The sequence below is a fragment of the Dipodomys merriami genome, unplaced genomic scaffold (assembly GCF_024711535.1).
Source record: "Dipodomys merriami isolate MVZ:Mamm:240054 unplaced genomic scaffold, mDipMer1.0.p SCAF_6, whole genome shotgun sequence".
Lineage (NCBI taxonomy): Eukaryota > Metazoa > Chordata > Mammalia > Rodentia > Heteromyidae > Dipodomys > Dipodomys merriami.
In genome coordinates this window covers 8541176-8600104 of record NW_027206179.1, presented here as the reverse complement: position 1 = coordinate 8600104, position 58929 = coordinate 8541176, and the positions used below count along the sequence as shown (strand labels likewise).

Here is a 58929-nt window from a genome sequence, read left to right as displayed (position 1 = left end):
GCCCATCACATCCTTCAATTGTTTAAAGGGAAATTGTCTGGGAGCTTCTGCTGACTGTATCTATCTGGGCACACATGGGAATTGGGGTACCCCCAACCTTTTTCTTTGAGAGATTTCTCTGTTTTATTCCTTGGATGTGTTCTGGGAAGAGTATGAGCAATTTGGTGATTTTTTTTTTTTTATTCAGCTCTGCGGAGATCAACTTCCATCTTTCTTACTAAGCTCAGTTAAGATTTAGGTCACCACCAACACTTGAAAATCAAGGAAATTGTTAACAATCCGAAGACTTCACTTACCAGTTCAAGCCCCAGAAACTCACAAAAAAAAAGAAAAAGAAAAAAGAAAAAAATCTCCTAAGCCAGTTAATCTTGAAACATTAACTTTGAATTCTGGCTTTATGGATTAATAAACAAATGTTTTCTCATAGGAGTTGTTTCACCAAAACAGTATTGACTTTATTTTGATCCCTGACCAATATTTTTCTTTTATATTTGCATATATTAGTTTAGTGACTCTTTAGCATTTCATTCTAGTAGGTTTTAGAATTCAATGTACTTTTCTCTTTAAATAATTATTCTTGAGGGTAGATTTTTGTGGCCTGGTAATAGTTTTAAAATATTTACAATCGGCCTACACAGAACTGTTTTTTTTTTTCCTTCAGATTCAAGTAGAACCAAGGAATAGAAAATAGGATTTCGGTATAAGTTCAGAGTCCCCGGAGTTAACCTATCATCCAGCATTAAAGGCTATTTGTCAGTGATGGCTGACTGATTGTAAACTACTTAGAGTGGAAGAACGCCCCACCTAAGGATGAACAAAGACAGTAATTGCCTCAGACTGGACTATTTTACTAAATACCTGTTACTGGCTGGGGGTGGGGGGTGGGGAGAATCTCAAAGGATATGTGGGTGGAGGACTGTAATTCTTGGAAGTCTTTACCTATGCAAAACTGCTGGGCCCCAGGAGCTTGGGGTGCAGCCCAGATAGCCAGACAAAAAATGACTGGAGCCTGGAGGTAGAGGCTAGTAGTTGTAACTCATTGTCTGTAATCTTAGCTATTCAGGCTGCTCGAGGATTAAAGTTCAAAGCCAGCCAGGACAGAAAAGTTTGTGAGACTCTTATCTCTAATGACCAAAATAAAACAACAGAAAACAGTAGTGGAGTTGTTGCTCAAGAGGTAAAATACGCTAGCTTTGAGTAAAAAGCAAAAAGCCAAAGCCGATGTTTCAGAAAGATGAAAGCTAATTTCAGCAGAAATGGCCAAAAATCACCAAATTGTCCATACTGTTCACAAAACACATCCAAGGGGAAAAAAAAGAGTTGGGGTACCCAATCCTTTATCAGGATTGTCTGCACCCAGATACCCACAGTCAGCAAAAAGCTCCCAGACAAAAATTAATATTCTCATTAAATAAATGAAGGATAACATGGGCCCAGTGGCTCACTCTTGCCTGTAATCAAGGCTACTCAGGAGGCTGAGATCTGAGGAGCAAGTTCAAAGCCATCCTAAGCACCAAAAAGAAAAAGAAAAAAGAAAAAAAAAGCTGGAAGTGGAACTGTGACTCATGCACAGCACCCAGGCCCAGAGTTCAAGTCTCAGGACTGGCACAAATGAAAGGAAGGATTTGAATAGAGTGGGAAAAGGGTATAGGGATAAAAGGGGTGTAAGGAGGTGGGACTTCAGTGTTAAGGACCTGCTACCAAGTGTGAGACTTTAAGTTCAAACCTCAGCTCCCTCAAAAGGAAAGAAAATCAGTAATTTTCCAGGGCATAGAATGGGGGAAGGGGTCATCCACATGCCTATGTGCCCCTTTTGGCCTTCCCACCTCCAGCAAATTTTTGGGATACCAGACTTACATGGAAGAGTCCCCCAAAACCCTTCCATACCACTCCCACCCTGGTTGGTGTCGCTTCACTATCCCTGGTCCCTCCTTCAGTCTGCCCATAGCCCTACCACAGAAGCAGCAAGTACTAGGGTGTCGGGACACCGGGGAGAAGGGAGGGGAATGGCGCACCCCACCAAAACCTTCCCATCACCACACCTCCTGTCCCTGACTCACCCAGATTGCAAGAGAGGTCACAGAAGGTGTATCACAGGCCTGACTCCTAGGGCAGGCGCAGATCGTGGACTCAGGCTTCGATCACGAACTGAGTTTTTAATTTACAAGTCTGAAAAGAGCCAAGGCCAGGCCCAGGTCTCCACGGGATTTGCATAAGATCCCCATGGCAGCTCTACCTGAGCTGGGGACGGGGACTGGACTGGCCAGTGGCTGGGGGAGCAGAGGGAGAGAATCCAGAGGTCCAAAGACCTGAAGAGGAAAAAGACAAGAAGGAAGGGAGTGGAGGAAGGGAAGGAGGAGGGGAGGACGAAGGAGCAGGGGGAAGAGGCAGAGGAGGGAATGAGGAAGGTAGGGCAAAAAAGGAATTAGAAAAGTGAAGGAATGGCAGGGCCAGGAGGGAGGGCGAGGCCATGAAAATAGGAGGGAAGAGCCTGGAGGGGGCATGGCCAAGCAAGGGCTCAGAGCTATGGAATGCGAATGGGAAGTGGCCCAAGGAGTGAAGGTGTGGGGCCAGGGGGTGGGGCCAGGGGCGGGGCCAAGTAAGGGGCCAAGACAGAGAAGTCAAATGGGAAGGGCCAAAGGAGTGGGGGTGGGGGGCGGGCGAGGGACTAGTTAGCTCAGTTGTAGACCACAAAGCTGAGCATACAAGAGGTCCTGCCTCCCATCAACACACATTTATTTAAAAAAAAATTAAAAATAGGTCGGGTGATGGTGGCTCATAACTGTCATACTAGCTACTGAGGAGGCTGAGATCTGAGGATTGTAGAAAGAAAAGAGAGGAGGGGGGAAAGGAAGGGAGGGAGGGAGGGAAGGAGGAAAGAGAAGGGAAGGAAGGAGGGAAAAACAATGTTTAAATAAAATCCACTCTTTTACTAATTGATAAATCTAAAATATCTTACAGGCTAGACAAGTGCTTGGCTATTGGGCCATATCCGCAGCCTGTGTGAGCAATTTTGAAAGTATAAAACACATCAGTATTCATTGTTACCACACATCAGTAAAACTAATTTTTCGAGTTTTACCATATGCAGTTTTGTGGGGGTTTTGTTTGTTTATTTGTTTGTTGTTGTTGTGTGTGTATACATGCACACATGTACACCAACACTGGGGCTTCAGCTCCCAGCCTGGACACTGTCCCTGAGCCTCTTTGCTCAAGGCTAGTGCTCTACCAGTTTAAGCCACAGCTCCACCTCCAGCTTTTTGCTGGTTAATTGAAAACAAGAGTCTCATGGACTTTGGGCTGGCTTTAAATTACAATCCTCAGATCTCAGCCTCCTGAGTATCTGGGATTACAGGTGTGAGTTACCATCATCTAACTCATATATTTTCTTATAAGACACATAGAATGATAGTTTTATACCTTTGTAACCTTACACATTCTATCCATACAGTCATTGTTTGATTTCCAGTGTCTGATCTTTTGTTTGCCCTAGGATTAATGTCATTCTTATAGGATTTTAATGGCCTTTTTATCACCTTTATCAAAATCAGTTTTGTTTTTCACTTTTATGAAGATAAAACTTTGAGAATTCTGTTTTATTCTGAGAATCATCTTTGGGCTTCAGAACTGATCAGTGAGCTGTATCAGGAGTGATGCATTGGTTGTCCAAGAGCTATCTTTTTTTTTTTGGGGGGGGGGGGTCTGATCGTGGGGCCTGAACTCTGGGCCTCAGCACTGTCCCTCAGCTCTTCAGCTCAAGGCTAGCACTCTACCACTTGAGCCACAGCGCCACTTCCGGCTTTTTTCTTTTTGCTAATGTGGTGCTGAGGAATTGAACCCAGGGCCTCAGGCATGCAAGGCAAGTGCTCTACCTCTGAGCCACCTTCCCAGCTCCAAGAGCTATCATTTTTAAGTTATATTTTATGCAATTAAAAATAAAGATGATTTCTGATATTGATGAAGCATTATTTATTTTTCTGCTATTGGGGATAAATTTGTATGAGTTTGTTCTTCATGCCCTCTGAAGAAAGTAAAAAAATAGCTGTGTACGCTAGGGAGGAACTGTTAACTATAGCAAACTAGATTTTCACATTGGCTCACTTACAAAGAGATTTCCTAAAGGGATATACCATTTACCAGATAGAGTTTTTTGTCATTTTATTTAATTTATTTTTATTAAAAGCTTTCCTACATTAGGCCAAAAATATGCAAAATTATTTTGCCTCTGAAGTCAGAAGACATTCATATATATTTTTATTATTTATTTATCATCATTTTACTAATTAGCCTATACTTTCACTGTAAGGCCAGTTCACTTGTGAGTTGTTTTTGGACTCTTTTGTTTAAACAAAAGGATTTTGCCAAGCACAGCCTACTTTGCCTGTAATCCTAGCCCCTCAGGAGGCTGAGATCTGAGGATCATAGTTCATAACCAGCCCAGGAACGAAAGTCTATCAGACTCCTACTTCCAAATAACCACCAAAATGCCAGGAGTAGAGTTGTGTGGCTCAGGTGGTAGATCTCCAGACTGGCCTTGAGCTCAAGCTCCACAGCTTCCCCCCAACTCCCCCCCCCCAAAAAAAAGAAAGGAAAATATAGCCCTTTCCCCAGCAAAAAAGAAAAAGACAGAAAAGAATATGTAGGATTGCATTTAGGTCAGATCAGTTCATCTAAAACAAATCTCTCCTTAGAAAACCCTCTATTCTCAAACAAATAACCTTTTCTCATTTTTTTAAATAAATTAAGTACAAATGAATGAGATGTGATTTAGATATATTTGGAAGATGACTGTGAAACCCACAGTAGGAGAAGCACTCCCATACATCTCTACATGGTTGAGCCATGTAAAGATTATTAATGCATCCACCCAAGGCAGTGAACTAAAGTTTCAGTCTCTGATAGCAGGTCTAGGTAAAAACATGAAAACTCGCATCCACTTTTCCAGTGATCTGGATAGAACCAGTTCTAGAAAGAAAGTCCTTTGCATGGAGGACAGTGGGCCAACCAGTTCCCTGATCTCAGAAGTCATTGTAGTGAAAGTCAGACATGGTGGCATACACTCAAAAATCTTGGACGCTGTGGAGAATCATAATGTCAAGGTTTATATTAGATTTTCACTTTCTTCTTCCTTGTTTTTTTTTTAGTGTGTGCACATTTGTGCATGCAAGCAGATTTCCTGGGTGAGTTGGTCACTGGAGAGCTGATGTACACCCAGAAAGCTATCCCATAAAACAGGCAAACCACTCACGGTTGAGAGCCACAAGTGGAGAAGGCTTTATGCTTATTTCCCTGCTGATGAGGGAGTTCTTAAGACAGAGGACATGATACAAGCTTAAGAAAAGATCATTACAGAGACAGCAGGAGTACTAAATGGGAATACTGCATTAAAGATCAGGAGGCTATTGACAAAGGTGTTGGCACAAGCCAGCTTGATGACTTGGGTGACCTCACAGAAGATGTAAGGGATTCCTACATCTCCTCAGAAGGACAAAGGCAACATCATGAGAATCTGGAACAGGGCATCTACAAAGCTAATGGAAAGGGACTCCAGAACCAGCAGGACACAGAAGCCAGGGTACATGATGGCCATGTACCTCAGAGGGTAACAGCTGGCCACGTAGCAGCCATAGGCCATTATTGCAAGAAGACAATTTTCTAAGCTACAAAAAACCAGTCAGGCAGATTTGGGCCAGGCAGCCTACGTAAGTGATTCTCCAGACTCATTTGTGGAAGCTCACCAGCATCTTGGGGATGGTGGTTGTGCTTAATCAGATGTCATTGAAGGACAGGGTAGAGAGGAAGAAGTACATGGGGGTGTGGAGGTGGGGGGGGGGGGTCAGAGCTGATAGCCAGGATGATGAGCAGGTTGCCCACGATGGTGACCAGGTACATGGACAGGAAGAGGCTGAAGATAAGAGGCTGGAGTTCTGGGTCATCTTTCAGTCCCAGAAGAAGAAATTCTGACATTGCTGTTTGTTTACTGGGACCCATGGTTTGATGAATCTATCAGAACATATGCAATGTAAATATTATTAAATTCATGCAGAGCCAGGCACTGATGGTTCATTCCTGTAAGCCTAGCAACTCAGGAGGATGAGATCTGAGGATCGCAGTCCAAAGCCAGCCTGGGCTGGAAAGTCAGTGAGACTCATCTCCAATTACTCACCAGAAAGCCAGGAGTATGGCTCCAAGTAGCAGAACATTAGCCTTGAGCAAAAGGAGCTCAGGTGGAACACCTGGCCCTGAGTTCAAGCCATACCACAGACCAAAAATACAAATTCATGAAGGGGCGAAAAAAAGCATCAGAGCCTAGAAAAGTTTTGGGAATGTAAACTTCATATTCCCACTTGACAAGATTTAGGGGTAATTTACTGTTCAGTAGAGAACCAATAATTGAAGATTCTACCTACCCTCACTGGGCCCCTGAGAACGGAAATTTTCTCCACTATTAGTGGGCAGTCAAGGAAACATTCTGATGTATTCCTTTGCAAAGTTCTCCATTATCTCTTTTCACTCCTTTCTCCTCCTTCTCCTTCTCCTCCTCATTTAGTGAAATAGTATTTTCATTGTACACTAATTTGGCTTCCATCCATTATGTTCATTGCTGAAAGTAAAATAAAAGTTATGGCAGGCTGGGTGATGGTGGCTCATGCCTCTAATCCTAGCTACTCAGGAGACTGAGATCTGAGGATGGAGGTTCCAAGCCAGCCCGGCAAGAAAAGGAGCTGTGCCTCAAAGTGGTAGAGTGCTAGCGTTGAGAAAAAAAAAAAAAAAAGAGCTCAGGAACCATGCCCAAGCCTTGAGTTCAAGCCCCACTGCACACACACACACACACACACACACACACACACACACACACACACACACACACACACACACACACACACACACACACACACACACACAGAGAGGACATGGCATAGCTTGAAAAGAAATGCTAATAATAGCAATCTTGGTTTGTCCTTGGGTAGGGGAGAAAAGGATATAGAAATTTAAATGAAGTGAGTAATACATTGTCACATACACAAGTCATACTTGATATTACTTCTGAACCATTCACACAAGGCTTCAGTGACCTTGCTGGCTTGAAATGAGGGTTCTCAGTAGGTGCAGACAGACTTTGGCCTCAACACCTAGACCAGGAAAAACCATCTCTGGGAGGAGGCTCAGGGTGTGGCTTCCTGACTCTGTCAGGCCTGCTTCTAAGCTGGTCACAGGCTGATTAGAGCCCCAGGGGCTCAATATCCAGAGTGTCTCATTAAGGAAACTACTATGTCATCCTAACTCCAGGAGTATACCTCCCGAAGGACTCATGCCATGGAGGTGAGCACTCGAGCAAGGTTCGTTTCCAGTGCATGTCACGTACTCTTCTCCTTTCTTTCTGCACCAACTTCATTTCACAGAACTTGCTGATAAATCCCAGTGCCATTTTTGTAGCAGGAAGCTAGGGCACTGGTGACTCACATCTATAATCTTAGGTCTTCAGGAGGTTGAGGACTGAGGATTGATGTTCAAAGCCAGCCCAGGATGACAAATGTGCTAATCTCTTATCTCCCATTTAACAACAACAACAAAAAAGCAGAACTGAAGTCCTGACTCAAGTGGGGAGCGCTTGATTTGTGAACAAATAAATGCCAAAGGAGAGTTTGAATCCCTGAGTTCACGTCCCAGAACAGGCACAAATAAATTCTGAATGATTATATATAATAATTGATAACATGAAGTCTGATTCCTTTTTATAATTTATATGTATATCTATATATTCTCTATAAGCATATATTTCCATATACATATATACAAATACATATACATGTATATACAAATATGTACATATATGTACATATGTATATATATATATACATACCTAGTTATATTTTTTTACCCTTAAACAAACTTTTTATTAATTTTTTGTTTATGTGATACCATGGAACTGAACCCAGGGCCTCATGCACGTGAGGCAAGCACTCTACTTCTAAGCCACATTCCCAGTCTGATTTCTTATCCTTCTATTGGGCTGTGAAAAACAGCTTCCTTGAACCTAGTAATTTCACCCAGCCCATACAACTATGCAATTCAGTAGGATACATGAGAGGAGGTATTCATATTTTTCACTCATACTGGGAGAAAAATAACTATTGAAATTTCATCAATATCTGAAAGACCAGCTTTTTTTTTTTTTACTGTTGTCATAGGTTGTGTAAAAATAGACAACTCTGTCCATATCTGGCTAGGTGATAAACCCCCAAAATGTAATGGAATCTCAGAAATGCAATAATAAAATTTCAAAGTAGATAACAATTCATTCCCTTTCCACTTTGTCATGGTCAGAAGTAATTTGGTGATGGTTTGGTTTTATAGGCATGCATAAAAAATAATGATGCACTAGGTTTCTATGAAATTATTTTTACACAAATATGTAGAACACTAACATTAATTATTGGCTACATTTACCCAATCTCTCTCTCTCTCCTTTACGACAATACATGATATTGCATTTGGTGTGCACCCAAATAATTTGTGATAAATTGTTCCCCTACCAGCATTGCTTTTGGATATTGCTTTTGGATTCACCCTCTGGTTATGGAAGGTCATAAATCACTAGGGAAAGGAATTTGGATGTATAAGTATTGATTTGCTAGCCACAAGTCACAAATCACAATACAGATGCCTTTTGCATAGCCACAGGGATGTAATGTAGGTTCCTGTGTTTAGCATCATGTCAAGGTACCATGCTAAAATCTGTTGCAGCCTACCGGATGCTCAGAGAAGGCACATTCTCTGTATTAACCAGCTTACATGGAACTTGCTGAAGCTCTAATCTCTGAAACTAGAGACTCCCAAATTCTGAAGTCCTCATAATCCTAGCTATTCAGGAAGCTGAGATCTGAGAAACGTAGTTGGAAGTCAACTTGGGCAGCAGAGTCTGTGAGAGTCTTCTCTCTGATTATCCAGAAAGAACCAAAAGTTGGAGTTTGGCTCAAGTAGTAGAGCACAAGCATTGCCCTAAAACACTCAGGGACAAGGCCCAGGCCCTGAATTTAAGCCCCACTACCAGTACATACACTATACTAAAAATAAATATTATTTCTCTGGTATTGTCAATGGGTTTATTTTCACTGAAACATGGATGGCATCTTTACTAATAAAGTAACAGTACTATAAAAAGCCATCTCAAATCACTGAGATGTCCAATAGTGTGGATTTTACAAGTAATGAAACCAAGCAGTGTGGAACATCTCAGTAACTTTAACAGAGCTTTAAATTTCAGTTTATTTGCCTCACATACACCATGCAAGCCCCTTGCCCCTTGCCATGGTATCCAGCTTAATCGGGTCTCTCTATAAGATGTATCTTAAAAACCTTTCCTGCCCAATTCAGCATCTGAAATTTTTTTTCCCCTTCTGAGACAGGTCCCTAAAAGAGACTCCATGATCTCCCAGGCTGCTCCCCAGAAACTCAAGAAAGCTCAGGGATCAAAATCGCTGGACCAAAAAAGTATGATTGAGTTAAGACATCACCTTGACTGGTGACTTTTGGAAGAACTTCAGGAGAAAGTCATCAGTTGCTCTGTCATCCTCACCCACTCAGAACACCCCAAGTCCTAAACACATTGGCAGAGTTACAGAACAGAAGGTTTGCTGAACCTGAGTTAGACTCACAGTGGTGAGGGCGTGGCACAAGACACAGAGGGTGTGGCTTAAGCTAAAGGGGTTGTGGCTACAGTTGTATAGGCGTGGCTCAAATAGTATGAATTTGGCTCATGTGGAAGATCACCTGCTCAGGAAGTTATAGGTACTAAGATTGGGATTTCCCAATCTTTCCCCTTCTCCCCCACAAAGAGAAGATAGAACCATGATGAGATGTCTCAAGGCTCCCTTCATTTCTTTGTTCCTCATACTGTAGATAAAGGGGTTCAGCATCTGTGGGATCACAATGTACATCATGGAAGCCACTATATTTTTAAAGGAAGACTCTGTAACTGCCGAACTCATGTAGACACTGAAACCTGTCCCATAGAACAAGGACACGACCAACAGGTGAGAGCCACAGGTGGAGAAAGCTTTAGACTTTCCTCCCGCTGATGGGAGCCTCAAAACGGAGGAGAGAATCTGAGCATAAGAGAAAATAATACCCACGAGTGGCACACCAAAAAATAGGCTAGACACTATATACATGAGGAGGTTATTGATCAATGTGTCTGAACAGGCCAAACGGATGACCTGAGTGAGCTCACAGAAGAAGTGAGGAATCTCCACATCTTGACAGAAGGATAGATGTGATGCCATCAGACTGTGGAGCAGGGCATGCACTGCACTAATGAAGAGAGAATAGAAGACCAGCAGGACACAGAGGCCAGGGTGCATGATGACCGTGTACCTCAGTGGGTGACAGATGGCCACATAGCGGTCATAGGCCATCACCACAAGGAGACAGTTTTCTAAACCACCAAATGTCACAACAGAGCCAATCTGTACTAGGCACCCTGTGTAAGTGATGCTCTGGTCCTCGGCTTTGATGTTCACTAGCACCTTTGGGATGGTGGTGGTGCTGATGCAGATATCAGTGAAGGAGAGGTTGGAGAGGAAGAAGTACATGGGGGTGTGGAGGTGGGGGTCAGCACTGACAGCCAGAATGATGAGCAGATTGCCCAGGATGGTGAACAGGTAGGTGGACAGGAAGAGGCTGAAGATGAAAGGCTGGAGTTCTGGATCATCTGTCAGTCCCAGGAGAAAGAATTCAATAGATGCTGTTTCATTTGTGGGTTCCATATTTTGTTGAACATTAGTTTTATAAAAAAAAATACTGTGAAAATAAAATAAAGAGAACATGATTTCTATACACTTTGAACTTGTGATGGCTATGAAAAAATTCTTCTTACCACTTTGGGCTTCACTTTGGATAAGTTCTGACGATGGTGATTGACTTTGTATGTTTTAACAGATATTCTCTTTTTTTTTGGGGGGGGGGTCCGGTTGTGGGGCCTGAACTCTGGCCCTGGGCACTGTCCCTCAGCTCTTCAGCTCAAGGCTAGCACTCTACCACTTGAGCCACAGCGCCACTTCTGGCTTTTTTCTTTTTTGCTTATGTGGTGCTGAGGAATCGAACCCAGGGCCTCATGCATGCAAGGCAAGTGCTCTACCACTGAGCTACCTTCCCAGCCCTTAAAGATATTCTCAAGTAATTTCCTATTCTATTTTCTTTCTGTCTTTCTATTTTGCTGTTTTGTTTTGTTTCACTATGCTATTGTGCCTTGGGCTTGAACTCAGGGCCTGGGCACTATGTTAAGCTTTTGTGCTCTGTTTCACTTTGGGTTTTTGGTGGTTATTTGGAGATAAGAGTCTCACAGGCTTTCCTAACCAGGCTGATTTCAATCTACCATCCTCAGATCTCAGCCTCCTGAGTAGCTAAGATTACAGGTATGAGCCATCAAGCAGCACACAGCCTCCAGTGAATTTTCTTAATCTAAAGTTTGAGGGCTTCTAATTTTTAAAAAAGTGAAGCTCTTCTTATTGTGGAACCGCACAAATATTCTAATGTTATGCTTACACACCCTCTCCTTTCCTGTTGTCTGCCTCATCTAACTTCTATTCCCTTTTAGGAACATTCACATTTTTTCAGACATTTTCCCAAATACTGAGATCATCACAAAGCCTATGTCATAGAGGCATGTTCCAAATTAGTCCATACCTACAAATGAAAAGAAAGATGAAAAGGAAATGTTCAAATCTATCTTGTAGGGCAATGGTGCCCCCAACTTTGCTCTGTCTCATGGTCACCTGAAGAACACACCAAATTTCAGAGGGTACATTGAATTTCAGATGAATTGTCAGCAAAGATTGACTCAGTGTTTTCAGGGTCTCCCAGCCAGTTTAATTAACTCTATAGGCAAGTATCTGCTAATGCTTTCAGACACCACGGAGCATCTAGAAGACATCAGAATGTGTAATCATAATAGTGCTTTCCTGAACATAAACCCAAGCTGTCCCTTGTATTTTAGTTCTGCCTTTTCCTACCCATTAAGTTCATTGCAGCAAGCAGAGAAAATTCATACAAGTGAATTTGAGCAAAGATTACGAAGTGAAATATAAAGCCTTTAAGACTGCGGAAATCTGGGGCTGGTGGATCACACCTGTAATCTTAGCTATTCAGGAGGCTGAGATATGACGAATACTGTTCAAAGCCAGTCCAGATAGGAAAGTTTGTGAGACTCTTATCTCCAATTTTCCTCCCAAAATCCAGAAGTAGAGCGGGAGATCAAGAGGTAGAATGCTAGCCTTGAGCAAAAAAGATCAGGGACAGTGCCCTAGCCCTTAAGTTCAAGCCCTAGAACTGTCTCACTAAATAAATAAACATAAATAAATAAATAAATAAACAAACTTGAATGGAAATGTAACCAATCTGTCAATTCTAAGAGAAGCTAGGTAACAATGGTGAGGAGATTCAAAGTTCATACTAAGGAAATTGCTTCCATAAAGAGGTAGGTACCATATGATTAAATAAACTATTTACCATAGCCAAGTTATAGAAACAGCCCAGATATCCTACAGGGGGTGAGTACATCAACAAAATGTAATTTATTCAGTGGAATATTATTCATTTATAAGAAGTAATAATATATAATTATTACATGCCTTTATTTTATTATTATATTGCAGAGCAGTGGAGGTAGTTGGAGAAAATTATATTCTATGAAGAAAACCAGGCTCAGAGAGGCAATGGAAACATTTCCTCTCATACGTTTATATAAACATATAAATATATAATAGCACATACAAGGTCACTTGCATATTTAAATGTTCAAAGTGACTAAAGTATGGCATATGCAAGGATGGCTTTCCATAATATAGTCCCATTGAACAAGTAACAGTTTAACTAAATGGATATCAAGAAACTAAACATGTTAATAAGTTAATGAGAGGTTAATGAGAGGGAGATGGATGAACAAAGAGAAAAAGCATGAGCAAAGAGTTATAAGACTCAGTGTAGATATATGTGAATGGAACTAGGAAACTTGGTGAGTCAGATGGAGGAAGATATAGATGGAAGGGTGACTTTGGCCAAGATGCACTGGACAATAAACCCCTTTTGTACAACCTTTGGAAGACAGTGTTATAAATACATTCTCCAAGAACCACGGGAGTCACAACGACAGACATGAAAACAAAGAATTATCTTAGCAAGGCAAAATTTAGTTCTGTGCAGAAGGACCCCACCCCACCCCACCCACACCCAGGCCATCACCCAAAAATCTGGCAAGCAAGCACACACAGGACAGGCAGCCTGCCTTTCTATCTATTCCTAATGCAGCAGGCTCTTCCCCTCTGCTCAGGTAGGTTGAGCTCAGGTTCACAATCTGCTTGCCACTGGATAGTTTGAAGGAGGTAATATGTTTGTAAGTACATAAAATGGCCATTAAAAGACTTCAAAATAAGATTACCAGCCCAGAAGCAATCTCCAAACATACCCACGCCCTCAATTATTTCTTGAACAATACAAGGTGTGTCATCTGAAGAGTGTCTTAATTCCATCTTGGAGCAACCAGTTAAGACAGAAACCTTACAATTCAAACATCCTTCCTTTTCTTGATAATGGATCTTCTAACTTGGGAGAGGTGGAATCTCAAGATCATTTTGATTTGCATTTGTTTTACAGCTAGAGATGCTGAACATCTTTTCATATGTTTATTCTCTGCTTGCATCAGAAAGAATGACACTGTCCCATTCATAAAGAAATGGAAAGACTTGGAAAAAATTAAATTAAGCAAAGTAAGCCAGACCCAAAAAAATATAGGCTGCATAGTTTTCCTCATTTGGGATAAATAGAATGTTCCTATAAATCTATAAGTAATCCCAATGGATAGTAAAAGACAAAAAATTATATCTGGACATGATTAATTAAAGAGCAGTCTAAACATTCACACACTGAGACCAAAGGAGGATATTCTTAGGACAGGTTCACAAGGGCTCACTAGCTATGTGCATACAATCACATAAAATGAAGCTTATCAAAATGAACTGCAAGAAATGGAAGCAAGTTTTTTTTTAATTGTACTGTGTCATTCTTTTATTTTCTTTTCTCTTTGGTTTATTCCATTCTGTTGCTGATTTTTATTTTGATACCCTTTGTTATCAACTTGGGGAGGGGAAGGAGGAAGCACAGAAATGGTGAGACAAGAGTGAACCAATTCAACATTGAAACTCACTGGACACTATGTTGGAAATAATCTGTACCAATTGGTGGGGAGGGAAGTCAGGAGGGAAAAAAACCTGGAAGAAAATGAGGAAGAGGGTGAAACTGTTCCAAAGGAAATATACTGATTGTTAGGTTCTTAAAAAGAGGTGATCGAGTAAGAACAGCACCACACACGTGGTATTCAGGTAAGGGGTAGGTTTATTCATCGTTCTGGTTGGCATCAGGACATGTTGGCCCTCCACATGGCTGGGAAAGGCCTGGGAATGAGAGCTGGGAAAGAGAAGAGAGCTGGGAAAGAGAAGAGAAGGAAAGAGCTGAGAAAGAGCTTAGAAAAGAGCAGAGAGAGAGCATCAGGGCCTGGGCTAGGCCTTATCTAGGGTATGGGCGGAGAAAGGTGTGGCCACATCAAATTCAGATGTGACCTCAGCGGATGCAGATATGACCTCTTCCAGCTGTCCCAGTTGCCTAGGTAACGCAGGTACTGGGTGGAGACTTTGCTGCAAGGAAGGTGGAGTCTACTTGCCATCCAGGAGCAGACCTTACACTGATTACCTAACTTATGTATGTGTACGCCCTCAGTACATCACCTTTACAATAAAATTTTAAAGTGGAAAAAGATCCTTCATTATCCCAAATCTGATACTCTTTTTTTTCTTTACTTGCTGATAATGTCTTTACAGAATAATCAACGTGAGCCAACCCACCAGGAACTTTTAAGCAACATACTTTGATAGAAAAGACAGACAATAATAAAAAAAAAATCAATGCATAAATAAACATCAAACCAAAAGCCAAATAAGAGGGGGGAAATAGCCAGTAAGGTTTTATGTAATTAGGTAGAAATTTAAAAAAAAACACATTTCTGCCAGGTACTGATGACTAACACCTAGAATCCTAACTACTCAGGAGACTGAGAGCTGAGGATCATGGTTCAAAGTCAGTCTGGGCAGGAAAGCCATCAGACGTTTTATCTCCAATGAACTATTTAGAAAAAGCCAAAAGTGGCTCTGTGGCTCAAGTGATAGAGCACAAAGAGGTTCAGTGACAGCTCATAGCAAATGAGTTCAAATCCCAGGACCAGCAAAAAATAAAAATGAAACAATTTCTGTCTCTTCAGAAGATGGACACTTTCAAGATAACCCAGAATTAAATCACCAAGCTGGCTGGCAGCCATAGCTTTGGATGGCAGTGGTCATCCTGTGTCAGATGGGTAGCAATGAGCGAGCCTTTGCTGAATAATTAAGAGTCTCCACACTGAATTCAATCCAGACTTATGGGCTATCTTTATGGCAGGAACAATCTTTAGGGGAGTGAGAGGCTAGAGGAAGGGGAGTGTCCTCAATAGGAAGAGCCTGTGTTGATTAGCTATAATTTGCTGCCCATTTTACAACCTACTTCAACAAAATGATCATATATCCTTATCTCTCTCTCTCTCTCTCTCTCTCTCTCTCTCTCTCTCTCTCTCTCTCTTGATAGATAGATAGATATAGATATAGATATAGGTATAGATCAAATGCTTTAAGCCCCTAAATTCTGAGTGTTGTACTCATTAACACAAGGGCAGATATCCCAACAATAATAAATATACAGCTTCTCTCAGAAGCAGCTCCTATCTTCATCCTAGCATCTAGGGCTGTCACCTGCCCTATCACTCTCCATAGCCACAGATGTGATTTTTTTTCTTGGAAAGTTGAGGAGTATATTGGAGTTTAGGATGCAAATAACAAGGTAGAGCACTCAGAATCTAGGGGTTTGTTTTAAGGTCCCCAAATTCCAGTGCTCTACTCATTCACAAAAGGATAGACATCCCAACAAAGATAAATATACAGCTTCTTTCTTTCAGAATCAGCTCCTGTGTTCATCCTAGCATCTAGGGTTGTCCCCTCCCCTCTCTCTATCCACAGCCACAGATCTGATTCCCCCAACCCCTCCTGGCTTCCTGCCCAACTTCTTGGAAAGCTAACGAGTTATCTTGGAGTTCAGGATGGAAATCACAAAGTAGAACAGAACACTGACCCAAAATTCTGAAAGCTCTACTCATTAACACAAGGACAGACATCCCAACAAAGATGAATATAAATATACAGCTTCATTCTGTCAGAAGCAGCTCCTGTATTCATACTAGCATCTAGGGCTGTCCCCTGCCCTCTCACTATCCACAGCCACAGAACTGATTTTTTCTCCCTGCTTCTTGGAAAGCTGACGAGTGTATTGGGACTCAGGATGCAAATGACAAAGTAGAACACTCAGAGTTTGGGGGCCTTACTCATTAACACAAGGACAGCCATCTCAACAAAGATGGATATGTAGCTTCTGTCAGAAGCAGCTTGTTTTCATCCTAGCATCTTAGGCTGTCCCCTCCCCTCTTGCTGTCCACAGCCACAGAACCAATTCCCCCTATCCACCCCCCTCCACACCTGACTTCTTGGAAAGCCGAAGAATGTCTTGGAGTTCAGGATGTAAATGACAAAGTAGAACATTCAGCATTTGGGGGCCTTAAAATTGTTTTCAGGCCCACAAATGTTGAGTGCTCCACTCATTAACAAAAGGACAGACATCTCAACAAACATAAATATAGAGCTTCTATCAGAAGCAACTCCTCTGTTCATTCTAGTATCTAGTGGTGTCTCCTTCATGAAGGGGGGAAAAGCATCAGAGCCGAGGAAAGTGTTGGGAATGTAAATTTCTTATTCCCACATGACCATATGAGATTTAGTGGTGATTTACTGTTCAGGAGAGAACAAATACTTGAAGATTCCACCCACTCTCATCAGGGTCCTGAGAACAGAAATTTTCTCCACTACTAGTTGGCAGTCAAGGAAACCTTCTGATGTATTCCTTTGCTAAGTTCTCCCTCTCTTTTCACTCCTTTCTCCTCCTTCTCTTCCTCATTTAGTAAAATAGTAGTTTCATTGTACACTAATTTGGTTTTCATTCATTGTGTTAATTACTGAAAATAAAATAAAAAACATGGCAGGCTGGGTGCTGGTGGCTCACGTCTGTAATCCTAGATACTCAAGAGGCTGAGATCTGAGGATGGACGCTTCAAGCCAGCCCAGGCAAGAAAAGTCCATCAAAAAAAAAAAAAAAAAAAACAGAAGAAGTGTGGCTCAAAGTGGTAGAATACTAGCCTTGAGCTAAAATGAAGAGCCCAGGAACCATGCCCAAGCCCTGAGTTCAAGGCCCACTACACACACACACACACACACACACACACACACACACACACACACACACACACACCATATACGTAAGATATGAATAACAGGAAAAGAAATGCTAGTAATAGCAATCTTGGTTTGTCCTGGACAAAAGGATATAAAAATTTAAATGAGGTGAATAATACATTGTCACATACACAAGTCATACCTTATCTTACTTCTGAACCATTCACACAAGGCTTCAGTGACCTCACTAGCTTGAAATAGCAAGTCTGTTCCACACCTCACCTGGATGCTGAAGATAGAATGAGGGTCCTCAGCAGGTGCAGACAGACTTAGTCCTCAGTACCTGGACCAGGAAGAACCATTTCTGAGAGGAGGCTCAGGGTGTGGCTTCCTGACTGCCAGGCCTGCTACTAAGGTGGGCACAGGCTCACTAGAGCCCCCAGGGCTCAATATCCAGAGTGTCTCATTAAGGAAACTACTATGCCATCCTAACCCCAGGAGTATACCTCCCAAAGGACCCATGCAATGGAGGTGAGCACTCGAGCAAGGTTCATTTCCAGTCCTAAACACATAGACAGAGCTACAGAACAGAACGTATTCTGAGCCTGGGTTGGGCTCCATGGTGGGGAGAGCATGTGGCACAAGATGCAGAGGGAATGGCTCAAGCCAAAGGGGAAGTGGCTAGAGTTATAAGGGTGTGGCTCAAGCAGAGTGGGTGTGGTTCAAATAGTAAGGGTTTGGCTCAAATGGCAGAACATCTGCCTGGGAAGACGGAGGAACTAAATTCAAACCCCAATTTATCCTCCTCCCCCCCACAAAGACAAGGTAGAATAATGATGAGATGTTTAAAGGCTTTCATCATTTCTTTGTTCCTCATACTGTAGATAAGAGGGTTCAGTATCTGTGGAATCACATTGTACATCATGAAAACCACTACATTTATTTTGGTCAGTCATGGGGCTTGAACATCACCTTTAGAATAAAATTTAAAAATTGAAAAAATTCTTTCTTATCCCAAATCTAATCCTCTTTTTTTTTCTTTACTTGCTGATAATGTCTTCACAGAATGATCAACACAAGCTAAGCCACCAGGAACTTTTAAGCAACACACTTCAATAGAAAAGATAGACAATAATAAACAAAAAATCAATACATAAATAAACATCAAACCAAAAGCCAAATTAGGAGGGGAAATTGCCTGTACGGTTGCCATGCAATTAAGTAGAAAAAAATTTGTCAGGCACTGGTGGCCAACACCTGTAATCCTAAAAACTCAAGAGACTGAGATCTGAGGATCATGGTTCAATCCAGTTTGGGCAGGAAATTCTATGAGACTTTTGTCTCACATAGAAAAAGCCAAAAGTGGCTCTGTTGCTCAAGTGTTAGAGTACAAAGAGGCTCAGGGACCACACATAGGCACTGAGTTTGAGCCCCCAGGACTGCAAAAACAGAAACAGAAAAAAAAGTTTTGTCTCTTCTGAAGATGGACACTTTCAAGATATCTCAGAAATAAATCACCAAGCTGGCTAGCAGCTATGGCTCTGGGTGACGGTAGTCATCTTATGTCAGAATAGAGTGAGAGTCAGGATAGCAATGAGCCTTTGCTGAATTATTAGACTCATATGATCTGAATTTGATCCAGACTTGTGGGCTATCTTTATGGTAGGAATAATCTTCAGTGGAGTTAGAGGCTGGACATGGGGTGTGTCCTCAATGCGAAGAGCATGTATTGATTAATTGTGATTTGTTACCCATTTTACAACCTACTCCAACAATATAATTATATAAAACATTTGCTTTAAGCTCTCAAATTCTGAGGGCTCTACTCATTCACATGAGGACAGACATCCCAACAAAGATAAATAAACAGCTTCTGTCAGAAGCAGTTCCTGTGTTCATCCTAGTGTCTAGGACTATCCTCTTACCTTTTACTGTCCATAGCCACAAAACTGATTCCCACCCCCCAGCCATGACTTGTTGCAAAACTGAGAAGTGTATTGGAGTTCAGGATGCAAATGACAAAGTAGAGCACTCAGAATTTAGGGGCCTTAATTAACAAAAGGACAGGCATCCCAACAAAGATAAATAAACAGCTTTTGCAGAAGCACCTCCTGGGTTCATCCTAGTATCCAAGGCTGTCTCTTCTCTTGCTGTCTCAGCCACAGAACTGATTTTTCCCTCGGACTTCTTGGTAAGCTGAGTAGTATACTGGAGCTCAGCATGCAAATGACAAAATAGAACACTCAAAAGTTTTGGGCCTTAAAACAAATGTTTTTAATATAGAGTGCTAGCCTTGGAGTTGTGGAGAATGTCTTTATTTTCCAAAATCATCTATAGATTCAAAGCAACCACCATTAAAACATAATGTCAGTCTTAACAGAAATAGGAAATTCAACCCTAAAACCATGCAGAAGCACAAAAGACCCCCAAAGAGCCAAAGAAATCTTAAGCAAAAGGAGCAATGCAGAAATTATTATAACACAGACTTCAAATTATACTACAAAGTCTTAATAATGAAAGTAACATTTAAGTGGCCCAAACTCCGACATGAATACCAACAAAATAGATAACATGACCCAAAAAAGTATCCACAGAACTACAGACATCTGATCTGACAAATATACAGACACAAACACAGTAACACATTTGCACTTCAAAAATGGTGCTGAGAAAACTAGAAATCTAGATATAAAAGATGGACATTAGATATACTAATGTCACTACAAAGTGTAGCAGAGTGTAAAATTTAAAAGATTAATTTTATATGAAGTACAAGGTTTCAATTTAATGTTTATATACACACAAACACATAAATCCCTCTTGATCATGTCACCCCTTATTCTTAGCCATAGGAAGAAAGCAATTATGCCATATGAAAAAAAAAATGAATCTGGAAGCCTCATTTTCAGTGAAGGCAGGCTCAGGAGAGCAAAGGGCACAAGTATTCTGAATATGTGGAAGGAAGGTATACCTAAACATACGCATAATCACATACTGTGTACACACACACTCCCATACACACAACTTTCTTGTGTATGAAGATGGTATAACTAAATGATGAAATCTGTTGAATAGTCGAGGGTAAGGAGACAAGGAAAGAGTAATGTATGGTGTAATGAAGGTATATACATGAATGATAGTCACAGCAAGATCTCTTTGTGATGGGAGTTTACCTGTGAGGCTGTCAACTTGGATACTTAGCTGGTGGGGAGAGGGTGAATGTGGAGCGTGAAGGTGGCTGACATAGGTAAAAGTATTTAACACACATATAGAGAAATGAAGCCAAGAAAATTATTCTGAAATTATTTTCATATTAGGAGAAGTAGATGAGTGTTATGGAGAGTATTAGTCTGATTAATAGCAAATTCAAGCATGTTTGGAAATGTTTAAAGGGAATCTTCTTGTACAACTAATTCATGCTATTAAAATTGCTGAAATTACTGGATAAAATTCTATGTAATAAATATTAAAAATAAGCCGGGCACTCGTGGCTCACGCCTGTAATCCTAGCTACTCAGGAGGCTGAGATCTGAGGATCGCGGTTCAAAGCCAGCCCGGGCAGGAGAGACCGTGAGACTCCTATCTCCAATAAAACCACCAGAAAACCAGAAGTGGCACTGTAGCTCAAGTGGTAGAGCGCTTGCCTAGAGCTGAAGAGCTGAGGGACAGCGCCCAGGCCCAGAGTTCAAGCCCCACGGCCGACCAAAAATATATATATATTAAAAATAATAGGAATCAAGTGGAAAGCTCATTTGGAAGTGTGTTTTTCTTACAACTACTCCAGTTTTCAGAGCCAAATTGAGTTTTAAAGTCTGGTGTTGTAATAACTCCTGTACTCTCTTTGCTTAAGATCACTTTGGCATTTGGGGGATCTTCTCCATGAGTTTTAGGATTGCATTTTTTTATTTCTGTTAAGAGCAACTTTAGGATTTTTTTCAAGGGTTGCTTGGAATCTATGTATCACTTTGAGTGATACAGACATTTTCTTTCTTTCTTTCTTCCTTCCTTCCTTTCTTTCTTTCTTTCTTTCATTCTTTCTTTCTTTCTTCCTTCCTTCCTTTCTTTCTTTCTTTCTTTCTTTCTTTCTTTCTTTCATTCTTTCTTTCTTTCTTTCTTTCTTTCTCTCTTTCTTTTGCCAGTCGTGGGGCCTGAACTCTGGGCTTGGGCACTGTCCCTCAGCTCTTCAGCTCAAGGCTAACTCTCTACCACTTGAGCCACAGTGCCACTTCTGGCTTTTTCAGCTTATGTGGTGCTGAGGAATCGAACCCAGGGCCTCATGCATGCAAGGCAAGCACTCTACCACTGAGCTACCTTCCCAGCCCAATACAGACATTTTCACAACATACCTTTTCCCAATCCATGACCAGTGGAATTTATTTTTTATTCTTGCGTTTTCTACTTTCTTCAATAATTAATGATTCTTTTGGAAGAACTTTTTCATTTCCTTGGTCACATTTATGCCTAGGTAGTTAAGATACTTTATGTTAGGTATATACTATTAGGAATTTTAGGGTTTCCCTGACATCTTCCATAGTCCCTAGGCCCTCTTTCCTGTGTGTGTGGGTGGGGGGGTGCTGGTATTCTTTCCCAGATGCCTCCCTGGTTGTATGCCTCTCCAAGGAGTTTCGCTGTCCTGCTAGCAGGAGTGTGGAGGGCAGTTGGGAGTTGTAATTTGCTGGCTCAGGAGTGGGGCTGTGTTCCAAGAATCTTTCCCAGGTAGCGCAAAAGGCATTAGTAAAAGAGTTTGGTTCTTTGCCCCCTTCAAATATGTTCCCTCCATCTCAGGCAGGTGACCCCATCAGGGAACTTTAGGTCACCATGGGAGCTGGTCCCTTAAGGGAGAGTTCTCTATTGCGGGTACTCACAAATCCTGGAGCCAGTATTGAGCTGCCCAGCAGATTCCTGGTGTGTGTGTGGGTGTCTCTGTGTTTGGATGTGGCAGTCTGAGTCTCCTCTTCCTGGTGTTTCCCCCCACCGCTGGTGTGTGGCACATCATGCGTATCATTCTCCTCCAAGTACCTGGCTTGGCATGGCTGCTGCCGCACAGCTGATCAGCAGGAATCTGCATGCTGCTGCAATGTCTCGCGTTGTGTAGTTTTGTGGTAAGTTTGCACTGCTTAGTGAGGTAGGTTAGTCCGTAAGCCTGAAGCATGACAGAAGTAACACCATTTATCCCCCAAGAGAAGAGGCTCCTAATCCCAGTGCAGTAGTGTGCTTAGAAGGTGCTTCAGGAAACCACAAGCTATTTTGCTCAGTGAGTGCTGCCAAAACAAAAACAAAAAGGTTCCATCCGCCTAGTCTTCTGGGAAATAAGTCTAGACCAGCAAACAATGTTCATTTTTGTTCTATACATTCTATGCAAGAAAAAAAATCATTTCACACATTACTTGCCAAAAAGGATGTGGCTTTTATCTTTAAAATATTAGCTCTGAGCTGTCTCATGGCTGCATGCTTTGGGAAGCTGATTCCCCTGTGCAGTCACTGGCCTTTGAAATAAAGACTCCTATGATTTGCAGTATTAATTGTAGCCTCCTTTGTTTTCTCAATGATTGGGTTACAACACTAGCTGGGCAAACAAATGGACTTCAATCATGTTTTACATTTTCGTCATAGCTGTATTTATAGGGATTCATCACTTTTTAGACTAATATCTACACAGGACTAGGGTGGGACTCTGATTCCCTCCATTTCTACATCTTACAAAGTTGAGATGACAGACGTATGCCACATGCCACTCCACGTAGGTAAAAGATTCGCATAAACTTTTTTGCCCAGACTGGATTCAGACAATAATCTTATTTTTTTAATTTAATTTTATTATAAAGGTTATGTGCAGAGGGATTAGTTACATACATAAGGTATTAGTACATTTCTTTTCAGTATTCTGTTTTCTCCCATTTTCCCTCATTATTTCCCACTTTCCCACCCCCTTCCCCCCCTCAAATTTTAAAGTTCATTCCCAACATAGTGTCCCAACTGTTGCACTAGTTTACCCTTTGTCCCACCATTTCTGTGATTCCTTTTCCCCAAATCAGATAAACATATACAAGACAAAAGGTACCCAAATCAGATCTTACTCTCAACTAGGATTATAGGTATTGGGTTTTTGGCTTATGATTAATTTTTTTTATTCCTGCAAAAAGTGCACTAGAATTTTCAGGGGAATAGCATTGAGTCTATCGTGTACTTTTGGGAATATAGTCACTTTCACAATTTTAATTCTGCCAACGTGTGAACACAGGAAGTCTTTTCATTTTCTGGTTCTTACCTAATTTCTTACTTCAATGCTTTACTTTTCATCATAGAGGTCTTTTACAGACCTTAACTAAGATTTTAAGTCCTAGGTAATTTTTATTTTGTAAAGCCAATATTTATATTTTTATTTAACTTTTTTTTTTTTTTTTTTTTTTTTGTCGGTCGTAGGGCTTGAACTCTGGGCCTGGGCGCTGTCCTTCAGCTCTTCAGCTCAAGGCGAGCGCTCTACCACTTGAGCTACAGCGCCACTTCCGGTTTTCTGGTGGTTTATTGGAGATAGGAGTCTCACAGTCTCTCCTGCCCGGGCTGGCTTTGAACCGCGATCCTCAGATCTCAGCCTCCTGAGTAGCTAGGATTACAGGCGTGAGCCACCGGCGCCCGGCTCTTTTATTTAACTTTTTAAACAATTTATTTGTATTAATGAAGTAATGTACACAGGGGTTACATTTGTTTGAATCAGGTAATGAGAATATTTACTTTCATACATTGTCATCTATTCCCTCATGCTCTCCCAGTCCCTCCCTCCCATCTCTACCCAGGACTTGTAGAGTTCATTTTCATCAACATCCAGTAAGTTCCATTTCTGCACTTTCACCATTTTTCACTTGAGTTCTATACCATTCCCCCATTTGCCAAAGATATACATGAGAATTCAACACATATAGCGTGAAAATGACAGTCATCAAAAATAAACACTGAAAAAAAGTATTATGTAGCCATATCTTGGAGTTTGTTTCAGTGTGTGTATTACTTTATATAAATATGAAGAAACACTCAGGCATCTAACCTTTATAATTCTCTCCTAGGAGTATCTTCTTTTGGTCTCACTGAATGTGAATCCTATATGATTTGTCATAGCCCAACACATTTTAGATCTAACTTCCCCCTATAAGAGAGAGGTAGATTTACCTCTTAACATGATTTGTTCTAGTTCCACTGATTTTCCTGAAAATGACATTATTTAATTCTTTCTAATAGTTATGTAATTGAAGGTATATATCAAATCAACTGTAGGTTCATCTTTAGTTTCTGTTATATTAACTTTTTATAGTTTCTATTATCTTAATGGATTAAAAAATTAGGTTTGGGCCAAATAGACAAAATAGAAATTATTTTTAAAACTCTAAGTAGAGGGGCTGGGAAGGTGTCTCAGTGGTAGAGTGCTTGCCTTGCATGCATGCGGCCCTTGGTTCAATTCCTCAGCACCACAGAAGCAGAAAAAGCCGGAAGTGGCACTGTGGCACAAGTGGTAGAGTGGTAGCCTTGAGCTGAAGAGCTGAAGGACAGCACCCAGGCCTAGAGTTCAGGCCCCACAACCGACAAAAAAAAAAAAAAAATCTTAGTAGATTGACTTTTTTTATTTTTATATTTTTGGGTTTTATTTATTATTATTATTTATTTGTAATGTTATTGTGAGAATACTGTAGAGAGGAGGGGTTACAGTTACATGAGGAAGGTAATGAGTATATATATATATATATATATATATATATATATATATATATATATATCTTTTTTTTTTTTTTTTGGCGGGGGGAGTCCAGTCGTGGAGCCTGAACTCTGGGCCTGGGCGCTGTCCCTTAGCTCTTCAGCTCAAGGCTAGTGCTCTACCACTTGAGCCACAGAGCCACTTCTGGCTTTTTTCTTTTTGCTTATGTGGTGCTGAGGAATCAAACCCAGGGCCTCATGCATGCAAGGCAAGCGCTCTACCACTGAGCCACCTTCTCAGCCCCAGTAATGAGTACATTTCTTATCAAGCATTGTTGTCTCCTCCTTTGTTTTCCTCCTACCATCCCTTGCCTCCCATCTCCACAACTGCAGTCCCCCTCCCCCGCATAAATTGTAAAGTTCGTATTTCAACTTAGCGTCTTGTACATTTTTATATTGCTTTCAATTTTCAATTTTTAATGCAGTATATGTTAAAAATGGATTTCATTATATAGATTTATATGAGCACATAGTCTTTTGATGACATATACCTTTATCTATTTTTTTAAAAATTTCTTCTAAAAAGTTTAAACTCTTTTAATGGCCTCCAATATTTTTTGTCCATATAAAATCCTTAATATTTGGATAGAATGTATCTAAACCTCTAAATCTTTTAAAAACAACAAAAAATCAGATAAACATTTTAATATGACAATATTAAATAAATATCCCAATACTCCCCACCTCTGTCACATACACACATAAAAAAACACAGGCAAATTATGATACATGGCCAAATCCAGTTTGTTTTATGAGTAATATTTTTATTGTAACACAAAAGAAAAAATTCATATGGCTACCGTAGTTCTGCACAGCGACACCTCCCTCCCTTTTGGCTAAGTTTCTACCCAGTATCTGTTACCTAGGCAACTGGCACACCTGGAAGAGGTCACATCTGCTGAGGTCACATCTGAAGTTGATGTGGCCACACCTTTCTCCACCCATACCCTAGATAAGGCCTAACCCAGGCCCAGATGCCCTCTTTTCCCAGGTCTTTCCCAGGCTTTTCCCAGTCTTGTGGAGGGCCAAGATGGCCTGGTGCCAGCCAGAATGATGAATAAACCTACCCCTTACCTGAATACCACATGTGTGGTGTGGTTTTTAACTTGGCTACCTCTTTTTCTTTTCTTTTTTTTTTTTTTTTGGGTCCGGTCATGGGGCCTGAACTCTGGGCCTGGGTGCTGTTCCTCAGCTCTTCAGCTCAAGGCTAGTGCTCTACCACTTGAGCCACAGCACCACTTCCAGCTTTTTTCTTTTTGCTTATGTGGTGCTGAGGAATCGAACACAGGGCCTCTTGCATGCAAGGCAAGCACTCTACCACTGAGCCACCTTCCCAGCCCCGGCTACCTCTTTTTAAAAACCTAATATAAATGGTGCTGTTCTTACTCGGCTATCTCTTTAAAAAAAAAACAAAACAACAACAAAAAAAAACCCTCCTAACATTAAATGGTGCCGAAACCCAGGAAGAGCTTAAAGTCAGGATAGATGAGATTCCCCTCCATTTTTTTCTTTTTTTTCCCCCTTTTTTGCTCTGAGGAATACCCACAGTTCTGACGGCCTTTTGGGAACCCATCTGTCTGCTGCGGACACAGCGCATCAATAGCATTGCTGGTCTTCACATCCATATCCATACCACTTCTCTACTCTGGGGAGTGAAATTCTAAGGTTCTCTGTTGCTCAGTCTCTGTCCAAATGTGTTGCCATGCCAGAGAGCTCCTATGTCCTTTAGCTGAAAGGCCGGTCACCTCTGAAGTCGAGGACACTTGGTTTTGGAGGCTTGGCCATTTCTCTCTAGAGGGCTCTGGGGGAAGTTGGGACGCCACTTCTGCCTGGGCAGTTCTCGTTCACTCACCAGACTGACTCTCTTACACATTTAATGGGGTGCTGCAAATCACGCTTGAGCAGTGAAACCCCTTTGAAATGCCTCTTGCACTACCTGGAAAGCCAGAGCGTCCAATTTTTATGCCATTTTCAGATGTAGACAGTTTTTGCCACTACAATGGTAAATGGCTCTCTTTGCCAGTCATGTCCAACTTTCCCTATCTCTCCCTTTCTCTTTTCTACATTTTGGCTTGTGCCCTGAAGAGTGCAACGCAGGCTGGGTCCCAGGAACCCCTCTCTAGGTTCCCTCTCAAAGGCAAGCCATTCTAGGTTTGAAAAGTGTCAGTTTCCATTTGTTTAGGTTTTCTTTGTGTTTTTCAGAAATTCACCATCTTGAGTTTGCCATCTTGGCCACATGGTGGGTTAAGGGTCTCATCTGACTCTTAACCTTCCACCAAGCTTACTACTCCACCTATTTCTGTGGCCTCCCCTATGCAGTGCCCCCTCTTTTGCAGCCTCCCCCACAAGGTACCCCTTACACTGTGGCCTCCCATGCAATGCCCCCCTCTGCAGCCTTTCCTGCAAGGCCCCTCCTCTGCAGGACCTCTCATCTAGCTTTGTAGTGGGGGTAGAACCTGAAGCTCCATGTGTGATAAAAACAATGCACCCTCACTGTCAAAATCTTTAGCTCTCTCTAGCATTGACCATGTGGCAGATGCACCATCTTGGCATTGTGGGAGCTCAGCTGCTATTTCACATCAACTGGATCACTCTGACCTCAACTTGATTCTGTGAGTGTATGCCTATGTGTGTATGTCTGTGTCTGTGTAAACTTGTCATCTGGCATTGTAATCAAGTTATTTGGCTTAAATTGTCTGAGATTCCTGAAGTTTGTTCAGTTTGGATTTGTAGTTCAGTACTAGTCAGTCTACACTCAGTCCAGATACAGTCCATCTCTTCCAACCTGGAAGACAGGCCTCACTCCTGCCTAGACCATCCTGACTATCTCCACCATGGTAAAAGTAGAGTGGAGTCTCACTTGGCTCCATCACATGCAGCTGATTTCCTGGTGAAAGATTGCTTTGGATTTGCAAAAGCTAATACTCTTTCTGTATCTTTGGTTAACTTAAGCACTGTTAGTGTTACCAGAAAGAAATCAATACTATATCTGTGCTAAAATTCTTATCACATCTAACAAGTTTTGTCATTATAGAATATTTGTTGGTCAATTCCTGATAAGAACCAGGTAAACTCTACTTATTCTACTTGATCTCCTTGTGGCTTTAATTGGAAATAATAAAGGGCTTTTGTGGCAAAGATTGCAGTTCAAAGCCAGCCCAGGCAGAAAAATCCCTAAGACTCCATCTCCCAACTAACCTGCAAAGAGCCAGGGTGGAAGCATGGCTCAAGACTCTTATCTTGAACCAGCAAACACTGCAAGTGGTATTATAACTCAAAGTGATAGAGTGCTAGCCTTGACCAGAAGTGCTCAGGGACAGTACCCAGGCCTTGAATTCAAACCTCCTTGAATACCAACTGGGACAAGCTATTCCAGTAATGAGCACCTAGACTCAGCCAGTCTGGGGAACAAGGGGAGGAGTAAAAGGAGATGATGTCATATCAGCCACTTTGTGCCTGCCCTTTCAAAATTAACCAGAACTGGGAGGTCAATAGAAGTCAGAAGCCTGCCTCTCTACTGTCCATACCTGTCTACCTATTAACTAGACAGGAATTTACATTCTTGCCTTTGTTACCTAACTTCTCCTCTACCTAGTAGCCAGATGTCAGAAGTAGCTAGGGACATTTCTGCCAACATTTTCAGCCCCAAGTCCTTCCTCTTGCCATTTATTTGCTCTCTAGAATTTTTTTTCAGTCCATCAATGCCTCATGAGACTTCTCCAGACTTCATGCAAGAGACTTGCCTCCTCCCGACTTCATCTAAGGATTCACACCTACCAAATGACTGCTGCTGCCTGCTGCCTTCTTCCAGAGGGGACCATATCTTAGCCTTTTATCCCTACTGTCGACGCCCCTTGCCAGCAGGAAGTAGCCAGAGAGAATCTTCACCCTTTTTCATAATTATCAAAAGGCTGGAATGTAAGGTCTGCACAGGGACACCTCCCTCCCTTTTGGCTAAGTTTCTGCCTAGTATCCGTTACCTAGGCAACTGGCACACCTGGAAGAGGTCACATCTGCTGAGGTCACATCTGAATTTGATGTGGCCACATCTTTCTCCGCCCATACCCTAGAAAAGGCCTAACCCAGGCTCAGACGCCCTCTTTTCCCAGGTCTTTCCCAAGCCTTTCCCAGCCATGTAGAGGGCCAAGATGGCCTAGTGCTAGCCAGAATGATGAATAAACCTACCCCTTACCTGAATACCATGTGCGTGGTGTGGTTCTTACTCGGCTACCTCTTTTTGAAAAAACCTAACAGCTACATTTGTTTTTTTCCTTTCTTCTTGCCTCTGTCCTTCAATCTATTTATCCATGAACTTCTGTTTTATGTGCCATTAATTTTCTCCATGCCTGACATCCATCCACTCTTGCTTCAACATATTCTCTTCATTCCTCATTTAATAAAAAAAAGTGTGAAAGTGTGGTGTAAATTCACTGAAATCCCAACTAAGAAGAAATATTATACAAAAGCACAAAAATAATTTCTCCCAACAACTTCACATCACAAAATGAGGATCCAGCATTTTACCCAATAATATACACTCAACCCTATTAACAAAATTTTTTAAATAAATAAGGAAGCTAGACAAAACTCAATAGAAACTGATGAATATTGTGATTTATCATTATTAACATACTGAGGAAGTTGGAAATCCAATTATATTTTCATTTGTTTAATAGCATGCCCTCAAAAGAACATGCACAGCATGATGTCGGTGGCTCACACCTGTAATCCTCTCTACTCAGGAGGCTGAGATCTGAGGATTGCAGTTCAAAACCAGCCTGGGCAGGAAAGTTGGTGAGACTCCTCTCCAATAAACCACTCTGAAAACCAGAAGTGGCGCAGTGGCTCAAGTGGTAGAGCCTTCACCTTGAGCTGAAGAGCTGAGGGGCAGCACCCATGCCAAGAGTTCAAGTCCTACAACTGACAAAAATACAAAGAATATGCACACAATTTTTTTTGATTTTAAGACTTTATCTTTATTCACATATCTTTTTAAAATTTTTATTTATTTTTTATTGTGAAAATATTGTACAGAGGGGTTACAATTACATGGGCAAGATAATGAGTAAATTTCTTGTCAAGCATTGTAGCCTCCTCCTTTGTTTACCCTTCCCATCCCTTCCCAGCCTCCACACTCCCCTCCACCCAATCCTCTCCCCCCACCAAAGTTGTAAAGTTCATTTTCAACCTGACAACTTGTACTTCTCATTGTTGCAATGGGTCCACCTGTATTCTTATTTAAATGACTTGTTTTTCCCCTTCCCCTCCACAAATTATACTGACATCAAATACAGTGAAAGCAGGGGTTATACTGTGGGGGAGGGACACACAAAGCAACAAAGAAATAATCTGATAAATGCATTAGAAACAAATGCATGAAAGAAAACATTTGAATACATATCTTAAGGTTCATTTTCCTAACATCACCTTATCTGACCTGTTCTGCTTGACTCATACATATATTAGATATTGCAAATAAAGGAAACCATGGGACCTATGTTTCTTTGGGCTTGGCTTACTTCATGTAATATAATTTTTTCCAAGTCTTTCCATTTCCTAACAAATGGGGCAATGTCATTTTTTCTGATGGAGGCATAGAATTCCATTGTGTATATATACCACATTTTCTTGATCCATTCATCTACTGAGGGGCATCTGAGTTGGTTCCATATCTTAGCTATGATAAATAATGCTGCAATAAGCATAGTCATGCTGATAGCTTTAGTGTGGTCTTGTTTGTAAACATTTGGGTAAATGCCCAAAAGTGGGATTGCTGGGTCATAGGGGAGCTCTATGTGGAGTCTTTTGAGGAACCTCCATACTACTTTCCAAAGTGGTTGAACAAGTTTACACTCCCACCAACAATGAAGTAAGGTTCCCTTCTGTCCACATCGCTTCCAGCATCTGTTGCACACAATTTTTTGTAAGTTTTTTATTGTGAAAAATACTGTACAGAGGGTTTACAGTTACATGAACAAGGTAATGAGTACATTTCTTATCAAGCATTGTTGCCTCCTTTGTTTTTCTCCCACCATCTCTTCCCTCCCACTTCCTCAACTACAATCACCCACCCACTCCCACCCCGCCGCCTAAATTGTAATATTAATTTTTTTCAACATAGTGGCTTCTACATCTCATTGTTGCAATGGGTCAACATGTATCCCTATTTAAACATTTTGTTCTTTCCCTTCCCCTCCCAAAATTATACCAACATAAAATACAGTGAAAACAGGGGTTATACTGTGGGGGAGGGACATAAAAAGCAACAAAAAATCCCATGGTGCCTTATAAATATGTTAGAAACCATAGCAAGATAGAAAAAAATGACTTGTGTCCCTATCTTGGGGTTCATTTCACTTAACATCATCTTATCTGACCTTTTCTGCTTGTCCCAGACATATATTAGTTGTTGAAAATAAGGGAAATCATGGGACCTATGTTTCTTTGGTTTCCCATATTTGCAATAAGCATTTCACTTATTATTTTTTCCAAGTCTTTCCATTTCCTAACAAATGGGGCAATGTCATTCTTTCTGATGGAGGCATAGAATTCCATTGTGTATATATACCACATTTCCTTGATCCATTCTTCTACTGAGGGGCATCTGGGTTGTTTTGCATTTCTTATATGGCTAGAAAGGTTGAGAATTTCTTCATGGGTCTATTGGCCATCCTCCTTTCCTCTTCAGAGAAGTTTCTCTTTAAGTCTTTAGCCCACTTATTTATTGGGCAGTTGTTTCTTTGTTGTTGGGGGATTTAATTTTTTGAGTTCCAGGTATATTTTAGATATGAGACCCTTGTCTGTTGTATGGCTAGTGAAGATCTCCCAATTCTATTGATCTTGATCTTGCTAGCTATGTCCTTTGCCATGCAGAAGCTCTGCAACTTCATGCACTCCCATTTGTCCAACATTTCTTTGATTTGTTGTTTTTTTTTTTATCCTTATTAAGAAAATTTCAGCCTGAGCCAAGGAGACCTAGGGTTCCTCCTATTCTTTCCTATAATGTTTTCAGGGTGTCTGCTTTGACGCCGAGGTCTTTGATCCATTTGGAATTGATTCTGGTGCAGGGTGATATATAAGGATCTAGTTTTCTACAAGTGATTAACCAATTTTGTCAGCACCATTTACTGAATAGGCTGTCTTTCTTCCATTCTATTTGTTTAGCTCCTTTATCAAAGATTAGATGGCTATATGTCTGTGGGTTCATTTCTGAGCTTTCAAATCTATTCCATTGGTCCTGAGGTCTGTTCTTGTGCCAGTACCAAGCTGTTTTAAGTACTATGGTTTTGTAGAAGATTTTGAAATTTGGTATTGATATTCCTCCAACATTGCTCTTTCTGTTAAGGATCGTTTTTGATGGGTCTTTTATTGTTCCATATGATTTTTTGGATTGCCTCTTCTATTTCCTTGAAGAATGAGGTTGGAATTTGAATAGGTATTGCATTGAATTTGTAGATAGCCTTGGGAAGTATTGCCATTTTCACGATGTGGAACTTTCCAATCCAGGAACATGGGAGTTTTTGCCATTTTCTAAGTTCTGTTTTGATTTACTTTTTCAGTTTTTTAAAGTTTCATCATAGAGGTCTTTCAACTTTTTAGTTAATTCCTAGGTATTTATTTTTTGGGGGCCATTACAAAAAGTGTTGCTTTCCTGATTTTAGCCACACTCTTCTCATAGTTGACATACAGAAAAGCCATTGATTTTTTTTTTGCTGGTCATGGGGCCTGAATCTGGGCCTGAGGGCTGTTCCTCAGATCTTCAACTCAAGGCTAGCACTCTACCACTTGAGCCACAGCACCACTTCTTGCTTTTTTGCTTATGTGGTGCTGAGGAATTGAACGCAGGTCCTTATGCATGCATGGCAGGCTCTCTACCATTGAGCCACCTTCCCAGCCAAAGCCATTGATTTTTGAGGGTTAATTTTAAGCCCTGATACTTTGCCAATTTTTCGAATCAGCTTGAGTAATTTGGGAGTGGAGTTCATGAGATTTTTTAAAATACAAGATCATGTCATCTGTAAAGTTGGAAAGTTTTACTTGTTCAACCACTTTGGAAAGCAGTATGGAGGTTCCTCAAAAATCTGCACATAGAGCTCCCCTGTAACCCAGCAATCCCATTTTTGGGCATTTACCCAAATGATCACAAACAAGACCATACTAAAGATACCAGCACAACCATGTTTATTGAAGCATTATTTAAATAGCTAAGATATGAAACAACCCAGATGTCCCTCAGTAGATTAATGGATCAAAAAACATGAAAATGGAATTCTATGCTTCCATCAGAAAGAATGACATTGCCCCATTTTGTTAAGAAATGGAAAGACTTGGAAAAAATAATAAGTGAAATGCTTATTTCAAATATGGGAAACCAAAGAAACATAGGTCCCATGGTTTCCCATATGTGCAATAACTACTATAAGTCTAGGACAAGCAGAAGAGGTCAAAAGCTATCCATGTACACATGACCATATAAGATGATGTTAAATAAAATGAACCACAAGGTAGGGACACACTGTTTATTTTTTCTTGCTTGCTATTTTTTTAACATTTAAAATGTAGTATGTGATTTTTTTTTGCTTCTTTTGTATGTGCTTCCCCCACAGCATAACCCATTTTCAGTGTATTTGTTGTCAGTGCCCTGCATCTTGCATATACATTTTTCTAATTTGGGGAGGGGAAGGGAAGTAACAAAATGCTGAAATAAGGATACAGGTTTACCCATTGTAACAATGAGATGTACAAGACACTATGTTGAAAATGAACTATAGGGCTGGGAAAGTGGCTCAGTGGTAGAGTGCTTGCCTTGCATGCCTGAGGCCCTGGGTTCAATTCCTCAGCACCACATAAGCAAAAAGAAAAAAGCCGGAAGTGGCGCTGTGGCTCAAGTGGTAAAGTGCTAGCCTTGAGCTGAAGAGCTGAGGGACAGCGCCCAGACCCAGAGTTCAGGCCCCACGACCGGTAATAAAAAAAAAAAAGAAAAAAGAAAATGAACTATAAAGCTTTTGTGGGGAGAAGTTGGGGAGGTTGGAAGGTAGGGATGGTAGGAGATAAAGGAAGAGGTAACAGTGCTCAATAGAAAATGTACTTATTACTTTACTCATGAAACTGTAACCCCTCTGTACACTATTTGTACAATAAAAAGTCACCTCCATGTTTTTTACTTGTCAGCATATGTTAGACTCAAATTGCATGCAGTGACTGAGTCCATGTCACACAAGCTGATGATGTGGCCATGTTCAGATTGTGCATCGTGTCAATGAAGGGAGGAGAGGTTCCCAGTCAGATTCTACAGAGAATCGATTAGATGAGGGTGCAGACAGGAATGATGAATTTAGGAACTTCTGATACCAGCAGCCACCTCATCCTTCCTCCTGGCACAGGAGCCTTAAAGGCCACAACCACAGTCATAGTTTTGGCCAAGACAGTGGGAAGATTGCAGTGAAGATAACTCCAATTATGGCCCATTATAAGATGCAGGTGATGGCACTGGATGGCCGATGAAGATCAAGGAACAAAGAAAACAGAAAATTAGAGAAATGAGCAAAGTGTGGCTAAAATCCTGGATATTGTCTTGACCATGTGAGTATTTTGCTGCTTTACAAAGATCCCAGAAGAATCAGAAAGCCATGCAGGCCAGAGCCATGTTAAAGGGGTCTCCAAAAGCCAAGAAACTTGCCACTCCCATGAGGCACTGTTTTTTTCTGTGCATTGGCATGCTGATGATCTGGCTGTATATCCCATAACTTTTAGTATTTCTGTAAGGACATTGACTGGTACCATTTCTTCAAAAGCTACACAGATTTTATTCTTGGACATGTCTTTTCTCAGTTCTGGGAGGATTCACAAACCATTCTTATCCATTGAGATCAATAGTTCCACCTAGTTCCAGCAGAAATCAAGGTGACAATGGCAATGGCTAGAGATGTGTCCCTTGGTGCCACTTGATAGAGAAAAGGAGACTGCCCATGGTCACTTAGGGTAGGATCAAAAGGCCCAAAGGTAAAGGGAAGAGAAAATTGTAGATTATATGTGTAAGAGGATTACTACAAGACTCAATTTCAGTTCTAATTTATATTAATAAACAACAGCCAGAAGTTTTAGGAATTTTATAGTTGTTTCCCACATTCTGAAACTTCCTAGAACATGACTGATGAGGCTCAGAGCTCCAGGTAATTCCTTTATTGGATCCTTTGTCTTCCAAACAATATAAGCTAGAAATCAGTATCACTAACAAACTTGTGGCCCTTAATCTTTTTTTAATTTTTATTTTCTTGCAAAGAAAAGCATGGAGGTAGGTTTTTAAATTTTTTTATTGTAAAAATATTGTACAGAGAGGTAATGAGTACATTTCTTTTTTTGGGGGGGGTCCGGTCGTGGGGCCTGAACTCTGGGCCTGGGTGCTGTCCCTCAGCTCTTCAGATCAAGACTAGCGCTCTACCACTTGAGTCACAGTGCCACTTCCAACTTTTTTCTTATGTGGGGCTGAGGAATCGAACCCAGGGCCTCATGCATGCAAGGCAAGTGCTCTACCACTGAGCCACCTTCCTAGCCTCATGAGTGCATTTCTTGTTGGGCCTTGTTACCCCCTCCTTTGTTTTTCTCCAACTATCCCTTTCCTTTGCTACCTTCCCCATTTCCTCCCCCCCCACAAAGTTGTAAGGTTCATTTCCAACATAGTGTCTTGTGCAATTCATTGTTGTAATCGGTCATCCTGTGACCTTGTTTCATTATTTTGTAATTCCCCTTCCCCTCCCCAAATTCGATAAATGTATATACAAGATGCAGAGTACTAAAATCAAATACAATGATAACAGGGATATACAATAGGAAGAAGAACATACAAAAGAAACAGAAAAAAATCCCATAGTACATTGAAAACAACAACACAGAAAAAAAACTCTTGTGTCCATATGTTGGGGTTCATTTTGCTTAGCATCATCTTTTTTTTTTTTTTTGTCGGTCGTGGGGCTTGAACTCTGGGCTTCGGCACTGTCCCTCAGCTCTTCAGCTCAAGGCGAGTGCTCTACCACTTGAGCTACAGCGTCACTTCTGGTTTTCTAGTGGTTTATTGGAGATAGTCTCATGGAGTTTCCTGCCCAGGCTGGCTTTGAACCTTGATCCTCAGATGTCAGCCTCCTGAGTAGCTAGGATTACAGGTGTGAGCCACTGGCACCCGGCTCTTATCATCATCTTATATGGTCATATGTACATAGCTTTTGAGCTTTTCTGCTCATCTGATAAGCTTATCCTAGACACATACTAATTATTGTAAATGAGGGAAATCAAGGTACCTATATTTCTTTGGGTCTGGCTTACTTCACTTAATATGATTTTTCCAAGTCTTTCCATTTCCTAACAAATGAGTTGGTGTCATTCTTTCTGATGGAAGCATAGAATTCCATTATATACATATACCACTTTTTTTGGGGGGGGGGTCCAGTTGTGGGGCCTGAACTCTGGGCCTGGGTGCTGTCCCTCAGCTCTTCAGCCCAAGGCTAGTGCTCTACCACTTGAGCCAGAGCACCACTTCCGGCTTTTTTCTTTTTTTGCTTATGTGGTATTGAGGAATTGAACCCAGGGCCTTGAGCATGCAAGGCAAGTGCTCTACCACTGAGCCACCTTCCCAGCCCTATACCACATTTTCTTGATCCAGTCCTTAGTCTTTGTGATCATATAATTATACTGGTCCATTAATCCAAGCTGTTTCTATCACTCTTTTCAGACAACCGAAAATAACACCAAAGTTTTGACTTCATATTTCTTCATCTTTTCATTCTCACCTGTGGAAACATGTAGAGCTATGACAATTTTTCAATCTGGCAGATGTTACTCCTGATGTTCCTCTAAATACTGCTACAGACTTCCATTCTCTCAAACGGCTGTAGTTTGGGATATTGTATTGCCTAGAAAGCCAAATAAAGAGATTCTTAAATGCTGACAAAACTCTGAAATACAGATTGTAACTATCCAATCTTCTAGACATGTTGTATAAATGATCAGATCTCCTCAACAGCAAATGCCAAGGCAAGAACAATCTGAGAACAAATGTGAGCATAGGAAATTAATGAAGAACAACACAAATCCTATCTTAAGAATATCATGACTTATTCAAGTATTTAGGACTAGCTGAGGAGTGAAAGGGTATTTGCAATGGATAAAATTTAGAGTCTTATAAAATACCAGATTTAGCTTGTTTTTTAATCTCTGCCAATTGCAAAATACCAAAAGCCTGGTATCTTTGTACATGAAATAGGCCTGCATGAGACACCAAATAGCTACTCCTTTGAACCATATGTGTGAAAAATAAATTGTTTATGTTATGTTGTTATCTGGCTGGCCATATAAGTAACTAAGGAATATCTTGAAGAGAAATTTCCAGAGGCAGAACAAGGTATGGCAAGCTCTCCTCACAAATTCACCATATAGAACCTCTCTTTCTGTAACCTTTACCAAAATAAGAGTTCAAAGAGAACTATGAGAGAACATAGTTCTGCTTTATATGACAAAGGAAAAAAAGATGCCTTAAAAGTACATCTGGTAATAGTTTCCCAATTTATTGTGCTTCATCCAATGCTAAATAACCCATCTGTAGAGAGGAAATTTCAACTTTGGGGCAGGGAATAGATTATATTCAAGCTTCACAGTGAAATCCCAGTACCAAAGCAAACATGTTGAAATTCAGTGTTGGGAACGTTCCCTATAATCAGTACTCTTCTGCCAATACCTTTTGACAGAGATTCTGAAAAGGAAAACATATTAATGTATGAAGAGCTCAAAATAGTACAGCTATGTCTCTCTGGGTTCTATCTTTGTCTCTCTGTATATATACATATTCTATGTATATATTCTATATATATTCTATATATGTATATATATTCAATATATATCTATATATATTCTATATATTTGTATATAAATATACATACAGAAATGCGTAGAGAGAGATAGTGTAATGAATAGCAACAAACTGAAAAAAGTAGATGAATGTATTGGTGATTTAGTATAAGGAGAGAATAAATTTGTTGAAAAGTCTCAATGTGTATGTGTATGTGTGTGTATACATGTATGGTGTATATATATGGAACTCTTTTATGCTATTGATGTATAATAAATCAACTTTTTTTTGAAGAGGTGAAGGTGTGGCTCATATGGTGTAAGGCCACCCTTGAATAGAAAAGCCAAGCAACAGAGTGAAGTCCTGAGTTCAAATTCCAGTAATGACCCCCCCTGAAAAGAACTAAATTTTTAGGTCTTGAAGGAAATCTAATTGAACATAAAATACTAGGAAAACAAAAACAAAAATGAACATGAAGGTGTGAAGAAAGTTTGTCAGAAATTGATAACAGAATCAAAAGGCCAAATATTTGTGGCCTTGGGATTCAATAAATAGCTCAAAATACCAAAGTGATAAATGTTTGTTCAAATAAAAGAAAAAAAATCCCTAATGTAGACAAAGACAGAAATATCTCAGTTTAGGAAGATCAATGTTTAATCAGTTAAATATTTCAACATATCTAAGTAAACTGTCTTATAATCAAGCTCTCACAATTGAAATATACAGAGATAGCCAAGGAAACATAGAAGGAACACATAACCCATTGTGCCCATATTTGAATACCAGCTGACTTCTCATTAGAAATTTTTTTTTTGGGGGGGTCTGGTCGTGGGGCCTGAACTCTGGGCCTGAGCACTGTCCCTCAGTTCTTCAGCTCAAGGCTAGCACTCTAGCACTTTGAGCTACAGTGCCACTTCCGGCTTTTTTCTTTTTGCTAATGTGGTGCTGAGGAATCGAACCCAGGTCCTCAGGCATGCAAGGCAAACACTCTACCACTGAGCCACCTTCCCAGCCCCTCATTAGAAATTTTGTAGGCTAAGTTCATTTTTCAACATAACGTCTTGTACATCTCATTGTTGTAATGGGTCCACCTGTAAACCTATTTAAACGATTTGTTTTTCCCTTCCCCTCCACAAATTATATCAACATCAAATACAGTGAAAGCAGGCTTATACCATGGAGGAGATACATACAAAGCAACAAAGATATCAACTTATAAATATGTTGGAAGATGGGGTGGGGATTGAGGGGTGGGGAGAGGTGGTAGTAGGGGAGTGTGGGGGTGTGGGGATGGAGAGGGGAAGGGATGGGAAAGGGAAACAAAGGAAGAGGCAACAATACTTGATAAGAAATGTACTCACTATCTTGCCCATGTAATTGTAACCCCTCTGTATGGTATTTTCACAATAAAAAAAAAGAAATTTTGTAGGCTAATGAGATCTTCACAATACTAAGGTTAATAAATACAAATACCAACTGAATTACTATATCTAGCCAAGATATCCTTTAGAATTGAGAAGAGTAAAGGCTTAAGCAAATAAACAAAATAAAGCAAATATATTTCCATAAGCACCTGGCTTAGACTTCTTTTTTTTTAAAGTATGATATGACAATTTATGACAAAATCAGCTCCTAGTCCAGAAAATGATATTCCCGGTGATTTAGTGGGGTTGACATTCATAGCACTGGAGGTACAGACACTTTTTTGGGGGGAGGGGTTTTTTTACATTGTTAATATAGTTTCAAAGTATTTTGTTTCTGTGGATTAGTTGATTCTATCATCTTCAATGCAAAAATTGAAAACTTGGGAATCTATTAGGATAAAAGAGGTTGGAAAGTTTCCTGTAACTAATTGGAAGTATGTTTGCTCTATGAGGCATCTAAACAGAAAGGCTGGAAGTTAGAATTCTATAATCACAGCTACTTTTCTAGATGGGTTACAACACGTGAAATAAACACATGAACTATTTCATGTGGCTATTTCAAGTAGTATTTCATGAACTATTTCAAGTAGTTGGTCCAGACAATATAATTTGTTCCAATAAAGGCTGAGAAGAGTCAGTCTGAGAAAACATTTTGGAGGCCAGGTGACAGTAGCTCTAGCCTGTAATCCTAGCTATTTAGGAGGCTGAGATCTGAGGATTGTAGTTCAAAGAGAACCCAGGCAGGAAAGTCTGTGGAACTCTTATATCCAATAAACCACCTGAAAACCAAAAGTGGTGTGGTGGCTCAAATGGTAGAGTGCTAGCCATGAGCTGAGGGGCTAAAGAGCTGAGGGAGAGCACCCAGGCCCAGAGTACAAGCCCTGAGACCAAAAAAAAAATATTTTGGCTTCTTCCTTATGGAGAATGTGTATTTTGAAAGTGGGTATGTCACATGATTTTTAAGAAATGTCAGTACGCAGGCCAAGTTCAAGTTTCAAACATCTTGAAACATAATTAAAAGGAAAATTTAATGAAATGTATTAGAGGATTAAACAATACTGATATAAAGACAAGAAACAGGATAATGAAAAAAATATACAGGGGCTGGGAAGGTGGCTCAGTGGTAGAGCGCTTGCCTTGCATGACTGAGGCCCTGGGTTCGATTCCTCAGCACCACATAAGCAAAAAGAAAAAAGCAGGAAGTGGTGCTGTGGCTCAAATGGTAGATTGCTAGCCTTGAGCTGAAGAGCTGAGGGACAGTGCCCAGGCCCAGAGTTCAGGCCCCACGACCGGACACCCCCCCCCCCAAAAATACAAAAATGACTGCAAAAGCAAATGGAGGGGATATGACAACTGTAAAAAATATACTTAAAAAGTGAGAATGATAGGATTAAGTGCAGGTTAAATTAGAGAAATAAAAAATTAACAGAATAAAATTCAAAATTAGGCAGCTGTGGCCAAAATTTGTGACTATACTACTAGAGAGATGAGCAAGATCCACATATTCATTGAAATAATTCTCACAATATAAACAATTACAAGATTGGAAAAGGGGTGCGGATTTAGTTTAGACCTTCTAGGCATTTGATGAAACACATGATCTTTATCTTAAGAAGGCTTCTTTCTCCCAGTATGTATTTTGTCTTTGAAGCCATGCAGAGAATTTCTATCTGGTCTTAACAAGATGATGTAGCACTTGGGGACAAAGATGCAGCACAGGAGCCCTGCACTGGAGGCCAAGATGGAGAAGACCTCCACAGCCACCATGACCTTCCCCTTGGCACTGTGGTAGACAGGCAGAAAGGTGAGCCACACACTGCAGAACACCAGCATGCTGAAGGTCAGGAACTTGGCTTCATTGAAGGTGTCAGGCAGGTTCCTGGCCAGAAAAGCCACAGTGAAGCTGGCCAAGGCCAAGGAGCCCAGGTATCCCAGGACACAGTAGAAGGCAGTGAGGGAGCCCTTGTTGCACAGGATGATGATGTAGCCATGTTCAGAGTGTGCATCTGTGTCCACAAAGGGAGGAGAGGTTCCCAGCCAGAGTCCACAGAGAGTCACCTGGATGAGGGTACAGATGGGAATGATGAAGTTAGGAGCCCCTGATACTAACAGCCACCTCATCCTGCTCCCTGGAGGAGTAGCCCTGAAGGCCAGAACCACAGTCACAGTTTTAGCCAACACTGTGGAAACAGCCACAGTGAAGACAAGCCCAAATATGGTCTGCTGCAGGATGCATGTGATTGTGTTGGGACGGCCAATAAAGAGCAAGGAACAGAGGAAACAGAACATGAGGGCGATGAGCAGGATGTAACTGAGAGACAGATTATTAGCTCTGACAATGGGAGTGTCTTGATACTTCACAAAGACCCCAATAATAACAGCAGTGAGGGTGGAGAAGCAGAGAGCCACACAATCCAAGGCCATTCCCAAGGGTTCTTCATGAGTCAGGAAACTTGCAGCTTTGGGGAGGCACTGGTATCTCTCTGTGTTGGCATACTCATCACATGGACACTTCATACACTGCTCCATATCTGGTAAGAAGAGGGAGTTTACCATTTGTCTCATTTCAGTACTGACTTTTCCTCAATGGACATTGATAAGTCCCTTCTTAGAAGGGATTCTAACAAATTAGTACTTACTAACATAAGATTACAAATTACCAAGTAGTATAAAAAGTGCCTGAAACTGTGTTTTGCTCCTTTTCTATACCATAACTTCATCCTCATTCTCATTGTTTTTTTCATTCTGATTCCCTTACTCACTGACTCTTACATAGGAAAGAAACATGCTAATTGTATATTTCTAAAAGTTCAATTATCATAAAATCTAAGCAACATCTCTCATGATAGTAATCTTAAATTGTGCCAAAATACCTGAAAGAGCACTCAATTCCGAAGACATTCTCTTTTTTTCACACTAACTTCAACCTATATTAGACATAAATCTTTTTCATAATTCAAATAAACTAAAATTAATTTTCTGACTTCTTCATGCTGCAATTATATGAATTTCAGCACTGTGTGCATGACTGTGCTACTTCCATTCAAAGCTGTGAATAATATAGCTTACATTTCTGTGTTTGTTTGAAAGATTAAAAGGAGGCCTGTGCTACATTCTTGAATTCATATCATTATATTTGATTTTTTCCTACCTCTGAAGCAGGTAACAGAGAATCAAGGCTCTATTTGAAGTGGCAAAGTCATGCTATACATACTTGTGCCTAATGCTTTTCTAAATCTTTGCTTTCTAAGCACTTTCTCTATAGCAAGAACAATTCTGGGTAGGGAAATGAAGACATGCAGAATTTATGTGTTCATTGTGGCATAAATGTAATTTGGAAGATAATAGAGAGTCTGTCTTTAATAGGTATTGATACTTAACCTTAATAGAGAATTTAAATGGACTCTAGACATTCAGAGGCCAAAAGAAGATATGCATAGGACTGTTTGAAAAGGCTCATAGTTAAGTGCATATGATCATAGAAACCAAAGTCTTATTAAATGAATTCCAAGAAAAGGAACCAAGGGATGATTTTTAGTTGTTGCTGTATTTTTTCTTTTCCTTTAGTCTTGTTAGTTAGTTTGTATTTGGAAGGGTAAGGGGGGCACAGAAAAGGTGGAATATATATATATAATAGTGGTACTTACTAGACACTATGTGGTAAATGAACTGTACCACAGTGGGTGGTAGGAGAGGAAAAACTGGCAGAGAGACAGGGAAGGGGAAATGGTTCAAAAAGAACTGGTAAGAAATGTACTCATTACCTTGCTCATGTAACTGCAACCCCTCTGTACAGTATTTTCACAATAAAAACTTATTTTAAAAATTAAAAATATAAAAGAATTGTACTCTTTACCTGATTCATGTAGCTTTAATGGCTCTCTAGAACAACTCTACAATCATAATAAAAATTAAAATTCATTACTGAGTAGTGGAGAAAGGGTTTTCTTGAGATAAACATGTTGTAAAATGTCGCAGCAAAATTAATCCCATACATAATTTAAGGCCATGAGCTATATTATTTCAAAGAGCAATACCGTCAGTTGTTACAATTAAATTACTGAAAGTAGGAAGACTTTGGGTCTGTAATTCAAATACCAAACCATTTTATGGACTTGGATACATTGGAGAATACTAGGAAGAGATAGTCAGAGACTTACCTGTCCCATTAGAAATCTCATCCTCTACACAAGGTACACAATCAAAGCAACAGACAGCCTTTCCCACCTGAGGAGATTTCCGGAATCCAGGACCACAGCTCTCACTGCAAACAGAGTGAGGAGTCTGAGGAAAATCAGATATGTGTGGGTAATTATCAGACTATTACCTGCCATTAAAAAAGACAGGTGTTCTTAAAAATTAAGCATAATTATTTTATATACTTAAAGCCAATCATCAATTGGATGCTATTTTAGATTTCCTGACACAATCCACAAAGACTATAGCCTTCAACTTCACACCATGCTACTACTGAGAATTGTGGAACCTTTAAGAGGTGGTTCCAAAGGGTAAGATATTTTTGGCCAACTGCCAGGAACTGCTTTGAATTCATAGCATAATTTTTCTCCTACTGATTTCTGAAATATGGAAATGTGGAAACAAGAAGTAAAATACTTGTTGAAACTTTTAACACCCTGCTAGACTCTAGGCCCATCATATCTTCATTTATGTTTTCCCAGTTTCTATGAGTTCACCATTTTCCTCTGGTACAGGCTCCTTAAATGATTCCTCTCACCATAGGAGTTTACCTAACAGGTCAACTATGGGTAGATTGAAATATCCACTAAGTTGAGCAAAATAAACCTTTGAACCTTCTGAAATGATTGCTTTTTCAGATTTTTTCCCTTAATACTAGAATACAATTATAACATATGTCATTTAGATTTTATGATAGAGTAACATTTAGAAATGTTCAATTAGTACATTTCTTTCCTACCTAACAGTCAGTGAATCAGACAATTTCTCAAGTTAAAACTAAATAAATGTACAATACTGGGTCATTAGTAAACAAAAGGGGCATAATAGTTAAGGGTTCTTTTTGCTTACTGATATTGAGTTGTAGTCATTTTTGTTATCTTGAACCCACCTTGGTAGTTCCTATGGCCCACTCTATCATATCTTTAGATACAGACAGTTGATGACCATGAGGAGCATATGAAGAAAACTTTCCAATTTTCACTTTTAGCTCAAGACCTTCTGGAAAATTCCAAATATTCAAAATGTCATACTCTGCCTCTAATTTCCTTTTCTCATCCAAAATCACTTGGTCTCCAGCAAGATTGTGAAATTGGATGTTCTTCAAAAAAGGTTGCAGCTACAAGAGATACACCATCTCATGGTAAAGAGAATCCAAGTGTTGAAACAGAATCCTGAATTCAGCCAAATCTCTCATTCTCTTTAATCCTTACTTTATCATTCAAAATTAACACAGATATCAAATGAAGTATAGAGGGAACTAAACTAGTCATGCTTCTTAATTCTGGTTACTACAAGGCATGTTTTCAAGAGAATCCACCTCCGCATAATGATGAATGAGACAATTCTCAGTTGGCTACTATGAGTTCTGCAGAACTGATAATTTTATCAATATCCAAAGCATTGCATTAGCTAAGAGGTGATACATAAATTGTGGAATAATCAAAGTCATTTAGTTTTTGTGTGATTTAATTAATTAATTTTTATTTGTATGCTTGTTGGTCATGGGGCTTGAACTCAGAGCCTAGGCGCTGTCTCTTATTAATTCAAGGCTATTGCTCTACCACTTTGAGACACAAAGCCAATTTGGTTTTCTGGTTGTAAATTGGAGGTAAGAGTCTCAGAGACTTTTCTGCCCAATCTGGCTTCCAACAGTGATTCTAAGATCTCAGCCTTCTGAATAGCTAGGATGACAGGAGTAAACCATTGGCACTCAGGTCATTTAATTTATTAATATTGAAATTGCCCATGATTCTTTTCATTAATATCTCTCTGTATTGTACAAACTCAGTGTGTAAATATAAGGCATCTCAATGTTACCCCTTCCATCATTCTTCCTTATCTTTCCCAATCCCACCAATACCTTAAACTACTTTCTGAGAAACATAATCAATGGAATAATTAAGTTCTTAATGAACAGACCATCCTTTGCTATTAAGAAGCTTCTAGTGAAAAGATAGATTATAAAAACATTAGCAGTGAGCTTATTGAGATCATTTGTAACAAAGGGATTGATGGGAAGGTAAAACAATTTTCCTCTTTCCACTGGTATGTTTGTCTCTAGGAACACAATGAACAGAGGTCTGGAGTAACTTACAAATATTCTTAAAAATACAATTTCTCTGGGTCAATGGTAAAAGATTTGAATTTATTAAGATTTACTTTGTTTTTCAAGTATAGAATTGAAAAGAGGAGGCATTACCTGTGCAGGAGAAGACACCATCCATCTCCCATTACCCATTGTTGGCTCTTCTGTTTGATGAAGAAGCATCTCATGGAGGCCTTGGGCCACAGCATACGCAGCATTATAGATATTGTAACTCTCCTCAGACATGGCCATGTCAAAAATTTGCACAGGCAACCATTCTAAGGAGGAATCATGTGGACAGTTCTCCCACATTACACAGTCAGACTCAAAATGGGAGCAATTAAAAGAGAGAAACCACAACTTAGCAAGGTAAAAGTCTTCTGGATATTTGGAAGGGTTGACTTCCCTGATAAAATCTGTGAATCCAGAAATGTCTGCATGGTGATATGAAAAAATGAGAGGTACATGGAATGAGCCTAATAGGAAATACTTTTTTCCGATGCATAAATCACACTGTGAGTTCAAGAGCCAAACTTTGCTTGTTATTAAAAATTGCCCAAGATATACCATTAAGCCTAGCAGGTATTCTTTATTACCATAAATGATAAGTACATTTGCTGATGATTTATTAATCTGGTTCTGAATTGTCATGATGCTAATTACTTGTGTCAGAGTACGGCCAGAGATCATATGCTCAAAGGCTACACAGATTTTGTTCTTGTCCATTACTTCTCGCAGTTCTGCAAGGATGGATAAACCATTCTCATCTTGTGAGATCAAAAGCCCTACCCAGTTCCAGCTGAAATGAAGTAATAAGGAGACCATGGCAATGGCTAGAGATGTGTCCTTTGGGGCCATCTGATAGAGAGAAGGGTATTTGCCATGTTCACTCAGGGCAGGATCAAAAGCCCCAAAAGTAAGCTAAAGGGAAAGAAAAATGGAGGCTCACAAGTAAGAAATTTCCTATACATCACAACCTCAGTCTTGATATATATTCAGCAACAGGTTGAATTGGGTGGAAGGAAGGGATTGATTTTTTAAGTATTTTAAATTTAAATTGTAAATTATTTTTAAATCATTATACAAAGATTTTTCAACTGATCATGTCAATTATGTATATAATGCCTATTGATCAATATCCCACTGTTTGAATTATCCTTGCCTCATCTATACATATAACTCATTTCCTTCTTTCCTTGTTTCATTTGTACATATTCACTTGAATATTATGACCATACTTGACATTATTCCTCTATTTTTATTAACTGCTCCACTATCCTTTTAACATCATATCCCTCACACATGACATCTTTAATTTCTTAGTGTTAATTGTCCAGAGTGGTTACACCATGGAAATCCACTGTTATGTATACCATCCTTTAGTCACTTTAATCATGTATGAGTGCTTAGGGCCACCTATGTGTTTTCATAAATCATTTGTATTTCATGTTTATATTTTAAATCCAACTTCCACAGATGAGAGAAAATGTATCCCTTTTGTCTGAATATGATTGAATTTATTCACTCAATAATTTCACATTGCTAAAGTCATTTCTTATTTCCTGATTGCTTCCTACAAAATTATTCCATAAGCCCTCCGCTCATGGTCTTCCCTGGTTTTCTACATCTATCCTCTCTTAAACAATAAGAGTCTGGATAACACAATGTGTTTGAGTACTTAGCTTTTGATATTATAAAATAGGTTTTTTATATTATGATTTTTCCTATCCTTCTCTTATAACATCTGAAAATGGAACCAAAGTAGACATCTTTACACATCCCTTCCTCCTTCACCTGTGGAAATCTGTAGAGTTCCAGCAGTGCTCCAATCTGCACAGATGTCATTCCTGATGTTCCTGCAAGTACTGCTACAAAATTACTTTCTGCCATACAGGTGTAGTTAGGGATCTTGTTCTGCCCAGAAAGCCAAATAAAAGGATTCTCAAAGGCAGACCAAGCTCTGAGATCAGCATTATAGATATCAAATCCCAAAGTCATGTTGTGTAAAAGATTGGAGTCCTTGTTGATTTCCTCAACAGCAAAAGCCAAAGCCAGGACAAGCTGATAGTACTTGAAAACAAACCTGCACAGGAGATATAAGAAATTCATTAAGAATAATGATGAATCACATCACATCACATCAATGCAATGACTTTGGTAGATTCAATGTTTGTTTCTCTACAAATTAAATATATTGAAAAATTGCACCTTTAATGACATATTAGTAATATCATGTTCATATGTCATCCCACAGAGCTTGATTTTTCTGTCTTTCATTGGCAACACACTAAAAAAGCATACCCTCCATTAAACATGGAGTGGGTCTTCATGAGACACCAAATATTTCTTTGTTTTAATGTTGGGGGAACTAGCACCACTTGTCTGAAAAGTAAGTTTTTGTTTTTTGGGTCACTTGGTTGAAGTTACTTAGTTATCTGAGAGACAATACTAATTTAGATAATGTATCAATTTAAGATCAACTTTCAGAGGCAGAGCATGGGGTCATTTGAGGAAGGTCCTGGTTTTCTTTGCAGCCCCAACACATCAAACAACTCTTTCTGCATTAGCTACCAGAAAAAATAGTTAAAGAGTCAAGAAAGAGGCTAATTCTGATATATGTAACAAAGCAAATAAGATTCTTTTAAAATGCCACAGGAAGTGGTTTCCCAGTTACTCTTCTCCACTATATTCCAAGAAACTCCTCATGAAGAGATGAGCCTCCAAACTTGGGGTTGGGAAAAGAGTTGTAACAAAATAAAGCCTTAGGCTGAAATCCCTGTTTCAAAGCTACTGTGATGAAATTCAATGCTGGAAATGCCCTGATGATCACTAGTTGCTTCATAAAGACTGAGATGATGAAAAGGAAAGGATACAGGAAATAAGAGCATCAAAGACCTCTCCCTCTCTCAAAAAACAAGCCCTTGCAAGTAAGACCATAAGATGCTTATCTAAAATTAACCTACAGGAAAAGTGGAAGTGCAGATGTGGCTCAATCGATAAAGGTTTTAAACTTTAAGCAAAACAGATTAGGGAAAACATGAACGGCCTGATTTCAAACTCCAGTATTGCCAAAAATAATCATTGTATATACCTTTTGCTGAACTAGCTAGTGAAGATTTTCCCCATTTTTATGGGTTGCCTTTTGATTCTAAAGAGTTCAAATTTTACTAGCAAAATGATCAAACAACCCAATTTAAAAAGCACAAATTAGCTGAGCGCTGGTGGCTCACACCGGTAATCCTAGCTATTCAAGAGGCTGAGATTTGAGGATTGTGGTTAGAAGCCAGCCTGGGCAGGAGAATCTGTGAGACACTTATCTACAGTAAACCACCAAAAAACTGGAAGTGGCACTGTGGCTCAAGTGGTAGAGTGCTTGCCTTGAGCTGAAGAGCCAAGGGACAGTGCCCAGAGTTCAAGCTCCATGACCAACAACAACAGCAAAAAGTGCAAACGATTGGGGCTGGGAAGGTGGCTCAGTGGTAGAGTGCTTGCCTTGCATGCATGAGGCCCTGGGTTCGATTCCTCAGCACTACATAAGTAGAAAAAGCTGGAAGTGGTGCTGTGGCTCAAGTGGTAGAGCACTAGCCTTGAGCTGAAGAGCTGAGGGACAGCGGCTAGGCCCAGAGTTCAAGCCCACAACCACCAAAAAAAAAAAACAAAAAACAAAAAAAAAACAGATAATTGAACACTAAGCTCTTGGCAAGATTCATTTTAATTGGTATAGGAATGCACGTTTGACATTCTTAAAACATAAATAATAGGCAAATACTACCCACACTAAAATTCCATCTCAACACTGTTATAAGGGAAATCATGGAACTATGAACTAGTGCAACCAACATTACATCAGTATGAGGTGCCTCAACATTCTGAAAACAATCACATTACAACCCCATGCTGTCCCATTCATCTGCATACATTTGGGATCAGAGAATTTTAGTACAAAACCATCCCAGGCAGAATAATCTGGAAGTCTCTATCTCCAGTTTACCAGAAAAAGCAGGACTGTAGGCATATATCAGCTGGCAGAGCACCTGCTGAGCAAACAAGCAGATGGAGAGTGCAATGCCCTGAGTTCAAGTCATAGTACATACATATATACATACATACACACACAGGGAAAGGGGTGTAGATGGCTTAAAGGTGTGGATAACTGTCTTGAACTTGTTAACCATCAACAAGAGGCAAATAAAACCACAGAAAAATATCATCTCACAAGGGTAGGAATAGCTAATGTATGGGAGACTTAAGTACTTAAGTGCCTGGTGAGTAGTTAAGCAACTGTACATGCCTGCCCTCTAGTGACACAAAAGCACATTGGTACAGCCATTGTGGAAAATGGTGTGCCTCCTAGAATAAAAATCAGAACTCCTACATGATTCAGTAATATTAGTTGTGGCTATATAGCCAATGAAATAAAATCAGTATGGCAGAGAGGCATCTGCACTCTTGTGTTCTCCATATCATCATTGAAAATATCTGAGAAAAAGGACTATATTTACACATTCATATGTACATAATATATATTTATGTTAAATATATTTATATGCATATATTCACATTATATATTGTCTAGTATATATATATTGTCTATATATATTGTCTAGTATATTATACATTGTCTAGTATATATATTGTCTAATATAGAGTAATGGATATATTCTATGTATTTATATACTATATATGTATATAGAATGTATATATAATATATAATGTACATATAACAGATACACATATTATGTATGCGTGCATATATATCTTTTTTTGACAGTCTAGAAAGTATCAGGTTTTATTATCTTTTTATCGAAAAAAATCAGTAACAGACAACAGTGTGAGAGAGACTATAGTAAAGGTGCTCATTACAATACAGTCTGAGGAAAAGGGGACTGGGACCAGAAAAGGACCCAGCCAGTGGAGACCCCGGGCTGGGGTAATGACAGGAGCCAGTGGATGCAGTAAAGGAGCGTGATTCCCACCCACTCCAGCCAGTGGGGTCAGAAGATATGAGCCAATGCACCAGGCCTTTCCTCTGTAAAAGGTAGAGGCCAGGATAACAGGCCCTTCATTGCCTTCCTCCCTGCCCCCTTGCTTTGCCTTGCCCAGGGAGACAAGGGTTTTCCCAGCAAAGCTAAACTGTTTCATTACATCAGTTCATTTTTTCCAACATAAAGTGCCTGATCAATGGAAATCCTCTCCTTTGTAGGGTCAGGAGGGCCACCAAGCACTCCAATGTGGTCAGTGCAAATGTGGAATGATTTTGCTCTCTTTACATGATTTAAACCAAACTGATAGAAACAGCCACATGTGTGTGATTATCCTAATTGGACAACATATTCCTAGAGCTCAGAGAAAGCAAATCCAAGAATCCCTTCTGCTGGGACCCAGGAAGAAGGCAGAAAAAGTGTTAGAATATTCAACCCTCACAACCACGCCAATCCAGACAAGAGAAGGCACCAGGAATGGGGCAAGAAAAGGATAGAAAAAAAAAACTAATCACACAAAAATTCACTCACTCAGACACCCAGCCAAAATGAAATTGGAAATATCCTACTATATCTTGAAAAAATATATTTCATCTATTTTTCTAGAACCAAGAAAGGTGAATTATACAAGAAAGCACACAGACACTAACTCCTATATTATATTTTGGATTCTGGATTTGTTTAAAAAAACCTATGTTTCAGTAAAATGCTAACTTAGAAGAAGCAGCTTCAGAAAAGGGGCCAAGGTCATAAGTAGGGAGTATGAACTATTAAAAAAAGAAAATGCTCTCCTCTCATTTTCAAGAAACATACAAGAACAAAAGCAAAACCATCAAGATAAGGACTCAAATTTTTTTCTTTCTTACTATTGTTTCTCATATATTTATAAGATATTTCTTTATTGCTTTGTATGTCCCTCCCCCACAATATAACCCCTGTTTTCGCTCTATTTGATGTTGGTGTAACTTGTGGATGGGAAGGGAAAAAACAAATTGTTTAAATAGGGATACAGGTGGACCCATTGCAACAATGAGATGAACAAGATGTTATGGGGGGCAAGGGGAGGATGGGAAGGGATGGGAAGGGGAAACAAAGGAGGAGGCAACAATGCTTGATAAGAAATGTACTCATTATCTTGCCCAGGTAATTGTAACCCCTCTGTACAGTATTTTCACAATAAAAAATAATTTAAAAAATAAATAAAATATATTAGTATCTTGAAAAAAAAAGAAATGTGCTCGTTATTTTGCCCATGTAATTGTAACTCCTCTGTATGGTATTCTCACAATAAAATAAATAAATAAATAAATAAAAAAGAAAAACGAACTTTACAACTTTGGCGGGGGGGGGGAGTGAGGAGGGGGGGAGTGTGGGTGGGGGTGGAGATGGGAAGGGATGGGAAGGGGAAGCAAAGGAGGAGGAGGCAACAATGCTTGATAAGAAATGTATTTATAACCCCTCTGCATGGTATTTTCACTATATATAAGTATATATATACATATATATGTATGTATCTATATCTATATCTATCTATCTATCTATCTATCTATCTATCTATCTATCTATCTATCTATCTATCTATCTATCTATATACCATTAAATACAAACAGCATAGGTGGTGGAACAAATAGGTGATAAAAACATTTCCCCATCTCTGCACCCTGGCCCAGGCACAGATATTCCTGCACAAAAAGGAATGAACCATTATTTTGACAAAATAGATATACAAATAACTCTACTAATCCACTTCAAACTGAACTTTCCACACTTCTCTTCCTCCATCCTTCCTCCCTCCCCCACATAAAAAAAAGAAAAAAAAAGACTGATTTCTAAAATTCACTTGAAAGAGCCTAGAATGGCCCAAAGTTTACTACAGACACTCCTGTAGTGTGAACAAGCACCTTTGGAGGACAGGCCTTGAGGCGTCAAGGTGCAGGGCTTTCTAGTGCCTTTCCCTGATTCCTGGCAGAGGGACAGGCTTGGAAAGGGGGAAGAAAGGCAACCCAGGCAGACTTCTAACCCGGGCTCACATAAGTCACCTCTAGCTTTTATGGGGGTGGGGAGAGGGGAGGTGCAAAGGAAAGCCCTGCTAAGACACATTCAGTACAAGCTCTAAACTGGTCCTTGATTTGAATCTGAAAATCTTTTGAATGACCCAATCCCCAGCCCCAGGCTTGCCTTCAGAAAGGTCAAGTTTAACCCCATTTTTTTTCCTGCCAGAATAACTAAAGCCCAAAAAATCCAGAAGAGTGAGGCAGCACACTGGAAGATGATGTCTCTTCTGATGCTGGAGAGGCAGCCAGAGCTGGAGACACCAATGGGTCAGTATTAAGGTGCCCACCCTGAAACTCTAATGCCCATCACACACAATCCTCTGGATTCCCTCCCCCTGCCAAAGTCCAAGATGTATCTGTGGGGAGCTTCATCCATAGAACTCATTTGTTGGGGCTTTCTTGTAGATGGGCTTCTTCTCCAGGTCATAGCTGCGCTCATCCTTCTTCTTCATGTGGTATACCAGCAGCAGGATGAGGAACACAGCAAAGAGGATGTCCACAATGCCACCCATGATCAGAGCTGCCAAGACTTCTGTTCTCTCAAAGATGTTGCTGCCCTGGGAGGTGCTGGACATGGACACTCTGTTGAACACATCCTCATCCCCATAAAAGGGTGTGATACTCTTAGGGATGACTTCATTCTGCTCTAGTTCCCCAGTTTTGGTGGAAGCCCACCTCCCAGACCCTTCCCTCTCTGGGATGTAGTCACTTAGGGACAACAAGGGTTGGATCACTTCAGGGAAGGTCCTATGGTCCTTTTAGTCATCCATATCTCCACAGCCTGACATCTCAAAGTCATTGCTGTCTTGCCCAGCCCTCCAATATCCTCGTCATCAGGGAGGTCTCCAGAGAAGTATCTGCCTTCCAGGAGATCCTGAGAATCAATGACTTCAGTCTCTTGGATTGACTAGGCGATGGTGCATGAGTCTGCATATATATCTTAAACTTTTCCTTAGCTCTCCTTTTTTTTGGGGGGGGGCGGTGGTGAGGCTTGAACTCTGGGCCTGGGCACTGTCCCTCAGCTCTTCAGCTCAAGGCTAGCACTCTACCACTTGAGCCACAGCGTCACTTCCAGCTTTTTTCTTTTTGCTTATGTGGTGCTAAGGAATTGAACTCAGGGCCTCAGGCATGCAAGGCAAGCGCTCTACCACTGAGCCACCTTCCCAGCCCTTAGCTCTCCTTTTTAATGTCAGAGCCTTGCAATTGGTATGCAATACCTCCACTACCCCAGCGATCCACTCAGCCCTTTTGGACTTTGGTTTTATTGAAAGGGAACTCGAATGTATTCTTGAAGTGACCTAAACAATAGTCATCAAAATTCCTACCACATTCAGCACAGAAATAAGGAAGACAATATCATTAATCTTATCATATAAGAAAATCTGCAATTTGCCAAAGCTATCCAGAAGTCAAAAGAGCAATGCCAAACTAGTGTGACACCTGCTTCCAATTATACTAGAGAGCCATAGTAACATAAAATTTTTTTTATCATAAAACCATATCTATGTGTAACAGGAGACTTAGAAATACTCCCAATCAACTACATTCATCTGATTCTTAGAGTCATTGTCCAATCCTACATTGCTGGAAGTTGACACCACAGTAAATGGTGGCACTGTGAAAACTGAGTATCCATATGACAAATGCTTAGACTAAATCTTACCTTTCATATTCTACAAAAGGATAACAGTCAAAATTCATCCCAATTCTGAATAGGAAATGAGGATTGGAAAATTGCAGATAAAGTCATAGTGGAAACACTTCAAGATATAGGCATAGAAAAACTTCCTGATAGGATACAAATACTTCACAAAATAATAGTAAAAGCTATGCTCTGGATTGAGCACAGTAGTGGAATCATTTGTTTCACACACAAAACCAAGGATCCAATCCTCAGCATAGTTTACAAATGTGATTTCATCAAAATTAAAAGTTTAGCCAACTAAGCAGGGACACTCACACCTGTAATCCTAGTTACTCAGGAGACTGAGATTTGAGGATCGTAGTTCAAAGCCAGCCAGGACAGAAAATTCTATGAGACATATCTCCAAGACAAAGAAACAATAGATTTTTTTTGGTTGTTAACTTTGTGTCACCAATGTACTGTATCTAGTTCTTTCTTCTTATTTTATTTCATTTCTCTTTCTCCATTGGTTTATCTCTAGCAATCACTGATTTGATTTTAGTACCCTGTATCTTGTATAGATGTTTATCTGATTGGGGACTGGAAGGGGAATAACAAAATGCTGAAACAAGTACAAAGGATGACCCATTGCAACAATGATACTAACAAGACACTATATCAGAAAAGAACTTTACAATTTGTGTGTGGGGGGGAGATAAATGAGGGAGGGAAGGGATAGTAGGAGAAAAAGAGTGGGTAACAATGTTCTACAGAAAATATACTCATTACCTTACTCGTGTAATTGTAACACTCTGTACAGCATCTTTACAATAAAACAAAAATAAACAAAACATCTCAGAAGGCAACTTTCTTGAAGAAACTAGCCCAAAGATATCTGTGAAAATAATGAAAATAACTGTAAGATAACTATGCATATACCAATTTATTTCTTGTTTTTTTAATTCAAAAATCTTTAGAAATAAAAAATTGTACAGAAACCAGAAAAAAATACATAAAAAGTAAAAGACAGAATTACAGATATGGGAGGAGAAACAGCATATTGGTTGAAACATAATAAATGCTTACAAATAGTGAGGGTGACTTTTGGGCATTTACCCAAATGTTTACAAACAAGACCACACTAAAGCTACCAGCACAACAATGTTTATTGCAGCATTATTTACCATAGCTAAGATATGGAACCAACCCAGATGCCCCTCAGTAGATGAATGGATCAAGAAAATGTGGTATATATACACAATGGAATTCTATGCCTCCATCAGAAAGAATGACATTGCCCCATTTGTTAGGAAATGGAAAAACTTGGAAAAAATTATATTAAGTGAAGTAAGCCAGGCCCAAAGAAACATAGGTCCCATGGTTTCCCTTATTTGCAATATCTAGTATATGCATGAGGCAAGCGGAAAAGGTCAGATAATGTGATGTCAGGAAAATGAACCATTAGATATGTATTTTAATGTTGTTTTTCTTTCATGCATGTGTTTCTAACGCATTTATAAGATTATCTCTTTGTTGCTTTGTATGTCCCTCCCCCACAGTATAACCCCTGCTTTCACTATATTTGATGTCAGTATAACTTGAGGAGGAGATGGGGAAAAACCAGTTGTTTAAGGATACAGGTGGACCTGTTGCAACAATGAGAAGTACAAGTTGTAATGTCCAAAGCGAGCTTTGCAACGTCGGTGCGGGGGGGGGAAGGGGGGGAAGGAGAAGGATTGGGATTGGGGGGGAGGGGGGAGGCTGGGAAGGGATGTGAAGGGTAAACAAAAGGAGGAGGCTGCAATGCTTGGTAAGAAATGTACGCATTATCCTGCCCATGTAATTGTAACCCCTCTGTACAGTATGTTCACAAATAAAAAAAAAAATAGTGAGGGTGATGACAATCAAAGTACATGGCATGCAATATAGAAAAACAGTAAGAAAACAAATGGTTACCACAAGTCCAATATTGTAGTAAATATTGAAAAATATTGCCATAACACCTACTAGTGTGTCATTGAATTCATCGCTTTCTACCAGTGATATCTCATTGCCATACTGCAATTATCTATATCAAGGACTTTATAGATGACACATAATAATCTTTAACTTGTAATACAAATTAATTTGATGCACAAGATCATAGGATAAAAAGGCCAGACTTCTCTGATTTCCACCAGCAGCCCTTGCATATCTGTAAGTAGCTGAGAAACATCCATCATCTGCATCCTTAACATTTTACATCTGTATAAGTGCACTAACAAAGATAATCAAGGGTATCAAGGGAAGGAAAATCAGGTGAATGTGGAAAAGAGGAGGAACTTAAGAAAGACAAATATCTAGGATTGGCATGAAGGATTAGGGCATTTACAAATTTTTCCAAATCAGTGAAAGAATTTCTGATCCTGCCATCTCTGCCTCCAAATGTGACCAGCCACTTCACAGTCTATCCTTGTTACACCAGCACTGGAAAAAAGGTGGGAACCATTGCTATAGGCAATGACATTCTGTTGCAATAGGAATCAAACAGGGATGCTGGAATAAAGTGGAGAGTTCAGGACCTTGGAAAGAAGTTACATAAAGAGAAACCAGAGACCTTGCCTCCACCTTGGAAGCAGAAAATCACTCCATAGTACACACAAATTAAACAAGATATTTCCTGTGTATCTCATGTCCTGATGAGAGTTTGGTGGAGACGATATAGAAAGCATGGTTGTGAGGCCCCAGGGTTTCCTCGAACACTTCCCAGCCTTAGAACAAAGGAGTAAGTGGAACTAAAATTATGGAGCAACTACTTACGGTGTGTTTGCTTCATCATGGAAAGCTTCGCTGTTACTGCGATCTGTTCCCAAAGTGTAGAGAGGGAAGAACCCAGCAATCATCACATCTCCATCCATGTGTGCCCTGTGCTTCATTCTAGAAAAGCAGGCAGTGCCTGCTAAGGAGCTGACAAGGAGTGGAAGCTGGAGAAGAAGGAGTGTGGAAATCAAAGGGAACATCACTGAAGCATCTGCCAAGCCAGAATTCTGGTTGGAAGAGAAGCCCGTGTGATCAGGTAGAGATATATAGCTTGTATTTGTGTCTATGTGTATATGTGCCTTTCTATTGACAGGGATGGCTACTCAGCTTCTGTCATTGTAACCTTCAGCATTTCCCAGTAGGAATGTGGAAAACTCCCAGTCCTGTGGTTCTGCATCTGAGGCCCAGCATCTGGGAAATAAACACTAGTTGGAAAACATATTTTCCAGGTCTCTCCACCCCAGGTGTTATGCTTTCATCCAAGACCATAGAGAGACTACAGAGAATCCTGGGATGAAGTTTTCTTGTTAGATTTGATTGCAAGCCTGGATTACAAAATGATTTGTTTGAATTCTATTAAGGATGATGCAACTGGAAAACATCAATAGATGCCATTTTAGGTAAAAGGTGAGATGTTGGCAAGGGCTCATGCTAGGAAAATGCCAAGCAAACCCATTAGGGCATCATACTCAAAGGACATACTCAATGTCCAAAACAGCCATTGAACATTGCTGGTTGACCCAGGCCAGTTTCAAAAAGAATCCCATGCAGGAGACTCCACACAAGTGTTCTTCTGTGATTGCCTGGAGAATGAATGATCATCTTGAATTTGGCAGTGGCCCATGGCTATCTCATGGCCACTGCTGAACCTGAGTTGCAGAATGATATTCTGAACTTTGGCCTTCATAACTGGCAATATCACTGGACTTGCTGAGTACATGGGTCAATATAATTCCATGAACCATTGATACATTCACTAGTTTGGGTGTCTGTATTTATACTTTTCTGAGAACCTGTGCCTGTGCCTGTGCAAACCCTTTTTCCCCTATCAAAACTACTTCTATAGTTTCTACTACTCAGATATATTGGTCATAGAATTTATACAAACTTCACAATGGTCCTATAGCAATGGCCCTAAACTACAGTGAATTTTTTTCTGTACCAGGCTAGTCTGTTGAATGCATGCTGTAATACACTTGCCTGTAATCATAACAGAACAGAAAGTGCATTTGAGAATAAATCAAGGAAAGAACAATCTAATGATGGGCTAACTCATATACCGTACTATGGATCACACTAATACAGCATGCTATTAAGAAGGGGAAACAATGGAAGTCTGGGTGATGGATTCTCAGAAACTTTCCATACTTTCTATTCAATACATTTGAAAAGCTAATGGGGCTCTGAACAACTTGTGTTTGTTGTGAGATTACCAAATATGCTAATGAGGTTGTACATAGCCTTAATCATTTTAATACATATTGCAATAAATAGAATTTTAACACATATTTTATACTCTTTATTAGTGATTGTTGTAGAAGTTTTCACTTAGACATTTCTACATTGTAAGGTCCATTCCTGGATGGCAAGCAGACCCTGCCCAGTACCTGCATTACCCAGGCAACTGGGACACCTGGAAGAGGTCACAGCTGCATCTGCTGAAGTCACATCTGGATCTGATGTGGCTACACCTTTTTCCCACCTGGTCCCACCTCCTCTTACCTGATCACACTTCCCTTTACCTGGACACACCTTTCCCCACCCCGACCCTAGATAATGTCTTACCCAGAGCCTGATGCCCTCTTTGCCAGCCACGTGGAGT

General features: G+C 40.1%; 2 protein-coding genes and 2 pseudogenes across 2 annotated transcripts; all 4 read right to left on the bottom strand.

Annotated features, from left to right (window-relative positions):
- Positions 1-5106: 5106 nt before the first annotated feature.
- Positions 5107-5991, bottom strand: LOC138814246 (olfactory receptor 7G2-like; annotated as a pseudogene).
- Positions 5992-9770: 3779 nt separating this feature from the next.
- Positions 9771-10769, bottom strand: LOC138814245 (olfactory receptor 7G1-like). The gene has a single exon (XM_070003256.1). The coding sequence runs from the start codon at positions 10767-10769 to the stop codon at positions 9771-9773; it is 999 nt and encodes a 332-aa protein (XP_069859357.1).
- A 30204-nt stretch (positions 10770-40973) lies between these two features.
- LOC138814244 (vomeronasal type-2 receptor 116-like) lies at positions 40974-47978 on the bottom strand. The gene is made up of 6 exons (XM_070003255.1): positions 47950-47978; positions 47443-47731; positions 45763-46569; positions 44452-44679; positions 43526-43649; positions 40974-41896 (listed from the first exon to the last, which is right to left on the bottom strand). Exons 1-6 carry the CDS (start codon positions 47976-47978, stop codon positions 40974-40976), a joined length of 2400 nt encoding a protein of 799 aa, XP_069859356.1.
- A 5074-nt stretch (positions 47979-53052) lies between these two features.
- Positions 53053-58072, bottom strand: LOC138814243 (syndecan-4-like; annotated as a pseudogene).
- Positions 58073-58929: the final 857 nt, after the last annotated feature.

Coding starts and splice junctions, on each gene's coding strand:
- LOC138814245 (XM_070003256.1), bottom strand. CDS start 10,769: ATGGAACCCACAAATGAAACAGCATCTATTGAATTCTTTCTCCTGGGA.
- LOC138814244 (XM_070003255.1), bottom strand. CDS start 47,978: ATGAAGACCCACTCCATGTTTAATGGAGG. Junction 47,732..47,949: donor CACTCCATGTTTAATGGAGG/GTATGCTTTTTT, acceptor TCTCCTGTGCAG/GTTTGTTTTCAAGTACTATC. Junction 41,897..43,525: donor TGAGATTTCTAATGGGACAG/GTAAGTCTCTGA, acceptor TCTTCTTACCAG/ATATGGAGCAGTGTATGAAG.